This window comes from Haemaphysalis longicornis, unplaced genomic scaffold (genome assembly GCF_048455015.1).
Source record: "Haemaphysalis longicornis isolate Haplotype H1 unplaced genomic scaffold, Haemaphysalis longicornis Haplotype H1 scaffold_6, whole genome shotgun sequence".
NCBI classification, from domain to species: Eukaryota; Metazoa; Arthropoda; class Arachnida; order Ixodida; family Ixodidae; genus Haemaphysalis; species Haemaphysalis longicornis.
In genome coordinates this window covers 72254468-72315415 of record NW_027526407.1, presented here as the reverse complement: position 1 = coordinate 72315415, position 60948 = coordinate 72254468, and the positions used below count along the sequence as shown (strand labels likewise).

The window sequence follows — 60948 nt, the reverse complement described above, 5'->3', positions numbered from 1 at the left end:
GAAGAAAGTGGTTGCTGGGTCGGGCGCTTGTTTTCGGTGCTCCGAGGAATTTTCAGGGCCGCGTAGCAGCAGCGCAGCCCTGACAGCACAGCGGCAGAACTGTTCCGTGTTGCCCAGTTGGCCGCAATGGAGGCATAGTGGCGACGCTTTTCGGCCTAAGAGGTGGCTGCTTTGACTAGGCACTCGGCCTCTTCGTTGCCGTTCAGGCCGACGTGCGAAGGCACTGCCTCCTTTGATGTCGCGTAGCTTCCTGGCAAGCTAGTGCACGAGCTGGGGCGGTAGAGGTTTGAAGGGAAATGGTGCCGTATTGTAGTAAAAAGAATTGCCTGGTATACTTTGCAAGGGCGATAAATGGCAGCCATATGTGCTACCCTATGGAAAAATATCATACGTGATACGACCGATGCTATGCAGTGCACGGTAGGCACATGATCAAATGGAAACAAATTGAAATTGCAAATGAACCAAAACAAATTACGGAAAACGGCTATTAAAGCAACAGAAGCTCAGTTTGGATAAAACAAGCAAAGAATATTCTATAAACTGACGTTCCTAAAAAAGGCGTTCAATAAAGTGTCGGGGAATTGATCTGAACGGCCGATCGGTAATAAAACCTGGTCCATCTAACTACTTGGGAAATAGTTTTTAAAGGTGATAGTTCTGCTATTCCCTTAACAGCAAAGCCGGGGTCGTGGATAGAACAATAGCGGGAATTTACCTAATATGTTTTCTGTTTGAAATGGCATTCAATCACACTTGTATTGTTGGGTTGCCTGTGAAACAAGTAATTTTCGTGCTACTGCCACGGTGATCTGACCAGTTGTAATATTGATTAGTTGAGCCCACTAATTGGGGTTACGGAAATCGGCAAAGGTTTGGTTTGCATTATTACTGGTGGGCAAAAAAATGCGTGGCACTCGGTCTAAAAACGTTGGTATCACACACAAAAAAAAGCGTTTCTTGCGCACATACACCAAGAGATACGAGAAAAAAGGGCCTACGGAAAAAAGGTTTCCGCAGTTTCAAATCAGAGACCTAAATAAAACGGTTAAGTTTCAGAGAAATGGTCGCATCAGCATACTTAATAGTTCCTGGTTGGCTGTATATCTTTACAGAAGAGCAGAAATGTCGGTTTTAGCAGAAGCAATTAGCAAGCAAAATCAACGCATTGACTTGTTATAATAGCCCCAATAGAGATAATCGTTTGAACGAAATTACAAAAATAAAAAGAAACAAAATATATAAAAGTGAACATACGAGAGCACAAATAGGCACCTCATGTATCTCCCCCCAAAGTGAAATCGCAAATAAAAAAAAGCCCAGAAAAGAACTACCGGTAAACGAAAAGAAAAATCACAAAAACAGAACAAGCACTTAACATCTAGCGTTTGGGCGAAATGTGGTATAGGCTGAGTTAAACACGCTCAATCGCTATATTTAACGCAAACGGAAATAATGGGTCGAACAAAATGAGACGAAAAAATAAAAAATATATATAAAAGTAAACTTGCAAAATCTACCATGTCTTTACCCCCGCAACAAAGACAACAATGAAAAACCCCTCAAAACAACGACGGAAACACGAATAAAAAATTGTGAAAACTTACCGTAGAGTGCCGTGTATTTGCACAAAAATGGGGAACCGGGAGACTTAACACATTGGATTGTTATAATACCGTAGATAGCGATAATTATTCGCAAGGAATATAAAAAAGCATGCATACAAAAACCTAAAAAAACCTATAATATATACGAAGAGAAATAATGAAATCAAAAATTTTTTACCTCATATACCGCCATCACGAAGCGACGACAACAATAAAACAATTCCTTTTTATCTTTTTTTATTTTTATTTTTTTATTTGAAAGATTTCAAGAGGTGAAAGTACATTTACACATAAAATGAAGGGCAAAGGGCTAAAGCCTGACGAGGCCCTAATAAGCCGCCCTCACGAACAGACCACAAGAATAAAAAAAATCTTTACAGGTTGACGGAAACACGAAAAAAAATTATGAAAACACCATCCCCGCACTGCGACTTGCATCGGCGAAAATCATGATGCATAATTGGCGAAGTTGGGGCCCTTGATTCCAGTGTTAGTGCAAGCGTACATTTCTCCGGTTTCTTCAAGAATCCAGAATTTGTATGTATTAGGGCTGGGCGTCGATTTAAAAATTCAATCCAATTATTCCACAGGCTTTAATCGGTTAATTAATCGATTAATCGGTTGCGTAAGTTTAAAAAATGGTACAACTGTTTTGTCATGATTACAAAAATAGAGTAATAAATATATTGCCAGTATGCTTCTATTCCTGTTCGCATCTTTTTGTAGTGGTTTGAGGGAAGACAAAGGGAAAGGAGGTGCAGTAGGGATATTATTGAGCTCGGCAGGGAGCTCACCTGCGTAAGACCCAGTGCGGGGGAAGGGCAGTAGAGGGCATGAAAGGATATAGCAGAAAGAAAGAAGAATAACAGGGCTCAGTCAGGCTAGCAGTAGACATTCCAGATGAGCTGAGCAGATCATCATCATGATGCGGGCGGAACGCCAATCACCACATTCGTCACTCGCACTATTTCTAGAATGAGGCACATTGGCACGCTCCGTATTCGCAGGGGGCTTGGATTAATCGTCGTTCACTTACCCCATTGTTGGTTCATATAAGCGTGAAATGGGAGGGCCCGCTCGCCGTTTTTTGTACAGTGTATATTTGTATTGAGAGTATCCATCTTCCCGTCTGTCTTGAATATCTGCTTACGGTTTTTAATAACTATTATCTCTCAGCATACTGCATCGTCTTCTGTCGTGAAGTAAGGCGGGTTATGCGTGCGCGATTATGAACCTCAACCTGCTTGCGCAAATTTAATTATGACACATTTGTTTCATTTCGATCACGTGACTTCAACCGATTAACCGATTAAAAATATTAATCGCGACTAAAGCGTTAATCGATTAATCGGAAGGTTAATCGCCCAATCGCCCACCCCTAGTATGTATATCTAACTAACGTTTGGGTTTGGGCTTCTCTTACTGTATTCGTTTAAGCGCTGTTTCACTGTTTTATGTTTTGTATGTATATATAGTTTTGTTATGCTTATTAGCAAACTTCTGCAATAAAAAAGTATACATCGTTGGCGGAAGGAAACAAAGCAAAACTTTAAAACAATAAGATAACTCAACTTAATTAGCTACTCCAATCAGGCTAGAAAAAAACTCATCATGAATACAAGTGGCGTAAGAATCATATGCATTACTATACAATTCTCTGAATGCCTGCACATCTGTTAACCTTTTAATAATAATCTGTGCTGAGTGAAGCATGAACAGGCTGTACTTTAATTATGGCGCTGCACATGAACTGTCCCGAGTGCACACGTGCCCCGAGTTCACACGTAGTCGATCTGCAGTGAGGATGTGTTTATTTATTTATTTATTTATTTATTTATTTATTTATTTATTTATTTATTTATTTATTTATTTAGATTACTACAACCACCCAAAGAGCATTGTCGTATGAGATACATAGAATAATGGGTAAGTCCGAAAATTGACTCATCAATCTCACGCTAAGGCAACAAATATAGAAGCATAACAAAATAGAGACATTTATTAAAAGATCGCAGCCAAGCGACTTATGACGAACGTTAGATGTTGCGCCGAGCCGGAACATACCCACGTTCTCAACTAATGCGCACCCCCGTTCGTGACAACGTTAGACATCCCAGCGAATGACGACGTTGGGCCTGCGCCGGCAGTGAGAATTATATGCGGGATATGCGGCAACAGTTTAGGTTATGCCAATACGGAGATGCTGCCACGTTTTTCGCCAACTGAGCCGAGTTCCGAGTGAATGATGCCGACGTTGAATAAAAAAAAGGTTTGTAGGAGTACTGCGGCTATTTAAACAAAAATGTAATATGTGATTCCACAAACATGACAAAAGGACGCTAGACAAACTCAAGGCAAAGAGTGTCGCTGATTTTATATTTCTTTCATCTTTCTTGCTCATCAGCTTATTATCAGGATTATCAGGATGCGTAATTACGACTGACTTGCAATTGTAAACGCCCACGCAGTGTTTAAAGAAGTTTAAATACTCTAAAAGGTATTTACGTGAGAGCTATTGTATTTACGTGATGGTATTTATGTGACAGTTATAAAGCCGAACGCTTTGTCCACCTCAGATGAACCTTTTCAGGAAAATAAAGCCGCCATTGAAAGCGTAATTGCTCGGCTTTCGTCTCTAGAACAATTGCGTAGCAAATACCCTTCCATTGCTGCAGTATTGTTCTACATAAATAAATTGTTCACCGTTTAACTTAAGCCATTATTGCATTCGCACGAAGCTCTGGGATTTGGCGGAAAACTATACTCATGTAACTCAATCTAATCGCGGAGGCGAGGACTCTACCTGTGCGCGCCAGAAGCGCAACATTTTAGTATAAAATACGGACAGAAATATATCGGTACACACATTCGGCCCTCTACCTCTTTTACAAGAAATTCATGCATACATTTCACCCGCAGTTGTCCAGCTATCATCTGAAATGTCTCCTGGCCTCCTCAAGTTAAACAGCTTCTTAGGCAAATTTTCTCGATGTGTAGAATCGTTGCAGGCTCCGTGGTAGCCAGTGGAGTCTTGGTAGCTACTTTGTGGTACTGTTCTGAAAATGTTGTTTCAACTTCGTGATATGCTACAGCTTTCTGCCCTTCAGAAGCTGCCGTCCACAAGTAGAAAGCAGTTGCGGCAAGAATCCCGTTGTCACAGACAGCTCCTCGGCCTCTGAACGCACTTCGTCCGGAACCTTGACACGTTCTACTGGACAATAATCCCGGTATCGCTTCGAGCGCGGAACAAAAAAACACAGCTTTGCTGATCTCGTCGAGCCGATTTGCTGTCGCGGGCAATTTGACCTTCATTTGGCCACAGTTGCGACGTATCCTTGGAACTGTACCACGTGACTCGCCGGGCTGCGCTATAACGACGGCCATGTTCGCCACTACCGCTGCCGTGGCAGGCTTGGCGCATGCGCTCTCTGCAGCTGGTTCGCGCCTGGCCACTTGACTGACCGCGTACATGCGAGCTTGGCTATAAATGAGGGCGAGACGGGGCAATCTTCTCTGAGCTTTGCACAGGAGCTTGAGGCTTTGAGCCATTGTCGGCAAGCGGCGTATCACCACCCAATGGTATCACCCGGTAAGCCGTTCGGCCGGTAAAACGGCTAAAGCACGACTCCAACCGTAGACGACGGCAGACATTGGACGCATAGTATAATATTTGCAGCTAAATCAATGGTTAACCAAGTGAAACCGATACTCCACAAGGCAATTTCAGGCTTTCACTTTGCATATCCAGGGTTAAATGACCTGAGCCGCAGACTTTTCTTTCCATTTAAAGAGCTTCACGCCATGAAGAAGATATTCGTTGATTCGCCGCCAGCGACTTCAGCAAACAAGATGGAGCCCAACGCGACTGCTGGAGAATTCCCGGGCATGGGTCCTCCCTCAATCACATACTTGCGCCATCTAGCCAAAAAAACATTGGATACCAGATTACAATGCACTAGCTTCTTCGACACAACGGGATTTTCGAAAACGGGAAGGTGGATTATGCCGTACAAATGCGATATGCGACATGAATTCCTTCTCCAAGAGTGATGCACAACTATGGCAAAGGCACTCGTCTTCGCGACAGAAAGGAGCCTTCGGAGCTCTCGAAGCAGTGGCTACGATGCAGTGGAGCCGGAGACGTGGAACCCTTGTTGCTAGAGGGCGAAGCTTATATGCAAGCAAGCAAGGTGCCACCCTAAGTAGAAAGTTGAGTTCCTCACATAAAAATAGTAAGTTTAAAGGAGATTCTCGGTCTGCGGCCTACCTTGTTGTCTTGACTCAAAGCCCTCGCGGCTTTGTTTGGTTATCCAAAACATATTGGCTTTAGTGCTGAAGTTCAGAATTACACTGTGTTCTTGTGTCGGCTTCATATAATTCTTGTCAAAAATTTCACATTCTCCGGTTTGTTTAATTTTTTACCTTATTTCCTCGCATCTCTTCTCCTCTGCAACAGAACGGCCTTTTTCTTTTTTAAACGTTGTTTCCCCGCAAATTAGTATGTCGGTGTGGGCATTTCAGCAATCATCTTGGTTTCCTCTTATAATAAAATATTGCTTTAGATGTAGTTCTGCCACCTTGGAATAATTGTTTTGCTTAGCACCGTTTTGCTGAAAGTTGTGACATGGTCACTGAATAAAGACGATTGTTAAGGTCAAATTTTCGGCCTTGAGAAAAGAGAACGTCTACCGGCGTTATCTTTGCTTACCCTCTTAGTCTGCGCAAGTTCTTTGCATAGTGTTGCATCACTCCGTTGATGGTTTATGGGCACGGTGCCTTCCTGCCTCACACACAAGGCGCGGTGTCCGTCGGTACTTAGAGGACCAACTCCGCTCAAGTTTTTTTTTGCCCAAATTTGGTCCAAATAAGGTGTTTATGCTGTAAAAATTACCATGGAGAAGCCTTAAGTCTCGAAGGGACAGAGCACACTAAGTTCCATCGTACAAAGCAGCTCTGAGCAGACGACGTTTGCACCTGGCGGAGAGTCACCGAAATAAGTTCCAAGCGGCCTGTGACGGAGAAGAGGATCATGTGCAGGAAGGTTCTCGCTCTCTCCGGGGACTGGCTCGGCCCACTGCCGGGTGCAGGGACGCGTTCGTCCGGCCAGGTCTTTGCTACACTGCTGCGCGGCACCACCGCGCAGCACCGCCATCGGCATACCATGTTCAAAACTACCCGAATAAATAAAAGTATCAGCTATTTATTTTTGGCATGCAATAGCAGAGATTGGAAGCCTACAATCTACACGCGCGCTGGGGATGGTTCTCGAGTTAGCGAACTTTTTGACTTGAAAATAATATTTTTATTCCATAAAACAGCCCGAAACGCGCACTTGCATGTGAATTTGTGAGTTATATTGCATCCGGCACAGAAAAAAAGCATCTTTTATATTTCTTTACTACTTGCACTTCCCCAAACAATCTTTCCAGTACCTGGGCTGGTCCACCATATAAACCTCTTCAAAACTTCGGATGTCTAAGTAGAATTGTTCTAACCGCGATCTTAAACATTTGTGCAAGCTTCGATTCACTCGCAACGTGAGCAAAATTAGCATTTTTCCAGGTAACAAATACATCCACACAAAGATCGGCCATCGTGTTTGCAAAGTGTGAAAACCTGCGAGCAGCTCCTCCCCTAAACGGTTAACTGCATTACTTTTTGAATCCAGAAATAAAGAACTTTCTTTTATTTTAGTTTACTTGAAAGTTAAATGTTATCAACTGAACATGTCTCTCGTAAAGTAGAAAACAGCCGTAGATAGGTCTCTTTTTCGTGTTGTAGTGTATTATCTAGCTGTGGAAGCTCGCAGGCCGTTTCAAACCAATTATACAATTCGATCTTCGCCGAACAGCGAGGTGAACATTACTGGCTGATATTACGAAAGGCTTTTGCACGAAATGACACAGTAAAAATAGTTTGTAATTTATATTCGCCCGTGTGCGGTCTGTTCGCTAAAAAGCTGTGGTTTAGCTATGGTTAACCATTGTTTATAGCCGAAGCTTCACTGCTCTGGCTAGACCCATTGTCGAGGTGCGGTTTCGCAATGATAAACCGACATGTTTCCAGTAAATACAATGTTTATTCATCATCTTTTTTAGCCTCACCGCCTCGACGCTATACAATCGGCCACAGCTGGATGTTCGTCTTCCTCCATCGCAGACCGCTCTGCGCCGGATGTGGCCGCCTGGACTTCCTTCTTGGAGCGCGCTTATCGCTGCGGCGGCTTCCTCTTCGCCTTCTTCAGCGCGACACGGGTCCCTCGCACGTCTCTGTTCCCTTCTCGCCTATCTCTTCCCTGCCGCCTACCTGTCCCCGCCATCGGGTCGCTGTTTCGTGGGGGGCGCTCCATATTTCTTTTTCAGCTTGGAAGGCCTTCCGAGCGACATTTTCGCCGATGTCTTTCACGCCTCATTATGCGTGCACGGTTTATGCGTGCACGGTTTGCGGGTAAAAAGAGGGGGGCGTGCACGCACAGCTGGGCTTCATGCCGCTACCGATTAAATGCCGGTTGTGCTGGTACTTAGATGTGGAAATTCTATGGCTCAATGCGATTAGTCGGCTGTACTCGTCAATCGAGTGGTTCGGGCGTGGGTTGATGAGTTACAGACATCTTACACACACAGTAGGATGAATACGAGGATGCATTTCTTTTTCTGCATGTGCTAGAAATGTTTTGATTGAAGTGCTGCAATTGTGTTCCTCTGGGAACTTAGGTGCGGAGAGGAATTTGAATGGCTAACTATTCGCGAGGTGGGCACAGTTTTCGCGTGATTTGGGTGACGTGACTAAGTGTAAGTGATGTTACGTGATCACGTAAGCGGTTCTAAGCTAGGCTAAGGTGAGAACCGCCATATTAGGTGGTTGTAAGGCAACACAAGTCAGCGCACAGCTGAGATGAGTTTTCTGGTAACGTTCTACGGCGGAACTAAAAGCCTCGAAGGAGCCGTGAGGAGACGTCGTGCCATCATTTTTGCGGAGTGCCGAGAGATCAGCAGAAGGCGAATTGCGGCAGAGACAGGCCATCCATAGCGCCGGTGGTGATCCTGCGTGGCAGAGTACGAGCGCTGTTCTTTCGGCTCCGTGTACAGATTTCAACTGCCGGCCGCTTGACTTCGTGTCTCGTGGCTCGCGGCTCGGGACAGAATCTTCAGTCACGCAGTGCACTGCTTCGGCGGCGCAAGCTCCCTCGGTGGCCGCGGCTGAGCTGCTACATCTACTCCCCCTCCATTTGTCTAGCGGTGTTGAGAGGTGAGAGAACGAACAGCAAAAAATGATCAAAATATTGACAACAAAAAATCCTATCCACTGCACTCTATATACAAGTTCGTTCTCGTGACAGTCCCAGAGGGAGGAGCATGGCATGCTGTAATCTGTTTACAAGTTGTGTCCAGTCCTGGTCAGGCCGTTCAAGCTGTCCGGTTGTTTGCTATTATTCCAGGCAGTCGTTTCAGGGTGCTCAGAGGAGGACGAGTCACTGGATGCAGGAATAGTCGAGGAAGTGTAAAAATCAGGGGCTTCTCAATGAGAGACGTTTTGCATAGCCTGAGGCTCCTGCTTCGACACCACGCCGCGGTGGACATCGGCAAGCCTTCACACGAGCTTTCACTTGAGGACGTTCGAAGCGAAGGGGCTTTGTTTGGGCATCGTGTGTAAATAAAATGGTGGCGTTTGGTCCAGCGTTCACGGTGACATCGGTGATTGCAGCTTTCTGCCGGCAGTAGTCTTCGACAGTGACAGGTTTCTCCTGCTGGTGTGAAGTCCTGGCCATTGTTCTTGGAGACAGGGTAGTCGTGCTGAAAGGCTTCCGTGGGCAAGTGGGTTGAATGATAGGTGGGAACTTCGCGCTTCCACTGAATTTCATGACTTAAGATGGTGGAGTTTAATTTTTTTGGCATAGGGCCTGCCCTCAGGAAGGTCTCTTCCACTAGCGACCTCTGACTGCTGAGGGGGTGCTGGCAACGGGCTGCTTGCTCATTGCAGTGCACTGCTTCGAGCGAGCTCGCGAACTGGCGACGAGCTGTTTGCTCGTTGCGGTGAATCGCGAGGAAGCGGATTTGAGGTGGCAGAACCCAAAAACACCTCTCTCTTCGGTGGAAGATGTCGCCGTTTTCGTGTATCAGCAGAGATACAGTCCTGGCCGCACGTCCTACCTTCTGCTACGATTAGGGAATTATCAGGCGATGGGGAGCATGAAACTGATGGCGATGTCTCTGACGTCGGCGATGGCGCACTAGCATGAGTGTGGGGTGCACTGGGAATGTTGTCAGGCCCCAGTAATGTGGCGGGTACTCACCCTGGCTGCTTTTCCTCCAAGGGTGAGGGGCAGGGGGGTTCAGATGGCATAAACTCACTGGCGGTTGCAGTCGAGGATGGGGCCGGGACACACTTGGGCATACATGTTCGACTCACTCGTATGACCAGGTTGAGACCTGTTGGGGAATCCGATGAAGCAGGTACATCGTTATGGGTGGTCAGGGCTGCTGGGGTGCCAGGCGAGGATGAGATTGTTGGATGAGGTGCTGAGAGATGTTGCCGGATGCAGGAGGGTGAGAGGATCGCTTGCTTCAGCAGTGAGTAGTGGATCGACGTAGCAGCGAGCTGTTTTTCGCGAGTGATAGACAGACGGTCAGTTGGCAGGGCTCGAATCACCAGTTTGCACTTAAGAACGTCACTGGCAATGGCGTTGACGGCGAAAAACGCTTCGGCCTGAATCAGCCATGCCTCCACATCTTTGGCGTAAAATGGCTGTAGTTGAAGGTAGGGTTTGGGTCTGAAAACTTCTCTCCCATCATTGACGGCACGAAAAAAGCTCAGCGAAGCTGCTGAGCTTCGTGGTGGTATCGAGGGTTCCGCGGGCATACATGGCGGTCACGTGCGTAGCTTCGTCAGGTGAGGCCATGGAGTGTTTTAGTGAAGCGGGCGACGGAACTGAACTTGGCGTATCCGCAGTCGCAGCTGATGTGCCTGTGGCTGTTGCGTCCAGAAACGTCGCCATCGGCCATACCATGCTGAATACGCCGGTTCTCGTCCGTCCGTCCAGAAACGTTTGCTGCCAATTGAAAGGGGTGGTCGAGCCGAAATAAACAAGGGCTACGGTTTTGAAGTCATCGTACACATTATGGCTCTGCAGCAACAGCCGATGTTGTGCCACGATGCGCTCAGGGACAGCCTTGCTGGCGGTTTTTCTCGCGCTGTGCCTGGTTGTTGATGCCTTGTATGAAAAAAATGGCTCTCAAGCAGCGCCAACCACACAGGAGGGTCTTTCCCGTAGCACTCATGTAGTCCCGCAAGCGTGAGGTTGGGCGGCTGGACGGATGAGCTTCGGAATCCAGACCGGCGTGGTAAAGCCATGGCTGACGTGTCCTAGGGTGCGGTCGCAACGCTGACGTAGCGTAAGCGATGCCGCTGAGATGGTTGCCGTGAATGCCGAACAGCGGTGCGGCTCGTTTTCCGGGTCACCAATTATGAAGGGGACGTGAGGAGACGTTCTGCCCTCATTTATTGCAGAGCTCCGAGCAATCAGCAGAAGGCGAACTGCGCCGGAGATGGGCCAGCCATGGTGACGGTGGTGATCCTGCGCAGCAGAGTGGGAGCGCGGTTCTTTCGGCTCCGTGTCTAGATTTCAACTGCCGGCCGCGTGACTCGTGGCTGGCAGCTCGGGGCAGACTCTGCAGTCACGCGGTGCACGGCTCCGGCGGTGCGCGCTCTCTCGGCTGCCGCAGCTGAGCTGCTACAGCGTAAGCAGCTCTGCTGTAAAAAACACTGATCGACATATTAACTGCGAATGCACTTCTTAAGCGACCCTGAACCTGCGTCCACCGGCGATGTCCGCGCACGTGGAGATGGGCGCGCGCAGCCTGGCCGCTGACATGGCACATATCCACGTGGGGGATTGGCCAGGAATCTCCTCGTCTTCCTTGGCAACGGGGGGAGATGGGCGCGCGCTGCCTGGCCGCTGACATGGCACATACCCACGTGGGGGATTGGCCAGGAATCTCCTCGTCTTCCTTGGCAACGGGGGGAGATGGGCGCGCGCTGCCTGGCCGCTGACATGGCACATACCCACGTGGGGGATTGGCCAAGAATCGGGCGTGAGAAGGGCTAATGCACCTGCTTAAAGGAGTACTGACACAAAATTTCAAAGCTGAGATCCGCTCTAGCAATTAAGTACAACGACAACACAAATAGGTGTCTCTGAATAAATGCATCTTTCTTTCTTTGTAGTTGTGTGTGTGTGTGTGTGTGATCTCTCTTTCGCGAACATTACCGAACCGCGCAAATTCAACTCGTGCATTCGCACTTTCACATTCTTCCCCTCGGGGAAATGCGGGGAATTTTTTGTGGGGCTAAGCCTCTTCTGCGGAACACGCTACAGCGCTAAAGTTGACGCGCAAAGAAGAGGGAACAAGGCCTCATTATCAACTGCTTTATTTCACAGATGAAACACATACACAACGCCACGACCGTGGTGGTAGTGGACCACACAGGACAAACCCTCTCCTGAGCGACAGACTAACAAAAATACTACTTCTGCAGAACAGGCAGCAAATCGATTCAGCCCAATAAGTCGAACCAGATACATAGTCAGCGACTCCAAAGCCGCCATACGTAGCTAGAGCAAAGGACGGATGTCACAAGTCGCCACAAGAATACTTCAACCGCTACGAGCACCAAATTACAGGACAACTAAACTAGTCTCGACTGCTACACAGCAAGGGTTACACGTCAATGCAGAGACCCACACAGCTGGATGCGAGATCGTCACCCGAGCAGCAATAAATCCACTCGCAGCGGCAACTGAGCACTCACAGAAGTTTGTACACAGATACAGAGATAACGGACTTGTGCCTAGATTAACTACTACAAACAGAGCGGGCGAAAAGTTCGATCTTCCAACAGCAAACTCAACGCTGCCCAAGCCAAGGCATGGAGACAACTGCAAAACGAATTACCTACCTTAAGCCGGTGGCCTATAGTCGCTTCCATCCGAAATCTTCTCGAATTAGGGGAAAAAAACGGCAGCCACTGCACAGACCTCATGCACATTATGTGTAAATGCCAACAGAAACAACAGAACAAGACCCCTTACTCCCATAGATATCACACATCTGAGCACTGGGAAGCCCTGCTGCGCCGCTCCGATATCCTAATGCAGCTACGACTAGCCCAGATGACCGAAGAAGCCGCCAGGAACCAAAATGTCCGGGCTGACAAAAGCGGCTAAAAGAGCCCTAGCACTCTAATCCTGGTTGAATAATGCTCTCTCTCTCTCTCTCTCTTTCTCTCTCTCTCTCTCTCTCTCTCTCTCTGTGTGTGTGTCTCTCTCACGTGCACAAATCCTGCAAAAACAGACTGGCACAGACGAGAACAGAGCTATGAATGTTGGCCATATCGCACAATCTAAAGTCCCCTCACCCACTTTGTAGAGGAGATCTTGTGTGCTCCTGTGGATTCGCAAGAACTGCACACCTATTACCACTGGCCGGAGGTCCCACCGAAGCAGCTCCTTGAACGCAGCTCATCATCCTTCGTGCCTAGTGGATTGCAGCAAAACCTCGCTATGCCGCAGGTTTGTACAAATCGAACACATCTTACAATGGTTCATGCAGCATGAAACGTAACGGCATGTGAGCGTTAAACATGTGGCTCTCCTACTTTTTCTTCAAGCAGGCCAGGCCGTTTAAGATATAATTTCTTGACTCATTAAGCAACTAATCACTGCAAGTTTGTTCATTTATTTTTGCACGTACATCTGTTATACCCCCGGGCCCTACGCTTCACAGAGGGAAGTAGGTACAAAAATGTTGCGTAGGGCGTTCAGAAAGATGACTTGTAGTAGTAGTGAATACACCTGCTGAGTCCGAATTGATAGTTTTTTGAAAGAAAAGTGTAACGGCAAGAAATCAGACTTCATACCATTGGAGTATCGTTTAACGCGCCGTTTAATGGTGTCGTTTAACGCGCCGACACTACACAGGCAATGAGTCCCGCCGTAGTGGAGGGCTCCGGATTAATTCTGATCTCCTGGGGATCAATGTAATATCTAGTTTAAATGTAATTGAAAGCATTTTTGAACTGTTGTTGGGTAGGACTGCTTTAGTGATGGCAGACAGTCTTCGTACATAGCGCGTATACGAGTTATCGGCGGTGCAGGTTGCTGCTACAGTGTTTATTTCGATTAGCATACCACTCTTCTGGTTTCAGCTAGGAATTTGTGTTAAAACCTGCCCGTGCGAACTTCGGACCCAACGTACAACATTTCAACGAAACTATATATACGCTGCATTACAAGAGAAGTGTTTGCACCCGAAAGGAGAATTTTTTCTCTTATGGCATATAAGCACTTAGGGATGGGCCTTTGGAGCCACTTCGGTGACTGTTGTTAACATAGCGCTTCTTAGTCGTTCTTGCTGCCTTTTGGCTTTGCCGAATGGGGTTGCTTCTCCTCATCATCAGTTGCTTTGACGTCCAGATCTGGAGCCCGACCTCCCCGCCGGAGGTGGGCAATCTGCAAAAAAGAATTTCTTTGCACCTTGGAACTGGCTGTTTTCCTGGAGACATTGAATCATTGCCGCTAGCCTCGCAATGAGGAATAACAGAAAATTACATCAAAACGACCCGTTTGACTTTCACTGCATCTTTGAAGTATTCTTTTAGCGTGCAGTTTTTCTACACTGTGTGACCGTTCACCTTAGGTAAGGTGAGCAAGTTATGGTTCCTGTAAAAGGGAAGGTATTGTTGTGTTATCAGTAGAAGGGTCTTGTCGGCAAAAATTTAACGCCGTCCTTCGGCACGCGAAGTGGCTGCATAGCAGAGGGGAAAAGATGGATGGAAGTTCAGCGTGAGTTCAAGGGAGGGACGTATTGCAGCAACAGCCAATCCCCCACCCGATCGGACTATCGCGTCAAGCCGAAGTGGTGTCGGTGGCAACTCGTTTTCGGCGCAGGTGCCGTTCCACGTGCTGAGGGTGACGTTGGCAAGTGGAGGCATGGAGGAAGAAAATTGTTAGGAGGGAGCATGACGTCAGGCAGCCCAGCTTTGGCAAGCCAACCTCCTTTGACGCCGCATTCTCCTCTCCTCGGGCTCCTCCCGCGCAATGCATTATGGAAAATCCACCACGCTCAGGCCCGCGGTAGCATTTAGTGGCTCTGGCTGGCCGGTGGAGGTGGAGGCGAGTGGCGTTGCCGAAGGCGCCGTAGGAGATTTTTCTCCAGCGTTGCGCTCCCACCAAGTACTGTCGCTGTTCAAAGCGACACGATACGTAGATCCCATGCTCAGGGAGCACCTTCACGAGCTGCGAGCCGAATTCGACGCTTACCGCTGGAACCACGACCGGATTTGCTCGAACGCGCCGCTGTAAACATTCACGAGCACGGAGCGGCCTACGAGTGCGTGGTGTTTGCCAGGTGTGCTTTGACGATTGCGTTTCGAATTTTGCTGGGAGTTATCGCGCCACCTTCCCTTTACATCATAGCGCTGTAACGACTGTCCCATCAGCTGAGAGGTGGTGCGGAAAGCTTTGGTTTCGCTCGCGTGCGCATTTGCATACATTCGCCTTATCGGCGCTCCGGCATGGTGGCACGTTGTACGTGCCACAATTGTCGTGACGACGTCTTTTTGCGTTGCTGTCTCCTTCAGTGCATTAGAGAACAAATGGTGCAGAACCACTGATGTTGGGTGCGGGCGCGGGAAGAAGAAATCATTTTCCGCCTCCCGTCGCAGGCAGAACGCGGGCTGGTTGTCCGAGTAGTGCTCAATCCGTGCGATAGGTATATAGGTAACGAACGCTAAATTACGCCTGGGAGGTGAAAAGATAAAATGACCAGAACCAGGAAAGTGAGGTGTGTTTTGTGAAATAAAATGTGAGGCACGGATGTCGTACTCTGACATCTCCACTTTTGCACTGCGGCGGAACACGACACTTCGACTGCGGCGCACTTCGACGGATCCCAAAGATGTTTTCTGTCTCTCCCGGCCGAACACTTTGCCTGCACGATCAGCCCGCTGCGCGTTTAGGGTTGCAGGCAGCGCTGCGCGCAACGCCCGTACGGGGGCTCGTCGCCGAAACCCGAATACCCGGACGGCCAGGCAACCAAACGAAACGACGCAGCATAGCCACAGAACAGGCATAGCGCGGGCAGGCGGGCGGCCGCGTGAGGCGCAAAGAACTACCGCTTGCCTATCACGTGAGGTAGGGCATCTCCCATCAGTTTTTCCTTTTTTATTTTTATGACTAGGCTTCACGATAGTCACGTGACGCTACCTCCTAAACTTTTCTTTCCTCCATGAGTGGAGGCAACCGAAATGGCATTGTTGCTCGGGTTGTTGAGTCTCCTCACGCCGCCTTGTGTACGCGTTGATAATTATTGTTAAATGGAGTGTGAAGAAAGTGTGTGGCCAAGTAGGCGGCAAAAAATTCTGCATAATGAGCGACAGCAGCGAAACGCTGGGACCATTGAACAAATTTAAAAGGAGCAACAGACAGCAACCTCCCCGCCACCGAAATGTGACATTCCCACTTTAAGAGGCATGTGAGTGGCTGTGTCGTGCTCATTCTCTTCCTGATTTGTTTTTAACAACGGAGCTGTCCTCGAGGTGGCTCTTCCGACAGTCTCTTTTGTTGTCGTGTCACTCTCTCTCTAAAGCAGCTTTCTCCGCGGCGGAAAACCGGTTCGCGGTATTGAAATAGTTCATTAAATTTAAAAAAGGGCTGCTGCTTGACTGAGCTAACCCTGGATATGCAAAGCGGGAGCTTGGCTTAGCCTGGTTAAGTCTTGGTTTCACTTGGTTAACATTTGATCTACCTCTTATTATTATAGTATTCATCTAAAGCCTGCCTAAATCTACTGATGTGGTCCCGCCTCTGGCGTACGGCTCGCCGAACGATATGTGCGGGTGGTCGGACGCTGCTTGCCGATGATGATTAAAAGATTCCAGCTCCCGCGCAGCGCTTTGGGGCATCGGGTTTAGGTTTCTGCCACGGGGATGTTTGTCGCGCCCTTCACGCTTTTATTTCACAATCCGGTCGCCTACCCTGTTAAAAGACACTTCGTACTTTCGTTCTCTGGTACGTGTAGTATCTGTTTTTACTTCAGTATGTTATAGTTTTTTTTTTCCCTCAAAATTGCCAACATCACTTCCCTCACACTCCACAGCTCTATTTTACCCTTAGTGTGAATTCTTGACCAGTTTCCCCAATCTGACTTGGCCAATCCCCCAGAGTGGGTACGCGCCACTGATTTTTGGTTCCAACCAAACAACCAACTAGAGAAGACGGTCCGGCCTCGTTCATATCCATGGCCAAGCTGGCATGCACACGGCGAGTTATGTGGTCTGGCGCGAACCGGCTGCAGAGTGTGCATGCACCAAGGCGACAGTGGCAGTGGCAGCGGCTAGCGAACTCTGCCGTCGGCGGAGCTCGGCCTGGTGAATGACGTAATGCATTGCCAAGGATACGGCGAAGCTTCGGTCAGATGAAAGTCAAATTTACTGCGACGGCGATACCACTCGACAAGATCTGCATAGCTTTGTCTTAAAAAGCTCATAACGCGTTTATATTTTGATACTACGCCTTATATTGCTCCAACAAACACATACGGGCTGACAGTTGAAGATGACTTTACGGCGCTTTGTAAAATCTTGGTCTTTGTAAGTTAGTTTCTCCGCACTGTGGTTGCACAGTCAAGTATGGCCTTCTACGAGGGGGTATTGTTATAGAAAACGGCTTTAACTCTTGTGTGATCAAAATTGTCCCCCAAAAACTAGGTGACATTTAGCTGCTAAGATGGCTCCTCCATTACGCAGACTTTCATTTACTTGTCGTAGTTGCCAGTGACGTTGTGAGCGTTACAGAATGGCTGTCTGCTTTCTGCTAATACATGACCAGCTGCGGGGGAGTATGGTTACAGAAAGCAGCTGTAACTGTTGTTTCATCGAAACTATTCCAAAACAAATTTTATGAAAATTAGCCCCTAACACAACTCTAACATCACGCATCACAGGTTTGCTGGTCATCTCCCTTCACTGAGTGGGAGGGCACTGAATTTCACTTTTTGTGTTTATTAGGCTGGGTTGGCATGTGAGCGACTATGTCGCGTTCATTCATTTCGGTGTTTTTATTTATTAGTCGCATTTTATACGTGTAACGTGCAACATCAAAGCATGACGTTTACATTCGCGTGTCATTCATTTCGGCGTGTGTTTATTTATTAGTCGCATTTTATACGTGTAACGTGCAACATCAAAGCATGACGTTTACATTCGCGTATTAGGATTAGCCACATAACAGACCCCAAATGCATATTTGGGGCCAGGCCACAGCCGTACACCCTGGTGTCACACACAAAACTTTTTTTCAATATACGCGAGTGCATATCCCTAGTAATTAGGTACTAGTGCAGGGCTATATGCACCACTGAAATTTTTTGGTGGTGACGCAATAATGAGCCTATAATGTGATCGTCAGTGAAATTATATCTGGCCAATACTAAATATACAAAACTGGGTAATGAAACTTAAAACGGCTAGTTGCAAAGTAAACCCCATAACTTCGTGTGTATCTAACCCTTTAGTATCTCGGACCTACATGTACGTCCTCGGCAAACACCTTCGAAATTGTCAATAACGTACATGTACGCCATCGCTTTTTCGCCAACTTCTGTTGCTTGGCATGTGCTTCCACTCTGCGGAAATACGTCAAATTATTTTCTTGCGCCGACGGCTCTTCTTTTTATTTTCTTATGATTTACTTCAGGCGCGCGCCAGCTATCGCTTGCGAATCCGGTAACGAGAGGGCGCGCTGGTTATCGCCCACCTAAGGCCCCTTACGCCCATCGGGTGCCTCTCGCTTCTTGCGCCTGACCAAGGGCCCCTGCGAAACTGATGGGGTTCTTTTCTCTTTTTTGTATTTTTTAGGGGTGGTGCGTCGTCTATCGCTCGCGCATCCGGCCGCGCGCGCGCGCGGGCGCAGCGGCTGGTTTTGGTATCGTCATCCGGGCGCTTCCCGTTTTCTGCGCCCGCAGAACTGATGGCTATCTGATTTCGATTCACTCAAAAGGTGACGTCTTGCTACTGTGTAGTTTTTATTTAGAATTTTTCTTGTGTTACTCATGAATAAACCACATGTATGTAACAACACAAACAATTTTTTGTCACTGTATGGTCACCCTAAAAAATTACGATAATTTTGTCCCGAAATTTATTCACCGGAAGAATTTAAATCAGCAATATAAAAAAATTGACCCTGCTGGGTCGCATTTGACGAAAAAAGTCGGCCCCCAAAAGACTAGACAGGTGTTTTCAAACTTCTCACACCACACCGTTCTACTAAAGAAAGTGCCCCGTTAAAAAATTTGATGCTTTTATTTTAGAAATCCCTATAACCTCGCATCGAGTACAGCCGGTAAAAGGCTTGTCTATAACACACCGTTCGTACTCTCAGCCCTATTCTGCCCCTCCGGAGCGGGATTTGAATAAAACTACTGCGGAATTCTGAAGTCTTAGCCCTTCGCTTTTGCCTCCGACATGTTTGGAACGAGTATGTTTCGACAGTTTTCAGATGTAGCTGGTTGAAGTTGAAATCGCTGTTATAGACAAGCGTTTTACCGGCTGTACGTCACAATGCTGCCAATCGCATAACCGTAGATTTGTTTCTCCGAAATTTTGTTTCCTGGGCCGCATAACATCTGGCGAAACACCAACCCAGTTGGACTGGCGGTTCCTATCATGTATTTCAAACGCTTGGTCCACCTCTCTGCTTTAAAAAAGCGGTTTTTAGGTGCCGAGCACATTAGGACCGCACAATGTCCGTCCGGGTCCTTGCGCATAGCATTTACAATCGCAAAAAAACACGCAGGCACCGGTAGGATTCGAGCCTGCGTCTAGTAGACCAGACAGACTTAGTGTCAGTCGTCTTACGCATTGGGCTACGACCGTGAGTTCAGTACCCGAGAGTCAAACGGCTTACTCCCTCGCCTGTAACGGTGCGGAGTACCTTAGGACCTCCCAACGTCTGTCCGCGTCCATCCGTGCGCACACCACCATCAAGCGAAAATCAGGCGAAATTCGATTTGAGCCGTGAGTTGCAGTTTCATTTAGGGAATAATCAAGGAACAACTCACGGCTTAAATCGAATGATGGTCAGGGCGCAAATGGAATGTCACTGGGGGCGCAACTTGGATGTACTTTCAAGTCCCCGTTCTCCGCACCCTCGCCATCATCCACGGAGTGGAGATGCTGCCATTTTTTTACAACCACCTTGGGCCACTTAATCCTAATATATATTTAAACACACCGTCTATATCCCTATAGCTGGGCATCAGATTATTCATCCACCTAAGCTAGCTTACGTGATTCATTATGCGTGTAATAAACGCCTGTTACATTTCTCTCCTGCCTGGCATGACACTCTGTTCTCAATGACTTTTCTGGCCAGCACCTCCAACAAAAACTTTCTTAGCGTAGTTTTTCTAAGAAGTACTTTCCGGTCTACGCTGCGCAGCTACAGTTTGGTACCACTGGAATGTGACGCTAAAATCCGTCTGCCTGGGCTTTTGTCCACTGAAAGTCACCGTTAGGGAACTTCCGAAGCATTCAAATTGTTGCTTGGTTTCCAGGCAACTCAAACGTAATTCCTCGAACGTATTTCATTGCTTTTCAGCTGAAGTTGGCTTTTAAGAGGAAGGTTTAGTGTTCCCACTGATGGCGCCTTTACCGCAAAAACACCGAAGAGAATGAAAAAACCCTTTCCGCGGGCGGATTCGCACCAGGGTGCTCCGCGTTATGACGCCGGCGTCGATCCAATTTCTCCCCTTTGAGATGATCGAAACGGTTTGGAAAATATAGACGATATCCAAAGTATCCGTCACGACAAAGCTTCGAGTTCAACCATCGTCGCGATTTGACGGAGAGGTGCATGATTTTCGCCTTACATGTCGCCACATCGACACCTTTACCGGCATTGCCTGTAGCATTCAAGCGGTCATCTCGAAGAGGACGAAATAGTCGCTGGTCAGCGTAACAATGTCTGCGGGCGGCTGCGCACAAGACGCTAAAGGGTGATCCAATAACAATCCCTGACTGTCCGATAGGGATATAATAGACGAAAACGAAGCAAAATGCACAGGGCGCCTGATGTTAATCGGCCACATTTACGGGAAATCTCAGTTTGTTACCAAGTGACTTGTAGACAAAACACAAGTGGTGATGCATTAGACACAAGCCTATGATTTACATTTGTTCATGGTCTATTTTGCCGCAGTCCCATTTGCCGTCGTCTTATCTTTCTTTTGTAGCTTGACTCCTTTACCGGCGACCCTCCTACCTGCTTCCTGACAAATTAGATTGTCATCCGCATTTTTCACTGTAATTATAGTAATTATAGTAATTAAATGGCTATATAATTAGTCGCCATCACTACTTGGCGCAGTTGTCTTACTAGCCCCTTGTAAGTCTTAGTAATCGACATTAAATGCAGTGTTCATCCACATAAACCTCTCCGTCATCCATCGAAGTATCATGTGATAAACATTATTCCCTTAGTCATCCAATTTACATCATCTAAGTATTCTGCTGTGATTCGTGACCCTACCCCAAACAAAAATTTATTGAATTTGTTACGTTTTTATATTTCCCAATTTATTAAATTATGTGATTTAAATCCCTGTCATTCTTCCTTATTTCTTGCATTTAATTTTATTTGCCTTACTTCGCTTTGATGTGCCACAGATTGCTCTGTCATTCACTTTGATTTCCTTTTATTCCTTCTAAATGGCTTTGATCCCTCCTAATTCAAACTGATTCTCCTTAATTTGCTTTGTTTCCCTTCCTAATTACCTGAAATTCACCTTCATTCACGTTTACTTCTGCAAATTTCTTCCATCTGCTTCACTATCATTCACTATTACACCTGTCAATGCTCTTTGATTCCTCTTCCCCCACTCTTAATTCGTGTATTACTTTCTCATGTGTAACACCCTTTCAGTGCTTAGTACCCATCATAAATGGATTTATTCACTTCGATATATTTCATTTACCCTAATTCGCCAATTAACCTCTTTAATTCACCTAACTATACTTCGATTTTTATTCATTCACTTCAATGCATCCACAAATCCGGGCTTCTCCTTCCTTCCACTTCAACTGCTGTAACTCGCTGGAAGCGTTCCGAACATTTCGCACGCGATGGGTTGTGACGAGCGGTTTTCGGTCAGAGGCGTTCATGGAAAACTTAAAGGGACCGACAACCGATTTTTGTAGAGTAAATGTTCTCTATCCCAAATGAAAGGGCATCCCTTACAGCACCTTAACGAGAAATGGTTTTGCTGATGACGCCCTAGAACTTCTAAAATCGAAATTTTTAGGTTTACGAGCCATCTGTGTCCTCCCAAAAATAATGCTGGCAACCATGACGTACAGTATCACGGCAACATAATTCGTCTGTATGCGAGACGAAAAGCAATATTTAAAAACTTGTCCCCAGCTGAAAAAAGTGTGAATCTCAAGCTTTCTTATTCCTTGATGTGCTTTTTTTTAATTCACTAGTCAATTTAGGCCTATTTTGAACGAAGGCGCCGTCAGTTGGGAAGGCTGATTGCTAGAATCTGGCTTCACGTTGTAGAGGTCGGCCGGCAGGTCGATTCACCCCGGGCGCGTCCTTTTTCTGAAGCTGCCATTGGCGTATTTGAAAACTTAAATCGCATATTTCGGCAGGAGAAACACCCCTGCCTCAGGCAGAATCGTCAAAGCTCCTTCACTGGGTCTGTTCACTGAACGCTGCCGTTGCTTCTGGGCACGGAGGCTCAGTTAGCCACACTGAGAGCAACCCAGCTGCGGCGGGTGGCGTGTCTCGAAAATTTTCAAAATAATGTTTAAAAATGCATATACAATTTCAACATACACAACTACTTGTGTTGAAAGGTTTTCAATAAGTGAATAAACGTTCCAGCAGTTGCAGTAGCTGCTAGGTCTGCAGGTCAGGCGGGACACATATTGTAGTGTCAAGTTTCTACACTACGAAACGCCACCCTTGCGATTTCAGAGAGTTTGGTGTCAAATTAAAATGTTTTCCGCCAATTTGTTTAGAAATTGCTTGTGGTTAACAGGCCATATAAAACGCCGGCTTTCATTTGGGATAAAGAACATATGCGGGACAAAAATCGGTGGTCCGTTCCTTTAACAAAGAGGCATATAAGGTTTCCGCCCAATAAACATGACAGCTGGGTGCTTCGAATGCCGTGGTCAGCTATCCCGACGCACAAGGCACCCGAATAAGATTACAGGTGCGGAGGCGCCAAAGCAACGAGCTGCAGCAGCCTGTTTCGGCAGAAGTGCCTACCCAAGCCCATAGAGAAAATGAGCCATTTTGGAGCGCTACTGACCTTGAAGGAGAGGTACGAAGTATTCTTCTAGTATACATGCAAGCTCTCGCACTGATCTATAATGCGCTTACGTGCTCAAAGTAAGATGAAAGCTAATGGGTATGAAGAAGAATATGTAGTGCGCAAGAGTAAATGTGAACAGGCAAACAGCGTATTTGAGAGTTCCTGAAAATAGAAGAGGGGATTCGGATGAAGGTTATTAAGATGATTGCAGGGAGAGGTGTGCGTGTAAGTGCGTGTGGGTAAGTGCACAGAAAAGCTGTCTCCGCTAATATGAACCTAAGCATACAAAATACGCGGAATATACACACTTTCAGGAACTTCAGTTTCCTATTACCACACCCGTCCTTGTGGTAACAAGAAATTGGAAGTGATTTTGATAGGTGTGGACATGCGATCACGAAGTATTTCCATAGCGGGGTACATGTTTTAACGAAAGTGCAATACCTCAAATTCAGCACATCCGGTTGTTTCGCATATGAAGCTTGCCAAAACAGACAAAATACTTACGCTGTCCCATACATAGTTTACTGGTGTGTCCATGAAGGTGAAGATTTTCCTCCAATGGCCCCTTGAAGGGACGTTATTCCTCACGGCGGCGGCAGCAGTGCTTGCACCAGCCATCCCCAAGCAGGCAACTGCACCGCCAACCAGCCCCACACCCCCAAGGCCTGCCATTGAGATGATACTGAGTGTCGCCATCCCCGACAGCATAACCGTAGTTCGAATCCTTGCCTTCCCGTCGTTGCATTCGACAAACCGGTTGAACGACTTGTCGATTTCCTGCACAAACCAGTAAAAATGGAAGTCAGTTATACATGTTGTACCTTGAAATTCCGCAGAAGAGGATATTGTGGGAAGAAGGGCTTTAAATTTAGAAGCGTTGGCACAGTAGTACAATTGCCATTGTATAAAAATACCACTCGGGTTTCTATACCGTTTGGAGTGCCCTTTTTACAGCATTAGATTTCTGTTGGGTCGAGAATTCATTTTCAAATAATGCATTGCGTGGGTCACGAAACCTGGTCAACAATTACTCCAGTTTACACAACACCGCGTGGGCTTGAAAAGCGTCGCATGTAGCAGCAATGACGGCGTCCAGTTGAATTCGCACGCAACTGGACAGATTTATGTTACGCCTCGTCATACAGACCGCATCTCTAGTCCACACCTCGTCGGTGCACAGGCTATTCCGCGCAAGGAAGACGCAATCATGCGTCTGGGTACTCGGTCATTGTGACCTGTTTGCACTGGCTGTATTTGTTCAGCCTAAACTGTCATTCGGCCAGCAGAGGTTAGTTTAGGCCAATCTTGCTTAACCTTTCCTACGAAAAAAATTCTGCTATGAAAGACACGCGTGTTAGTTGACGTGAGGACATAAATACTTTTCAGCCTTGAACATCAATACAGTGCATACCTAAATTTCTTAAAGGACCTCGGAAACTGCCATATCTGATTGCCATTTATGTTCATCGGGGTCATGTTGTTATTGTGTTGTGTTATTTAACGAACTATCGCAAATATCAACCCATGCTGAAAAAAGAGACGCACTTGGAAAAAGTTTTAGCAAAATTCTGTCCGGTGGCCCGCTTGAAACAGCCTTCGCAAGAAAGAAAATTTTTGAAGCTATTCAATTACTTGTTATAGTTTATAAAATATCATACGGCACTGTTCTCGAAATTGGTGATTTGGAGCCTCTCCATCCTTGGCGTTCGTCTAGGAAAATATTAAGGGGTAGGGTACCTACATCGTTCAGTTCCTGTTGGCACACATTGGAGTAGAAGCGTCCACCCCATTTAGTGCTTTTCAAGAATAACTTCAATGCGGACTGCTTCTGTTGATCATGGTATTCTTGCAATTTTCTGGGATCCCACCAACGCCCGCCGAGATTGCAGTGCTGCATTAAATAATTAGTTGTTACCAAAGACGAAACATATCTCGCCTCTGACCTCTTTATTTTCTCACTTTCTCCATTGCAGACTTGTATAGTTTTTTGGCTTCTTTCTTCGCATGATGGTTGCACACCCTCGCGGACGCCTGTACCGCAAGAAAAGCTATTTTGTTCCAGAGTGCACTGTGAACCAATGTTCACTTACCTCCAGTGTGAACATGGGAGGCGGCAGCACGCCACTACTGAATATGTCCACATATGCCTGGAAGAACACTTAAACAGTAATACGTGCGATAAGGAATCTCGGCAGCTTACCTTGAAGTATTCCAGCAGCTGTTTGCAAGAGACCTTTTTCCCGTGGATCACTTTCACTATGAGCTTGTCAGGTGCTAGGATGGAAGGAACCAGCTCTTTCAAGTGCTGTTTAAACGTTTCCGCGATGCCAGACAGTCGCCCATCAAAATACTTTTCCGTCGCCACCTGAAAGTTACAGAAAAAGTAGGCGTTATTATGATGTCAGCGATTGAAGTACTGGCAGATGCTTGTCATTGTAGCCGCTGTCTTCAAGGCGTTTATTCCCCTTCATGAGCACCACCCTTATCTAAAAAAATTAGCATCCTAAACATTCCTCTATGGTTTTCACTGAATTATATTGACAAAAGGGTGCACCCCATTATCCAATGCTGCTGTAAAGTGGGTTTGCTCATGAGGATCTAACACAGCATACCTTTTCGCCTGGATGGGGCAATAGGAAGCAATCAATATCTGAAAAACAGAATCTGATGTGCTGCCGCAACGTCCTCAGCTGTTTCGGCATTTTTGGGGTGATGTCCAAGCGCTTTTGAAGAAGTAATTTCCCTCCTTGGGCACCGTAGTTCAAATCATACGGATAACTCCAGTCCCGCACCAAAAAGAGCAGTTTTTGGAAGGGTTTGGCTGGGGTGACTTGTTGTTCCTGCGAAAGTGTGGCAAAACGTAGAGAGAAGACCGACCAACATTTCGCTGCTGCTGCATCAAAAATACTCGCAATGGAGCATATACTCGCCTTCAGAGCAATCTGCCCGTAGTCCGCAAAATACTGAAGGTATTGCAGGTCGTCCTCCTGGATATTCTGGGACAAGTTGTACACTTGTACTGAGCTTATCATGGTGCTCAGCGCGAAGATGGTGGCGCAATCCTTCGTCGTGGATTCGCAGTCGAAAGTTCCCTGAGTATCCATGAGGAGGACAGCTATCTGCTCTCCATGAGGCGTTTCAACCTGCGCATTCGCAGCGCTACAGCTGCGCCATGCGTAACAAAGTCGCCACCTTACCAGGAATGCTTCACTCCAGACCCAGATGCCTTTGGTGTCGCCATCGCAGCCTCCTCTCCCCTTGAAGCCGCTCAGCGGAGCATCGACATCACCAAGCCAGTTGTCTTTGTCCGCGCTGCGCATGTAGCGGAGGAAGAAGCCCAGCAGAAAGGACTTGCCCTTGCGGAAGGCGCCTGCCACGGAGACTATCGCCACCGGCTTGTCTCTTACATGTGGGGAAAGGAGAATGCCTCTTAGTGCCTCTTTATCCATCTCGAAGGTGCCGTCATCCTTTGGGCGCAAGATTTGCAGCGGCCGACCGCGCTCCATCTCCTGCGCCATAGACATCCGGAGTTATCCTTCAACAACGAGAGACATTAGACATTTTTCTTCAAGACAAACGCGCCACGCGGGCATGACAAAAACAGTAAAACCGACTGTTGGGCTAGTTGGTGTTGATACATCGTTAAGCAGCGCTTGAAACATCGTTGATACATTGTTAAGCAGCAGAATGAACACGTGCCCAGGTCAAACCCCCGAACGTGCGGTTTGATAAACACAAGATTACAATGTTCACATTCAACAAACAACCCACCAAATAGCTAAGTTAATGCATTTGATAGGAAAAGAAATTCCTTTTTATGTAATGCCACCGACGCGTGGCTGGCACACATTTAATCGTTATTTCATCGAGAGTTAATTGAAGCTTTTTATGGAAGCTTTCAATATAAGAAAATTCCCCGCATTTCCCCGAGGGGAAGAATGTGAAAGTGCGAATGCACGAGTTGAATTTGCGCGGTTCGGTAATGTTCGCGAAAGAGAGATCACACACACACACACAACTACAAAGAAAGAAAGATGCATTTATTCACAGACACCTATTTGTGTTGTCGTTGTACTTGATTGCTAGAGCGGATGTCAGCTTTGAAATTTCGTGTCAGTACTCCTTTAAGCAGGTGCATTAGCCCTTCTCACGCCCGATTCTTGGCCAATCCCCCACGTGGGTATGTGCCATGTCAGCGGCCAGGCAGCGCGCGCCCATCTCCCCCCGTTGCCAAGGAAGACGAGGAGATTCCTGGCCAATCCCCCACGTGGGTATGTGCCATGTCAGCGGCCAGGCTGCGCGCGCCCATCTCCACGTGCGCGGACATCGCCGGTGGACGCAGGTTCAGGGTCGCTTAAGAAGTGCATTAGCACTTAAAAGAACGATGAAATGTGTGTCAGGTACGCGTCGGTGGCATGCTTGCTACGAATCACGGTATACAGGTTCATTGTCATTATTTCGGCCGATCTGAGTTTTGCGATGTGTCGCCGCTTTTCTGACATAGTTGTTGATGATGATGATGATGATGATGATGATGATGATGATTGCTATTAGTCTCCGCTTTGAAGCGGGGTGATGACATGTCATCATACCAAAAAGGACTAATATAATCATGTTTTACACTCTTGGTTTAATACTAGCGCTGCTTAGGGCAGGCACTAAAGCTTATTAGGCCCGTAACACTTTTTTCCCTGTTACAGGTGGTAACTGTCCTAGGCAATATTCCCCTCTCTGCTTTTCGTCCGCCAGCATTCTAATCTTCTTTTCGTCCCCTCGACAGCCTCGAAGTTGACTTCCTCTGTGATACCTTTAAATCCTAGGGCTTCTGAAAGCCCAATATTCCCTTCATGTAGATTTGGATGGATACCCTCACATTCTAACACTATAAAAGATTATAGTAAAATAGAAGCTTATTGTCGCTTCTTTGCAATACACTGAACGTTGAGGGACCGAACTACGGCATACCGTTCTCGACTGCGTCTTCCAATGGCGTTCCAATCTGTTATAATTCTTGGGAAAAATGAATATTCTTTTGATAAGTTTGTGCAAAAACGGGACTTATCCTACAGGAATTGTGATGTCGCGTGGGTGTAGTGGTTCAGGGCTGCAGGCAGGTACAGGAGTCAAGTTTTAAAACCCGATGCCATAGTTGGAATTCAAATTTGACCCTACTAAGCTTTCTCGGATATTCTAAGGAGGTAATTTCATTAATGTTCATTGGTTCAATAGGCGAATCATGCTTGCTGTAACGCTTTAATGTAAAATGAACAGCAAGTTTTTTCATTTGTTCGTTTGTTAGTATTTTCTGTAGATGGCTCCAAAGAAATATATACATTTCAATCTAGAAATAACTAACGTGTTGTCAGCTAAAATTTAGCCATGCCAAAGAGAGTATCTGAGCCGGTGTCGTAGGAGGCCAAATTAGCGGCGAGTAGATCCGCAGACAGAATCGATGTGCTTGGACCATTTCTATTCACTGGTAACTATCATGCCCAGGTACTCAAAGCTTTCCGTTTGAAAAAGTGCAGTCATTTACACAGTACTGGTATTCAAGGGCACAGTATTGTTGGTAATGTGCATGAACAGTTTTTTTGTAGATTAAATTTTGCGTAAGATGTCTCGCACCATTTAGAAATAGCGCTGAAACTATCACTTAAAATAATTCATCATCTTTGTTTTCAATTTCCTTCTGAACTAAGCGATAGCCTGAAAACAATTTTATACTGAAGCTCTCAGTAATGCAGTGTATAAGATCACTGATGTATATTAATAAAAGCAATGGCACTAGAGCGCTTCCTTGCGTGACGCCTGAGTTTACGGGAAGGAAGTGAGAATGGTGCCCAGCTACATCGACGAATAGAAAGAGCGGCTAAAAGTAGCACAATATTCGTTAAACTAGGTTGGAAGGCAAGTTTAACGCGCTAAGTTTTAATATCGTACCAAAATGAGAGACCTGGTAAAATACTCTCTTAAAGTCACGAAATATTATAACAGTTTGGCCAGATTCTTGGGGACTTGACGTGAGTGCACGAACGGTAGAAACAACCTGGGTGGTGGTCGTCAAGCGTTTACAAAACGGCGTTAAAATAATATCATCTTCGAGAAACTTCATCATGAAGTTCCTTACAGAGTGTTCCAACAGCATGCAAGATCAGCTTGGGAGCGATATCGGACGATAGTTTCCTTTTTGACCAGTCACCTTATTTTAAATACAGCGATGACAATTGCGGTTAGCCAGTCTAAGGGCACATCACCACCCAAAAGTTACAAGCGAAATATAATAAATCGGAAATATGCGAGTGAGTCGACATAGCCGCGAATAAACGCGTTAGAAATGCAAACAGGACCACACAATAATTTAAGTTCTAGATTCGACGATATGGAAAAGATACCTTCATATGTAATAAAGTCAAAGTTAAAGGGACTTACATCCTGTTTTGTTCAAGTATATGTTCTCTAGCTCATAGAAAGCCAGCGTTTTATGTAGTGGGGTGACCACCAGCAATTTATGAACAAATTGTCGGAATAACTTTAATTTCGCACTTAACTTTCTGAAAACAGAAAGATAGTGGTTAGCAGTGTAAAAAAGGTGAAACTACATTACGTGTCTTGGTCAAGCAACCTCCAAACCTTGCTGCACTGAAAGTGCTGAAACGTTTATTCACTTATTGAAAACCTTTCGACACAAATATTTGTATCAGTTGAATGTGTATATGTTTTGTTTAAACATTCTTTCGAAAATTTTAAAGTGGCATTGCCTTCGCTTTTTTTTTTTTGTGAGCTGTCGTATTCGCACTTGTAAGGCTAATAATATTTTGAAATTGCCCCTCCTGGCACGGGTAACTTTTAAAGTTACTTAACCTGATTTTTGAGGAGTGCATGTCATCTAGCTCAAATGAAAATCAGCCTTTGATACAATCGGGCAATTCTGGGGTACCAGAGGAAATGTTTAAATAAACAGGCGGAAATACTTTTAATGTTGCACCAAGTTTTCTGAAGCATGAAAGGTGGCTCCATGTGGCGTGTAAACGTGAAACAACGTTACCTGTCAAAACAATTCCGCTGATTTCAACGCGTGATTAAAAAAACGCATGAAGGAATACGAAAGGTTGAACAGTACTGTTTTTTTAGCCGGGACCAGTTTTTAAGTGCCTGTTTTAATCATCTGGGGCCCTATTCTCGACTGCAACAAATTCAAAGTGAACTGTGAATTTGCTGGAAGTCTTTTCTGATTGGCTTTCAATTTTGGTCACGTGCTTCCGGTTGAGAAAGCGGTTGTGTGTGCTGTCGTCATTTTGGCGTTTTATGACGTTTACGAGAGCCAGTTCTAAAGTTTGCTATATCTCTCTGTACTGAAAGCGCATAATTGTTCGCCGGCGACGAAAAACTAGACCAAATGCAGGGGCCATCACAACGTACGCCTGTCTTTGCTATTCAACAACAATGCGGCTTGTATATCACACACTCTCTCTGGTTGGCTGAGAAAGCGTGACGGAATTTAAACAGCTGGCGGGAACGATAACGTCACACACTGGCTACTTCAACTTGCGTAAAAGTGACGTAATGTTACGTAATAGCTTGAAAATGGTGGTTGCTGTCACCGTGAAATAGGGCAAAAACTTTCACCGACCTTCGGCGCCGTGAAAACCATAGAGTGTCATACTAATATATACTAGAGGGAAATCTCGCGCCACTGTTTAGGGGAGCCGCGCTTCAGCGAGTGTTCCGTCATGTTCCGGGCAGGCACGTTCCACTTGTCCTTGGCATGGCTCGTGAACAGGCTAAAAAGTTGGCTCTGGCTGCAAAAAAAGCAAATATATTACTGTACAAGGTTCATTAAATATGTGTTGTTATTATAATATTGAACCACCAAAAAGACTAATTTGTCAGTGATTATGTAGAAGCTTCATGCACGATGAACAAAAAAAAAATGTTACTCTTTTTTGTTTGTTTTGGCTTCGTGACAAAAAGAAGCCATTAGGATAGCTAAGCCAAGTTGGCGTGGAACGTTGCTAGCGGCAATGGCGCCGCCCAAGGCGGCCCGCGACTGCAGCGACAGATTTCCCTCTAGTATATATTAGCATGAAACTCTGTGTTGAAAACCCCGTGAATGTGCATAAGGCGCATTTTCGTATGACGCGCGGTTTAAAACACGTTTTCTACCGAAAGAAATAATAGTTTTAGTTATTTACAAGTCAGCGATCACGCAGAATACAAATAACATGCCGTAGTTGGCTTTTATGTTTGCAATAAAATAAATTTATTTGTTTGGTGTAACAGCAACATACGAGGGCAGTACAATCCTTTTTATAACAAAAAGAACCCAGTGCATGACATTTGTCCACGCTACTACTACTAAGCTGCTGGGTCACATGATCGAACTCGAGAGAAAAATAACAAAGAAAAGTGGCTGTTTTAATCATTACTGCGCTGATTGAAGTCGAGCTTGACAAATGAGTGAATAGGCGACATCGGTACGATACGCGGTTATCAGGCGTAGCGCTTCGCTGCTCTTGTGTGTCATACAAGCGATGGTCACGGCCGTCTTTTTCTATGATCATGCCATAAACTTGTAACATAGCAGCAGACGATGGCGTGGCGGCGGTGGCGGCAGGGAAGGTGAACACGCAACAAAGCTTGCATTGAAGCAGAGAGCTCAACTATATTACTAAAACCGATTGAAAGAAATAAATAGACAAGGTAAAAAAGATTGTGTGACGTTCTTTAGCTCAACATCCCCTTCGCTCGCTTTTGGATCAACGTTACTCGATCGCCTTGTGCGCTGACGCCAATTTTGACCCACAGAAATGTGTTTCCTTTGCCAGCCTCCGGTACCATCTTAATTTTTATCACACATGCCAAGTGTTTTTATAACTCTTATGCGAAATATCTGATACCCTGGTTGTGATCGTTATGTGTGAAGCGTCAAATTACACTGCATGTCGTCATAGCTACATGTACATCACCTCACTGATTGGTTGCGTTGTGCTTACAAAAAAAAAAAAAACATGGCGAATTCACTGTGAATTTGTGCAGTTGAGAATAGGGCCCCTCACGTGCACTTTAAAGTATGTTGCCGCACGGCTAACTGTCATGGTTGGCAGGATTCCTTTTGACGGGACACGTATATCTTGTTGATCTAAAAATTCCGAATTCAAAAGTTATGGGGCGCTTTGGAAACCCGTTTTGGATTAAGGTGTTTTAAGTGATGCCCTGGATTTTGGGATAAAGAAAATGCACTCGACAAAAATTGGTTGCCTGTCCCTTTAAGATCTTCCGTATTATTATGGCACGTGTCACAATGGCTGGTTTTTGAGAGAACGGAATGAAAGTGTCCGTTGAAATGCGACTCAAGTTATCATCTGGAGTGAATAATTTTGTGTTGAATGAAACCTATCAATCGACGTTTTGCCTTTTTTTTTGTGATGCTGCCAGATTTTTGTAGGGTTATTCTTTAGGACACTTGTAACTGTGTTCGAATTGTACAGTTGTTACCCGCACGATTATTACAGTCAATGTTTCTCGCAACGCTTGCAAGAGCACATGGTTACCCTTCAGTGTTTTCTATGCCGCAGGTGCTCTGCGCCGCTATTGCGGTTAATGAACTGTTTAAGGGGAACGCACGCAGCAACTCTTCGTACGTGAAATAAGTGCGGGGGTGCGAGTGCGCATGCGTAGAACGCAAGCGGGAGCAGCGCGCTTTGCGTGAGCCATCACGTCTGGGATTCTTGCGTTAAACATTTTGCGGGCTTTGCGAGTCGTGCGCGGAACCCATGCCACCTCCTTTTGGTCTCCCTCACGCGCGAAAAGAAACGGGCGACTCCCCCAAAACTGGTTTACGGCTTCTACTGGCTAGGAATCATGGCGCTGACAGACAACGGCATGTATCGTTCGCCAATTGAGCGTTTAGTGGCGCTGCGTGACACACAAAGCGCTCATTTCGATGCTACTGGTCCATCCACGCACCAACTTCTGCATGCGGTCAACTGAAACTGGTTCTTCAACTAAAACTGGTGCGCGTGCTGCGCTGTCGCTACTTGCGTGCGCATCTCTCTGCTCAGATGTAACTGTCTATTTGTTGTCCCGCGCGGAAACACTTCCCATTGTAGTCTCCTTTGTATTTCAACCAGCGTTCCTTCCAATTGCGCCTACGTGGGGCAAGCGACACAGAAATTTTCTTTTTTTGACTAAGCATTGGCTCTTGTTGCGCAATACGCAGCTGCAACTGATCCACCGTTGCCTGGTATTACAGCCGCTGTTTCGCAGCCGGTAAAGGTGATACTGATCCGAAAGATCGAGACAGTGCTGCAAATGTGGACGAATTTTTTTCTCCATGGCTACCCTTGATTGTCGCCGTCATCCAACAATATCATGTGGACCAGGTGTGTTTGTGGTCATGGAATATGGCAAAAGCTTTAAATTAATCCGAAAAAAGTGCAGGTGTTACCCCTAAAGACGAATTTCCCGAAATTCAGCAACATATCGCCGCAGCATGAAACTCGGAGCCGGGACTCAGCGACAAACTCAAACACGAGTAATACTCATTTACACATCGACCAGATTTAGGAGAAATCCCCAAGGTGGAGTAAGTTTCTAGGAAGGAACATTTGACCTCCACCTCTATGGAACCGTACGACCACAAAGGAAAGCTGTACAGCTTTCTCAGAAACTTTGCAGTTGAAGAAAAAAATTTCATGGTCCAGGATTCGAACCCGGGACCACCGCCTATCTAGGCCAGTCGCTCTACCAACTGAGATAACCAGGAGGCTATAGCCGTTTGTAGCGCGAGAGCGAATTGATCAACAACTCGAAGTGATGGACAGCAGTTAGTCGACCAGATTAAGGGGAAACCCCCAAGGTGGAGTAAGTTTCTGAGAAGGAAAATTTGACACCCACCTCAACGCCTACAAAGGAAAGCTGTACAGCTTCCTCGGAAACTTCGCAGTTGAAGAAACAATGTCCTGGTTCAGGATTCGAACCCGGGACCACCGGCTATCTAGGCCAGTCACTCTACCAACTGAGATAACCAGGAGGCTATAGCCGTTTGTAGCGCGAGAGCGAATTGATCAACAACTCGAAGTGATGCACAGCTGTTAGTCGACCAGCTTTAGGAGAAATCCGCAAGGTGGAGTAAGTTTCTGAGAAGGAAAATTTGACATCCTTTTCAATGCAGCCGTATGCCTACAAAGGAAAGCTGTACAGCTTCATCGGAAACTTCGCAGTTGAAGAAACAATGTCCTGGTCCAGGATTCGAACCCGAGACCACCGGCTATCTAGGCCAATCGCTCTACCAACTCAGATAACCAGGAGGCTATATAGCCGTTTGTAGCCGAGAGCGCATTGATCAACAACGCGAAGTATGGGCCCTATAGCAATCAAAGGAATTGCTGAGGGCCTACAGAGGTTATTTACCCTAAAATATATCCCCGCGCTGTCACTGCTGGAGCTGTTATCTTAACTATTTTTAAAGCGAAAGCTTCCTTGCTGAAACCGATGGCGTCCTGTCAAAAAACTAATGCATTTCCACAATAGACCGGTTGGTCGACAGAAAAGATCTGACAAGATATCTGGACACACCGCGCATGCGTGAATCCATGCTTCCATTGTGCAAAACGGTTACTTGAAAATTACGAAGAAGGGACAGTTCTATAGGTAAGATAATACAGGCATCGATGATGAAGGAGTACAGTAGCATATCTCATAAACCATGTATTGGTATACAGTTTGATTCTTCGTAAATGGGTTTACCTAGTGCGCAAAACGCCCTCGCCTGAGTTCGTTCTGTGTTTGCTTTTGCTGTGTTTAAAGGATTGACAATCACTGGATGCACTTTCATCGAAGTTTGTACGGAATTTTAGCCAACTGTTTTGCGCACTTTTGATGCAGCTTTGACATGAGGAAAGCTTTGGCGTTTCTCTCAACTGTCTTCAAGAAAGAATGGTAGTTTTGTTAGTTTCCGTATCGTCCATGAACTGGTATATTTGACGCAAATCGCTCTGCCATTTAATACAAGGTGACAAGGAAAGGCACCTATACTACGGAAACATCATAGTTGGGGAAAAAAATTGGAAGGTGAGTGCGCGCTCTGCTCCTTTTTGGGCAGTAAGCGCTATTTTACAATTATTGATTGACTGTAAAGTTTAACGCGCCGACGCAACGCAGGCGATGAGGCACACCGCAGTGGAGGGCTCCGGATTAATTTCGACCACCTGGGGATGTTTAACGCCGTACACACGGGCGTTTTTGCTTTTCGCCTCCATCAGAAAAGCGGCCGCCACTGCCGGGAATCAAACCCGCGACCTCGTGCTCAGCAGCACAACGCCTTAGCCACTGAACCACCACGGCGGGTTATTTTCCGGTTATCACTCGCAGCCAGATGTAATAAAGCTGTGCCCGTGCCTGTGCTTTATGATTTGTTATCAACGGGAAGTACGGGGTAAATGCAAACCAGACAGAGGTTCTTGTGTGATTGTGATTGTTACACCTAACGCTCCGAAGCAACACCGGGACGACGAGTTGCGCTGTATTGTAGGGCTCCGGAATTATTTTGACCACCTGGTTATCTCTAACGCCTGCATAAATCTCCACACACAAGCGTTTTTAGCTTTTCGCGTCCATCAGAAAAAGTGGCCGCGATAACCGGGAATCGAACTAGCCTGTTTAGCCACTCAGCCGCCGCGGCCGGTCAGAGCTCAGTTATTGTGGACCCTTATCCAAGAAGGAAAAATATTCTTATTTTACTCGCGGCAGCTCTTAAAAATCAAAGCCCTTTCCTTAGGCGAAAGATAATTGTTGGAAACTACCGCGTACGGCATCCAATTTTATCGAAGAACGTCCTAACTTTGCTAGAGAGCGCCTATTATTTTTGTGTTGCGTTCCTTGTCGTTGTGTAGTCGCTCGAGTTATTGCGCATTTCCTCTCTGTTTCCAACCTGGAAGGCCCCGGAAAATTCTTCAACCGGGCGTCTATGAACCATCGCTCAGCCGCCGGCGCGTACAGTTTCCTGTACACGCCGCAAAGTCAATAACAACATAACATCCCCGCCGCTGGGCGACAACCATAAAGTTCGACAGTATTATTGGAGCCACGTAGTATTGCCAGAATCGATCCGCGCCGAACTTGAGAGAGAGAGAGAGAGAGAGAGAGAGAGAGAGAGAGAGAGAGAGAGAGAGAGAGAGAGAACAAACATTTATTTTCCGCAGGACCTAAGTCCAGGTCCTAATTTGAAGGTTCAATTCACCAGATCCACGCAGTACTCCAGAATGTCCGTGTGGATCCGGTGCACGTGTTTGTAGAGAGCTTCCTGGGAAGTCTGGATGTTCACTGTTGGCGGGGGAGACAGCCAGAGCTCCCAGGAAGTGATGAAAGTGAGGAATTGGGTAAGAGATGATGGTGTGAAGTCCCAATTAGAATGAGGGATGGATGGATAGGAAGACCACCTGGGGCAGGAAGGATGGCCAGGGCACCGATAGATGCGGTGAAGAATGTGATGGGAAGGGAGTGAAGAGGTTTGAGCCTGCCGAATGAGGCGCGCAGCCTCACGAGTTAGACGAGAACTGGGGGGGTGGTACAGGCTGCGTAAACGTTAATATTCCAGCCGGCTGACCCTGGCACTTCGTCTGTTTACCTCTCTCCGCGTTAACGCGGCTACAAAATTAGCGCCGGAGCCGAGGCGATTCTGTATCGCTGGTATGTAGTGATGTTATGGTGTTTTTCGTCTGTGGGTACATCATTATTGGTGACTCGCGTCTTTGAAGACAATAACATGCTCCCGGGTTCTTGAATGACCTACAGACCTAATGACTTCATCAGACGGCCTGCCCTACAGCGGAGCAGTGCTTCACAGGCAGCCAACATCGCCGCGGACAGCGGTGCATCATCCGGTCCAGTCGCCCAATATCGTGGGAATTGGTGTCTTACATATGCATCGAACTTTTCACGCTTACTTAACTCCCCTTTGAAGCATTCGTTGTTTACGCTCCTTATTTGTATTATTCTGTAGCATATCCTCCATTGTAAAGTATTCAGTTGATTTTATTTCCTTAGTACCTATATTGACTTCGCTGACTCTTTTCCCGCCTTCAAGTGGCCTTATATTTTCCTACTGGCGTACCAGTCAGCGAAGCGTCGCATGTGCGCTTGTGGAGCGCTTGTGTGAAGCGACCTTGACTTGGAGCTAGATACAGTGTACAAACTAACAAAGTAAAGAAAGGCACATTCTTCCATTCACAAACGTGTCCTGGCTTCGTTTCAACTGAGTGAACGAATTGCGACGACTCGTCGGCGGCCGGCGGACGAAGCGCTGGGCCGACTGACTGTCTGAAGGCCGGGGAGCCGTGCAGTAGCGCAGCCAATTGCGAGCTCATCTCCTCCTGACGTCACATGAAAACGCCACAGAAAATGGGCGGGGATGCAGCGAGGAGGGCAGATTTTTCGAATTGTTTTTTCTACTAAATAAATTCGCGTAAGCGCACTCAGAGTGCTCGAAACAAGGCCTATGAACTCCGGACTACAATTTGCGCTAGTAATTCCGCAATGTTTACAAATCACTTCAGTGTCCCTTTAAAGGTGCATGAAGGAGTGGGGGGAAGGGGGGCTTTGTCCTGCAGTGAGCTTAGTGGGCTGCTGCCGCTGATGATTATGCAACAACCGGGTCTTTGACGAATGGACAGGGCCTCTGCTGTTTCCCCCGCCTTGCCCAAGTAGTGCAAGTTGCGCAATTCTTTTTTTGATAACGCTATACTTGCGAATGAGGGCAAAGTATTTTGTACGTGTGCCGGCGACTGCATTCCGTCGCGGCAAAGGGGCTGAGCCGAAGGTCCGGTACCCAGTACCACTCACAGTTCAAAGACATTGAGAAAGGCAGATGAGAAACGCAAATTATTTTCTTTTCAGCGCCTCGCTCCTTATCTCGTCTTATTGTCGGTGCTGATAATGCAGGAGGCGAAAAAAAAAAAAAACGTAGCACAACGGACGTGTAAAGCGGAACAACGGACGTGTAAAGCCTCCTCCAATCAGCAAATTCCCGGATCACAATAACTTTAGGACACAATCAAGGAGGAATCGGCGGGAGGTTAATTCACAAGACTCTCTAGAGTGGAACTTGACGCTTAGCACAAATGCAAAAACAAACAAGAAATAATTCTTGAGAAAATGTCGAGTGCGGCTCTGTACAAAGCAGCTCGCGTGCACTTAAATAACTGATGCTTCAGAACAAAGTGCATGCGGAAACTGTTTTAACAGCTGTTTTAACAGCACGCAGCTGTTTTAACAGCACGCAACACATTCCGCTGTCTCTGAAATTAAACTTCGACGACGCTGTCCTCAGCAAAAATAAAGTGCATTAGGCAACAAGCTGAATACACGGTATCACGGCATAATTCAGGCTTTCATGTGAATGGTCCTAACAGTGCCTGCAGTTCCACGATTACGCCGACTTGTAGAGCGAAGTGTAATAACGCCGCACAAGACGAGGGACAACTAACACAAATAAGACACACGGTGCGCTACTGTGTGTCTTGGTTGTGTTAGTTGTCCATCGTCTTATGCTGAACCTTAACACTTCGCTATGTGTCCAACTCGCACAAACCGCTACTCTGTGGGACTCGTATAGGCTCGCCTATTTCTGTATTAACCAGTTTTGCGTCCTGAACCGTACGTCGCAGAAGCACGTGTTTTCAGCTATCCCAAGGGATGACAGCAAGGTTCTGTGGAAGAGGAGTGGCATGAAAGCACCGGACGAATGACATTCAACCATTTACCCGCGCAGCAATGGCGCGCGCGAGAGCTGACTGCGCGAAACAAAAATCCGCAGTTTTCGGGCTTTGTTTGACCAGCGAAGGCAGTTTCCTTGATATTTCAACCAATGTGATAGCGATAAAGCTCGCTAAGTCCCATTTTGGCTCAATAAAATTCAACCACCTGTTTGCTTGTCAACGCAAACCCATGCGGAGCGTCTGCTCTTGTAGTAGCCACTGCGGGAGGGCGAGAGAAAGTGCTGCAAGTGAACCAAACTCCAGAGCAGGAGGTCTTTTTGCATCATGTGCGCGAATGTGACGTGCGCCTAGCAAAACACTGGTGCGCAATGCAAAACTGGAAAGGTTGTCATCAAGCAGAGCACGTGCACAACACAAATCATTTTCTTCAGCTCAGCTTCACGGAATACGAACGAGTTCCTCGTCTTTCGCTACAAGGACGCAAAAAGACTTCTTACTTTCGTCGGGGTGTTTTTGGCATCGCTTTTTCTGCATTATAATGTCCGAGAAAGCACACACGAGAATTCTTCGACTACAAGAGAGGCGCGCGATGGCCGTTTTCGCGCAGGCGCGCCGCCAGTACTGCCGCGGGAAGGTGTAGAGAGAAAAAGGAGAGACGTCCTCACTCAGGGTCGCTATATGTAGGAGCGGAATAATCGAATCGAAACTAAAAAAAGTGATACACTTCGAAAAGCACGCGACGCGGAAGTTTCCTCTTCGGCGTAATAGCATTGCATCCGGTTGCGCAACACACAGCAGTCGCCTCTTTCAAGGCCTTTCCGTGGAAGCCGCATTTTCTCTGTAAAGTTTTTTTTTTTTTGAAGCCGAAGGAGCACCTGTAAACTGGACAGAACATTTGGAACCACGAATATATGCATTTAGAGATGCGAACAGCGGTGCTTCTTGATAGTGGTGCTCTTAGGAAAGAGCGCAAGTGCTTGAAGCAGCCGTTGTGTTAGCGGTTGCGGTGAGGTATGGTTAAAAAGAATGATCATGCGCTTTTTTGAAACGGGTAAAAAAAGTGACAAGACAGCGCGGGAGAGGGTGACGCAAGAAGGGAAACGCATGAAGAGGAATCTCAGAATCTAAGGTATGCAAAACGGACTCGCCCTAAGGAACGAGCGCAGATAGGTTTGTGAGCCGTTTGTTCGACAAAGGCAGTGCGGCAAGCGGCTGTCCTGCAGCCGCGAAAATGGTTTTGATGCACGATACGGATGATAGCGATAAGTAATATGATTGTTAGTGTTTGCTAGAAAAAAATCTTTATGCATAAAAAAATGTGGAAGCCAAGTGTACCACAAAGGCTTATTCTAATTTTGGCAGCCGCCAAAGTTGTTCCCCGGACGGGCTACATGCAGCATGGTTTTTGGGAGATTCGCAGCAATAAACTTCTGCTTGTCGTAACGTAATGATGTCCTTGATGCACACACAGACAAAATAACAATCTGCATGCTTTTTCGCAGCCAGAGGAGTATCATCTTCGCCTAATTATGGAGGAGGTATTATGTCCAACCCCTTCCACCATCGGATATAACATGCGAAATTTAAATGCTTAGGTTCTAATAGCCTATAAACGTTGTCTGTTATTCTCCTTCTCTGATCTTCTTGAAATAATGTCACTTTGTTCTTGTTGACGCAATGGCATGTCGTCTACTTTGTGCGCATATCTCTTATATTCTGGTGCTTCCATACAACGGGAATTTTCCTAATATTTTTGTACCATTACGTGCCACTTTGAACCAAAAAGTCGATCAATTTCCTCGTCATTCTGCGACATTTCTGCAAACAGTAGTTCGAGCTAAATGGGCTGACGGAAACTAAAAAGAGTAATCTTTCTTTGGCGGCTACAAATGAAGCATGCTATGCCGTCCCTCAGATCTCTGTGAAGGAAATATCGCCAATGGTTCTTGGCAATGATTTAGATGTATACAGTGCGCTACACACTCGTCTATAACAGCGAGTTCACATTCTTCTTGGTACATACCTCTGAAAACTGCGCACAGAAACTTTTTTTCAAAAAATGCTGATGACAACAGTGGCGCGTTAGGCTTCAGAATACCACAGTAGTTCTCTTTAAAATCTTTTTCGGGCGTGGCAGGACGGGGCTAGAAGTGCGAAAGCGGTGTTATACACAAGTGTGTTGCCGCCGCACATGACCAAGATGCTACGAACGATACAACTGAATCATTGCATATACACTCACGTACCTTCCACAGCGACGCCGATCGGTAGCCACGAAGGCGTCGAAGAACGTGGCCGCGTGACAACAATCAGCTCGCGGCCCAGGCGTGGGGATTGAAAGAAGCGGGAGAACAGCGAAGTCGTTTCTTTCGAATCCCTCCGTCACCTATCCATCACACTGTCGGCGCTCGTAAGATAGACCGGCGAGTGCAACAGCAAAATGAACGTACACAGCTGGGGAGGCACCTAACATACCACTCAGCCTCCGACGAGGAACGCACAACCATACAAAACACAACCGAGCCGGAAGTGGCAAGGAGGCGGAGCGCCACCGAAGTGAGTGAAAAACAGACGGGCGCCGCTTTAGACCTTGGGAACAGAATATAAACAACAGCATCACCCTCCCGAAGCTGGCTAGGGTCGCTGTGCCTATAGCGTTCGAAATCAGGCAACTTCCTTCGATCCTCGTTTCGCCGTAAATGCGCCAATCTCGCGACAGGCGTTTTCTGACACTGCCTTCAACCAAAAATCGGCTGTGCTCTTTCAGCATTACTACGAACGAGGAATCTAAGCCGGGCAGTGGCGACGAATGGCATTCTATGAGGACATGACTGGAATTACTTTTTTTTTCAAGTAGTGATAGGTTATTCGCTATTTCATAGGTGGGATAATTTACTAGCTGAATGAAATCTTGACTCGCGTAATTCAGTTACTCTTATTGAAGACCCGCCAATCCTCACCTTTCGTTTTTGCAGGCAGTTCCAAGTGGTGGAACTCAAGTTGGAGATGGGTTAATTGTTTTAATAATGGTCATAGGCCAAGTACAACACCAGTAAATTTATGAAGAACCGCATCTTGGAAACCCACTACAGTCAATTCTATACTCGAAAGACGTGATACGGATGAAGAAAATTTAATATTAGATTGCTTCGTAATTTTGCGCTGCTCGACGCCAGCAGGAAAGCGATAAACGAACACTAAAAAGATAGTATTGCGTGCAGCTGCTGCCAGTTAACGTTAAAATAGTATAACCAAATTAAACTACATGCACTATTGCAATTGCACAGTTGTTTTTTGGCAGTGGCTGCGGCAGCAGAAATTAACCGTACAGAGGGGATTTTGTGCGAAGGAATGTTTGACATCCACCTCAATGCAACCGTACGGCTGCAAAGGAAAGCTACACAGCTTTCTCAGAAACTTCGCAGTTGAAGAAAAATTCGTCCTGGTTTGAGGCTTGTCGATTCTGAGGCGTGTCGAAAACTCGGCGAGAAGGTGGCTGCAGAGTTGGCATAACTCGTGTTTTTTTCCTATCTGTATTATTCGCCTAAAGGCACAGACAACCTGCTTTTGTCAAGTATGTGTTCTCTATCATAAACGAAAAGGCACCACATAAAACACCTTAGCGCAAAACGGTTTTGTTGATAGCACCCATTTTTTTTTTCTTCAAAATTAGGATATGTAACCCTCCACACACTCTGAGTGTGTTGGTATTCTACGCGTAGATTGTGTTGTTTCGTTCAGAGCACAATTTCTGCATACGCTGGCTTCTTAGAAACTGTTGCGAGCACCTGCAACTTAGTAAGGGGCTCGTCATTATGAGTAGTAATATAATGCATTTGGGGCGGCGGAAAGCGGAGTTGTAGTAATAACCCGCCGCGATTTTTCGGGGAGATGACTAAGGTGGAAATTCTTGTTTTTATCCGATCACTTTTGTCAAAAGTCTATTTCTTCTATTCTTTTCTTAGTTTATCAAGATTCTTCCAGACCAATTATCGTCATTTAAACTATTATAGCGATTTAAGCTCTTCCTTTTTCCACCCCGCCGGGGACACCTAGACTAATCAAGGTGCATGATGACTAGCGCCACCACGGCCCCGAGCTCCGCAGGGGTGCCTACAGTTGTAGGCATTTGGTATTTGCACTACCACGGTCCCGAGCACATGTGGGTCGGACCCACCCACGCCCCGGCTGTGCGTGGCTTAGCCGTATCCGGAAAAAAGGGCATCCTGGTGGATGAGCCAAGGCCAGGGTTGTTTTGGACATTCATGGCCCCCTGGCATCGGCAACACGCCACTTTGGCCCCCCTCCTAGCAGTGGCGCCCCGGTCTGACCAGCCCAGAGGGGAATCAGCCAGTCGCGTTTTCGTGTCCTTTTCTCAATTCTTTCTCTTTCCTATTTCCTTTCCTAGCCCTGTACTCTCTTCTCCTTTCTTCTGTATCACTAAGCTTTTCCAGGCGGCGAGGGTTAATACTGTGCAAAGACGTCACTCTCGATCCAGAGCATAGGAATACAGTGGCAAGCTACGGCTAGCGTGTGAAGTCACGGGCTCTGTGTTGGGTGGCCGGCCTTACTACCGAATGTACACCATGAATTTATGGCTTCACCTTTCTCACCACCGAGAAAAACCGATCGGTCTTTAAAGAGAGGCCGTACCGAAGTAATTAGCTTCAAACCAGCGCTTCCAGTCAAGACCTTTAGCAAACACCTAGTGATACATTCAGAAGAACAAAGTTCACCTCTAGCCAAAATGTCCAGGTTCCTCATCGTAAAATGCCCTGAGAGTATTGTCGGGAAAGACTGCCATGCAAATAAACTTGCCTCGGGCGATGTGCTAGTAGAAGTACAAACACAAAAATTAGTGCCCTTCCACTCTGTGAAGAAGGAGGACCTGCAAAGCTGGACCAGATTCCTTTAATGCTTCTCTGGTCATGAAACTCCCGGCCGAGTTTCGTACGGGGACAAATGCCACCACGAGTGGCGCCACCGCAGATGGGAGGGCATCGGGTGGCCCTGGCTGCTCTGTAGCCAGACCGGCAGGCAGGAACGCAGTAGAACCATGCCCGTTCGCACCAAATTTTTTCGCCACTCACAAAAAGATAAGTCCATTTGAGCGGCCCACGACACGTAAAGCGAAAGCGCACTGCTGATAAGGCGGCGAGGGTCTGTTTTATCTTACTCCGTGGTCCGTTCCCTGCCAAACGCGCTCTTACCACGCCCCGGCTGCCCTCCGATCAACACCAGCGCCGAGGCGCGGCAGCGTTCGAAGCTCTCCCATAGCGTGATGGCGAAGTTTCATGACCAAAAATGCATTGAAGGACGCTGGATGGACGCAGCCCACGGAGGGCACGAAATAAAACACGTTTATCGTAATTTGCGATGGAGCATATTTCCTAGCTAATCAGCTGAATGAGCCTCTGAAGGATCCAAGCTTTGTTCTTGCAGATACACATAGAACTGCTTGTGGCCCTTCCGCGTCGTAAGCATCTTACTGTTTGTGTAAGGCCGGGTTCAGAATGTTGCTGCAACTGTTGTAATAACTACAAAGAATGACGTCAATTCACGTCTCGGCCACCGCAACTGTGTGACATGGGATTTTTTTCGTCCATAGATCAGGATACGGGTGGTTTTGCGTAGGTAATCTGAACATAGCCTAACCACGGGCCCTCGATCAAGCGCACGCAACACCTTGCGTGCGCTTGATCGAGGGGCCGTGGCCTAACACACAAAGCCAACCGCCCTACCACTAAGGATTCTGGACAGGTCCCATTGGGCCATTTAACGTCCGCGTTTAAATCTCGCAACAGCACAATGGACATGCCATCCATCAGTACGGGCATAAAACTTGTACCTGCGCATGCACGCCCCCTTCCTCCCTCCCACTATTCTCTACTACCTGAGCACGCATAAACAGGCAACCCGTCATGGGCGCGTGTTTAGAAGTGACCGACGCCATCGAAAATATCCCTTGAAAGCCCTCTGACGAAGTGATGTGATATTGGCGGTCAATTTGGTGTTCATTCGGGAGGGATTCGCTGCTTTTCCACGAGCTGAACTTGAGGCGGTAATAGCAGTGCCAGCAGCTTTCCATTGTTTTTGCATCCAATCGCGCTTGTGTTCGGGCGCACGCTTCGATTCTTGCTCTTCTTCCTCCAAACAACCGCACGAATCCGCCCCATAACGATTTAAAACGATTAGACACCGGAATGAAAACTGGGCGGATTACACATATACTGCTTTGCAGTAAAAACCAAAGCGAGAACCTCCTAAAACAGGACACTCTGGCTCTACTAAAAGTGACAGTCCCAACCACATCGCCGCCTAAATGCAATCCAAGGCGTCATCTCTAAACGAGAGCTACTTCATGAGAGTAAAGATGATCTCCTTGAAGGGCTTAACGACCAAGGCGTCACAGCTGTGAGGCGGATAACTATGTGTCACGCAGGTGAGGAAATTCGAACAAAACGCGTTGTTCTCACTTTCAATTGTTCAACACTTCCAGAATCTGTCCATGCTGCATGTATTACCTGTCCAGTGCGTCCATACATACCTAATCCGCGAAGGTGCTTCAAGTGCCGGAAGCATGGCCATGGTACTCTGTCGTGCCGTGGCCGATCCATCTGTGCTCACTGCGCAAACACTGACCACACCAGTGACGAGTGCAACAAGCCACAAGTGACATACCAGAACTGCAGTGGACCACACCCTACCTTTTCACGTGCATGTCCATCACTCAAGAAAGAAAAAGCAGTCATCCAACTGAAATTCATTTAGAACATTAATGTTCCCACAAGCGAGCCTTAATCACGCCTTGCTATCGGGCAAAACTTACACAGACGCAGCTCGCCGGGGGGCGGGGCGTCGTCTGGTAGATGCGGGCACCCAGTGCAGCGAGGCTGACCTGGTCCCGTCACAGTCCCCCCACTCAGCAGCAGAAAGTCACAACTGTGGCTTCTGCTGCTGCACCTGGACCGTGTACAGGGACAAAGGCAGCCAGCGCGACTTCTGTCCAGGTCAGCGATGTTAACCTGACCTCGTCTCAAACTCCTGTGCAACAGCACAACGCTGCCCCTACCGCCACTGCTATTGCTGCTGTGTCCACTGCTTAGGCTACAGCCTCTAGCACAACCTCTGGTTTACACGACACGGTTTCACGCTCAGAAACCGCGATTGAGAACATGGATGTCTCGCCAATCACGTCTACTCCTGAGGCATCACAAGAACGCCGTGGGGCCACTGGGGCCACTGATCGTGGTTAACCGACCAAACCAAAGGCCCGTAATGTCACTGCACCCGTAAATGACTCTGTAACCTAACGAACGTTTGAGAAGGGCTCCCAAAACACGGCCTAATAAGAAACAGAACTTTTAAAAACCAAAAAACGATGATTCGTTTTTCTGTTTTGCTGATTCTCATGGCTGCTGAAAATGTCATGCACTGGAATTTTAGCGGGCTGTTATGCAATCTTGATGATATTTAGGACTAGAGATCGGAACTTTAGGCACGAAAAATTCGGGTTTTAGGCGCATATAATAAGCACTTAGAAGTGCCATTTAGGCATATATAGGAAACAAATACCCTCGATTAGACCTATATATTCTGAATTCCTATTTTCTTCAGAAGCATATTTTAGCACAAATTTTGACTTGCAGTGAAACAGCGGACAAGTAATTTGCAGCAGGAAAGTAGTTTCAGTTTCTACCGGTAAATAAGCAGCACAAGAGTCCTTATTTCAAAATTTACGCGACATTTACGGTGATTCAACACAAAAAAATTCAAAGCCATGGAACACCACACCAATTTCAATGGTTTGCTGCTTGAAGTTGTACCCCCTTTCAGTCGATATTTGTGTGCGAAAAAACAACGCTCAGCGTCCATTGAAGTTCGCGGAGCGTTCTTGTACTTCGGGACGCTCCATGATCTAATTCAATCTGGAATATCACAATTTCGGCTGCTCAGAACATTCGAAAGTTATTTAAGCACGTGGACTCCAGAAGTTTTATGTCAGGAAGATTTAATCAACCGACCCTTAGGGGATGGTGGCAGATCTGTCCTGAACCTCTCAAATGAACTTGGCATCCTTAGAGTGGCGCGAACTCTCTCTGCTGCTGAAATGCTTTCTGCTAAGAATGCGAAATAAGCCCACGAATGTGCCATGTCACGTTGAACTGTAGCGTGGGGCAAATACTTTAGGCTGCGACGCTTTGGTCCGTTGCAATTCTATTGATAGAAACCGGAGTGTTTTTCGTGTAGTTTTCTGCCCCCAGTCGAGTTCCTGAAGGTGTAACAACGCGCTCCGGTGGAAGAGGCACAATCGGTAACTGCCCCTTAAAGACACAACTGTGCGTCGAGGAAAAATCTTTACTGCAACGTATTATTCATTGACGCAGCAGAGCGACCTCCTAAGCTCTTCACAACACCGATTAATCCCATGGATAGTACAGGGAAGTGCAATAATTCTGTACAAATTACTGATCTATTTTGCTCTGCAGAAGCGGATGACTAGTGAAGCTGCCGGAATAACACCATTCAGTAACTATGCACTATACATTGATTATCAATACTAGACATCGCGCAAGATTCTTCGGAAATAATTCCCGTAATGCTAGGTTTCAAATTTCCTTAAAGATTACCGGGCCGCGGCAGATGACGGGTGTCACGACTAGACTATTGTAAAGTGCTGAGATCTCCCTTCCTAAGCTGCGTTTCTCGTTCCTTCTTCGTGGTACGCGTACTGAATCTTGCCAGCTGGCGGTGCACCCATTTTCGGCGGCTCACAGTGCACTTGTTCATGGCATCACCTTAAAACTTTATTGTCTAAGATTTGCACGTGCTTTCCCCCAGCGGGCTCCTTTGAGCTTGAGTGGCATGTACGCGGCTGTGTCGCGTTCATTTTTGTTTGCTGTCTTTTTATTCTGTTAGCTATAGCTAGGGCACGTGGGCAGAAGTTTTCCCTGTTGGTCCGTGGACACAGCACGTCAGAAGGACACAGAGCAAAACAGTTCGCGCGGACCGGGGTTTCATCGGTGAGATTGGCTCCGGTGTCGCTGCGAGCGGGTTTCTGGCGGCTCGGCCTAGGTGGCAAGTTTCTGGTGGTGGTGGCTTGGGCACGGTTTGGGCTTTTTGCGTGTTTGGCACGGCTCGTAGATTTTTCTCACAAGCGGCGTGAAGCAAACACCCCGTTGCGGGCTACTGAAGCGAGAACTGTCTCTGCACAACATTGACTCAAAAAAATTCAAAAAAGGCATATATAACACAACAAGGCATTGTTAGGCTCCATAAACCCATATAGTCAAAATAGGCATGAAAAAGCCCATATAGCCAAAATAGGCACAATAAACTATTGCTTAAAATGCTCCCGTTCCCCTACTTCGACCTGATATGTTAAATAGGTTTGATACCGACTGAAGGAAAAAATAGGCGTTTTTCCTAAAGTTCTGGTCTCTATTTATGACATATCCTCCAATCACAAATAAAAAATATTGTGCCTCCAAGAAACACACCTGCACCCGTCACAAACTTTTTAACGTAGTACGTTGTCTTCAGAAAACACAGACAAAACTCCATCCAGCCGTCTGTTGGTGTGGCACTAATACTACAAAAGTCTGTGGCTTGTCAGTACCTCAAGCTACACATACTTTTTGAAGCTGTAGCCATTAGAGCCATAGTTTTTGGGAAGCTAGTTACAGTGTGCTCTCTTTACATTCCGCCTGACCATCGCCTGTCCAACGTCCAATTTGAAAACCTAATTAGTGAGCTACCGGAACCATACATCATAACCGGTCATCTCCAAAAAGTTCCTGCGTTTTTGCAGCACCTTTCAATAGGGGCGATTTCCCATGCAAGCCAGGTAAACTTCCTAGTCCCACACAACTGCCGAGCACCAGGCCGGGTAGTCCCTTCTACCTATTTTACCGGTAGGTTCCCGGTGCCACCAAGGCACACGAATGCACATAAGGCCTTCCACAACCACGGTGGACGCTCAACTCGCAACCGCCTGTGGCAGGACATGCCGCCAGACTCGTTCACCCCCGGCAATGCCAATGTGGCAACGCGGCAGATGGCCGGGGGCCCCGCCAGATGGACAAGGGTCAGGGGCCCCTCGCAAGGGTAAAGGCAGCTTTCCAGACGTGAAAACCCCCTTTCAAGGGTCCGCACTCGACCAGGGACGCCTGTACCCATTAAAGAAACCGGTAGGTACCCGGCGGTACGCCGATTCGAAGCCGGTACCTCCCGCCTACGAGGCGAATGCTGTACCTCTGAGCCATCGCTGCCGTAAAAGTTACGACCCCTTCCACCGGGGCATTTCCTGACAAAGTCAGGTAACTTCCCAAGCACGGGATCCCCTGTGTAAGGGGGTGCTTGTACCAGTGTTTCCTGGTTGGTGCCCAGCGGTACCGAAGCACTTCCCACATTCTCGTACCCCATAATACAAACCGACGTGGTAGAACGGTTTCTAGTAGACTTGATCCCCCGTACGGGGGTTGCCTGTCGCCATTTGTATCCTGGTTGGTGACCAGTGGCTCCAGAGGAACCTACCAAGACGGCCGCAGTGGTAGTGCGTGTCCAAGCCCTTCATCCCCCGCCGAGAGAGGGGGCGCTTGTACCCTTTGAACTGGTGGGTGCCTAGCGGTCCCAGATACCGCCCGAAGGGGTTCGAGGAACCTACTACATGGCCCCCCATGGCTGCTTGTAGTGAAGCTCCAAGCGTTTGTTTTACCGTCGATACAAGCTACGGTACGGGGACGTTTGCACCCTTTAAAGGAACCGGTGGGTATTCGGCGGCCCAGGATACCCCCCGGTACCGCTTCTAAAAGAAGGAAAAGAATCGTGTCTCGCTGTGAGTTACGGGCGTATCGCCTTGACCAGCTGTTTATGTAAGCTGCTCGAAAAAATGATTAATTGGCGTTGCACTTTCTCGAATCTAATGGTATTTCAGACATAAATCAGACAGGTGTTAGGTCCGGAAGGTCCACTACAGATCGGCTGGTTGCTTTTGAATCGTACGTGAAAGATGCCTTCATCCATAAACAACACTGATTCTCCGTATTCTTTGACAAGGACAGACGGAGACAGAACATGGCGATACGGTATAGTGCTGGATTTCCAGTCACTTGGCCTTACCGGTAACATGCTCTATGTTGTTAAAAGAGCCATGAAGACAGAATACAAGTTTATTTTATTCGAGAGATTTCGTGTTTTATAGTGCCCCTAGCGCTTGTACTGCCGCAAATGATGCTGTATTCACTGAGAAATTGATCAATTTAGGTTAAAATTTTTATTCTCCCGCCAAATCGTGGGTTTTCGTAATGTCAGCAATGACGCCAGAAGCGCGTTTATTCAAGCAAACGTCCACTGCGTCATTCGGGTTTGCGGCCTTGCTGTCCGTCAGCCCTTTCTTTTTGAGCGTATTTCCACCTGGCTCCTTTTTGTTGCGGTAAAAAGTGATCGTCTCGTGGAACCTGGGGAATCCTCGACAAACTCGGTCACGTAAGACATCGCCGCTTACGCCAATCGGCCAGTGCCCTGTAAACAACTTCAAAGCGGCGGAATGCTGTGCAGCTAAAACGAGCATAGTGCACCCAGTACCAACAGCTGTGCGCATCGGTACTTCTATGCTTACGTGCGTTTCGTAACTTTCATTGTATACTGCACCATTCTTACTGCTGTAAAATGAATATGACACTTAAGCGCAAACAGTTCGTTCGGAAAGCATATAAGCCGTGTCTAATTTGCGTTTGTTTTTCCGTCCTCAGCCAATCGCACAGCTGGGCTCATATTCTGGGTTCTCATGGGTTCTGTTGCGGGAAATGAGCTAGTGGGTCGCATGGTCATTCCGTTTTTACCTAGGTATGTAGCTTATTTGAGCGAAGTGTGCGTTAACAGTGGTGTCGGTATGATTCTATCGAGGCAATCTTTCGAATGAACCGAACTTATGTTTTGTCCTCATGGCCCCTTTAGGGACTGTCACATTTCGTGTTCGCGTGGGTAATTTATTTACAATTTTTTTATTTACAAACACTGCTGGCCAGAGGCCAAAGCAGGAGGGGCAAGGTGATACACTTATTATGCACAACATTTCAATTACAACATCACAAGAATGAAGAAAATAGAAAGCGGAAAGCGCAACATTTTTATACAAAATCAAATGAAAGGTAAGAGTGGGAAGGGAAACGCGGAATAGGTGCAATAGTTAGAAAAACAATTTCAAATTTCGGCGTAAATAAGCCCAGGAGAGCGTAAACTGCTTGCAGGCAAGCCGTTCCACTCTTGAATGGTACGAGGAAAAAAAGAAAATGTGATATTTATTTGGGCTGTAATGGGCTGTCTGGAATTTCATCTAGACAGCACATTACTTCTTCGCTGCCGAAACGACCTTTACTCTATTATTTTTGCTATAAGTGTAAGTTTCTTTCACTTTTTTAGAAGTGATAATCATTGGACATCACCATCAGGGGAGGTGTACGCTATGACGTTTTTTGCCCGTTCCCAGCAAGTGTTGCCACAATTACGGCGATCGCTGGAGTCGTTGTGCCAATCTTGGCCATTCTCCCTAAGTTGGTATGCTTGACTTGACAAACGTGTGCTGGGGACGCTGGGCGGCCACCGCGAAGCACGCACACACGATCCATTGGCATTTTCTTGTTTTTTTTTTTACTGCCGGGCGGTCGCCGCAACCTTGGCCAATCTCCCAAAGTCGGTATCCTTGACTTCACAAACATGCGCCGGGGACGTTGGGCGGTCGTCAGGAGGCACGCATGCACGAGCGCTCGGCCTTTTGTTTTTTTAACTGCCGGGAGGTCGCCGCGTGGCCCGTTCTCACCTGCGCTCGGCATTTTCTCGCTATTTTGAACTCCGGACCCCCAAGCTCTAACGATTTGGTAAACAGCTTCGCTGTTAAAAGGGGGGTGCAACGCTGAGGAAAGGGTCGAATATGTAAACCCCCTCCGCAAGAATGGCATAGTCAGGACAACAAGGCAGGTAGTCAGATCTCCAGGGCGATCATCTTAGTTGACCATATGTGGGGGATATATTCGAGGTGAAGTAAGTTTCTGCGAAAGAAAATTCGACATCCACCTTCTGGTGGTGTATCTAGTACTGATGTCGTACAGTTCTGAAATTTTCTAGCTACAGTTGTATGAATAGGAGCTTGGTAACGTCTTTTTTCTTTTCATGTTCCTCAGTATTTTTTTTTCTCGGTGTTACAGCTGACACTGCGTAGTGAGCGAATATTGGGTTTTACTTTTTCCTTGTTTTTTTTACTTGTATTCTACCCGCACTCCCCTATGCAATGTTTTTGGCCCTGAGGGTATCATAAATGAGGAAAATAAATAAATAAATAAATAAATAAATAAATAAATAAATAAATACAGCAATTCTTCTACAGTGGAAAGCTATACAGCTTTCTCGGAGACTTTCCCGTTGAAAAATTGGTCCACGTCCAGAGTCTTTGTCCTAAGCCAGGTGATCCTGAACAAAGACGAATTTTTCTTCAACTGCGAAGTTTCTGAGAAAGCTATGTAATTATTCTTTGTAACCGCACGGGTGGAATTAGGTGGATGTCAAATTTCCTTCGCAGGGCAACGATCCAGACACGTTTATGGATGTGTTGTTCTTTCAGTGGACACTGAAGGGCTTTCAGGCGTAATAACAAAAAGTGAATTTAGAAGCACCGACCTTCTCAACATTCCTGATGTGAAGTATTCATTCCTGATCACCGCATGTCTTCTCCCTTTGACAGTCTACATCTGAGAATGAAGTGTATTATATTCGTTGAACGCACTTGGAGGTAACATTACACTTTAAAAACCCGGCAAGGCGATATTTTCAACCGTAGGATTTTTACCAGAAGCGATATTTCTCCGGGTAAAAGTCACGTACACCACGAGTGATTTTGTATGTTTTGTTCGACGCTCTGATGAAATAAGGGAATGCCAATCGTCCATTGCAAGATCAAGTGAAGTTCTCTTCTGGAAAGCTTCAGTCTGGGAGCGCTTGTTTCATCATAACAAAAAGGTTAGTACCTTACGAATTCATAGTAAATTTTGAAACCAATAGTTTTCTCATGCCGGCCGTTGAAGTCGACCTGTCGCAACAGGCGTACCCGATTCTCTAACCACAGGCATTTTCTTTCAATGTATAAAAAAATGACAATAACGTTGTTTTTTGTAGCATTGACAAAAGAAATGCTGCATGAGAGCAAGTGATAGAGCTAGTATTAGCAATCATTATTTACAAGGATACTTTGTTGGTGTTTGTAAATTTCTTTTACACCGGCACCTCTAGGAGGCCACCGCTAGACACACTGTCTTAGTATTTGTGCATTGTAGAATATTGTATCTGTGCCGTATCGCTTTTACGACTTTTAGGCACGTGTGTATACTGTGGATGAAATTTGCACTTTCATTTCAGGTATGAAAAGGAAATGTTGTTTTATGCCATTAGTAAAATGTGCAGTTACACCATCAGAACAATATTGTAGCACAGCAAAAAACGAGTTGGCAAATCTGAAAGGAATTTTTAAATGAACTCGCACAGGTCCGAGCCATTCTTCCTTAGAAAATGTATTCTCAATTTTTAAAATTAAGAGATTAGGCCACCACCCCCATTAAGCAGGCTAGCACGGCACCGAAGGGTATAATTGTGCTTTCACATGCATTCAGCTCCAAAACCGCATTTCCTTTCGTAGTCGTTAAACAGCCTCCGCAGTCTGTCGACAAACAGCCGCCCGTAAGAATATTATATACCGCTACTCAAAGCCCTTGACGTGACGTGGCCCTCTGAGCCCTCGATGTGAAGGCGACGGAGGCTCGCTGTGATTACACAATGGTAAATTGCGCCTCTTTACGCATTTAAAATTATGACGCAACTTTTTCGTTTTAGTTATCTGCGGGGAATTGTCACAGACATAACAACGTTGCAGGCAGTGAGATTCAGTCGTTCCCCCTGTGCGCCGCATCTGTAGAATTTCAGCCATTTCAAGGCAGCTACTACAACGACAGGAGCTCTATAAGGTTTACAGGCGAAAGCGATAGTTGATACCATAGGTCGACATTCCCGAGTCGTGGCCAACAGATGGATAGCAAAACGGCCGATAAATGGCAGACAATGTTTTCGATGGACGACGGTAGCGGTGATCGGGGTGATAAGCAATTCCTTACAGAAGCTCACAAAAAAAGTTGGGTAATTGAGTCTGAAAGAAAATTATGTAAACTTGGGCCTCGGCATTGAGCTCCCGGCCTCCAGAATGCGAAGGCAGCAGGCATTTCTGACGCCACGGAGGACTCACCACTTGAACTGACTAAATGTTGGTGCGGAGTTTGGTAAAACTTAGAACACGATTCAACAAGGGCAACAGGAAGACAACAAACCCAAATGCTTGTGTTTGTCGTCTTTCTGTCGTACTTGACCGATCGCGCTCTAAGGTATGCCAAATATGCAACAACTCGTCCAGCCGTGTGTCCTACTGGTACGGAGTTGTTCTTTTGAGACACAGACGCAGGTTTAAAGAGACACTGCAGTCTGTCTTTCGCGTCTGAAAGCACTGCGAAAGCTATAGTTATCGCCAGCACGGAGCGGCACTGCTTGATTTGTTCGACGCACCAGGTACGCCGTCCATTTCTGCTTTGGTTTTGTAGCTTTATTTCTAAACTTCCTATCGAAAAGCGTTCATTGCTTCAACAGAAGGAAAACCGGCCAACAGCCGCTACATGGCCTTAATGACGTAATTCGAGCTGTCGAAGGACGTCGAGACCGGGAAAGAGAGAAAAATCTTTTTATTCATATCTGATTGGCATACGGCAGTAATTTTTTGGCGGGGGTACTTTCCTACCCCTAATCTAAGTACTGGGTGTGTTGGGTGACTACGTTCTGCAAGCGTTTAAGATTTGAAAAATTTGAAAAAAGTTGTTACAGGGTCTCTTTAATACCGGTCCCAGGGACAGCTTTTCACATGGACGAGAAAAGCGAAAATTCCCGTCCGTCGAGATTGTGGCGCAAGGTTAAAGATCCCAAGGTGCTCAAAATTATTCCGGAGCCCACCTCTGTGAAGCGCCCCATAGCTCAGGTGCAGGTTCAATGGGTTCAAAGCCAAAAGTTTAGAATTTTTTGGATCTAAGCAGTATGGTGGCTTTTGACACCGAACCGTTCGCCAAGAAGACATCCTGAGATTGCCTAGGCACTATCAGAATATTAATTAGAAATAGAAATTTGGCTACTAACAAAGAACATTTGCACAAAATATTTCCGCTGCTTGCAGTGCTTCAGTTGCCCCAGCATGTGGCGTCAGCTGAATCTTGCGGGTTGTCCAGGAGACTGCGCGCGAGCTTCTCGCTAGAGAAAAAACAAATTAAATTTGATGAACTCCAGTGCAAGAACGCTAGTATGTGTGCTATGTGAGGTAAGTGCGAGTTAAATAAGAGGGTGTAAGCATGCGGAAGGAAACGGATGTAAAAAAAGGCCCGCACTGATGATTATAGGTCACATGTGACAGTTAAACCCTGAAGCTATCGCATTTTCTACACAAGGCGTGCTTTGGTGACTCGAAAATTTTAGTTCTGTATTGATATTTACTTTGTAAGCGAAACCCAACTAAGAAAACGGTATTGGTCAAACTACAAAAGCTTGTTTTTTTTTGCATCTCGTTTTGTTACAGATGCTGAATGCTTTTTTCGCTTGTTTTCTAACTACCATTCAACTCTTGACGCTTTCGCAAGGAAAACTGTTTTCAGTCGACAGAGGTAAGTTAAGTTTCAAGCGAATTTCTCTCCGTCCAAAGCAAAAAAAAATCATGAAAATTTTGTCGTAAGCTACTAAACGAAGACTTTCGCAATTTTCTGCACAATATCAATACACTAAAAATTGGAAACTGTTTTGCAGCTCTTCAGACCAAGAAAGATTTCCCTTTTTTGTGGAGGATGATGGCGTAATTTATTATGATCTTCGCATATGTGGAAACGTCCTCTACAGCACCATTACCCCCCTCCTTAGAAACAAGCGATGAGGTGCGACAAAATGAAAACATGAGTTCGAAATTAAAATCTTTTCCACATATAGCTAGCTCTGATTTTAGTACTTCTAAGTGATAGTATGAAGAAACAACTAAAAATAACACGTAAAAAAACAGTCTCCACTTTGTGACCACCGTTCGATAGATTTCGTTGTCATAGCTTTTTTAGCCTCTGGCGTTTTTTCATAGGTGCCCAATTATACATACGTTATTTACCAGGTTTAGTTAGTGGTATTATTTTTCCGTACTGTGGGCTTGTTTACGTCAAATACTGTCAATAAAGAAAACAATATAGACCACCGGGCTCCTTCTGTGTAGACTAGGGCTCGAATCCACTAAGATCCTTCACCTGTTTTTTATTTGTTTGCTCTTAACTGCGGTGATCATATTCTTGACCGGACAACAGTGTCTTATTTTCAGCGATTGAAAACATAAGTTTTTCGCCTTAGAAATGGTGCCCTCAGAAGCGTTGCGATAACATTCCTAACGCCTTGCATTTTGTGCAGGCACAATTCGATACTCGTTTTGATGCTTTGTGGGGGGGGGGGGGGGGGGGGGGGGGTATGTCACTAGAGGGCTCAGACAAAGCCAAATATAACAAAGTAACTATATTCTTGTTTAACAAAACCGGAAATTTTGCAACGGGGGGCCTGTGATACAAGCACTAGGCGGTTCCTAGAAAGAATCTGTAGTGTAGACAAGATTCCCTTCTGCTTTTCAGAGGGTGCAAATGAATCTAACTATTTTCGCCATACGTGGACAAAATTTCTACCTCAAAATACGGAGAAATTGTGTTTCACAGTTTGTCTGGACATTCAACTTGTTTCTTAGCCACAGAAGTGCCTGTCTGGGAGTGGAGTTCACATTTAATTGAACAAAAGAGCATCAAGACAGGGATGGGTGATAAAGGCCGCGAGCCTGCGTCAAAGAAGGGCTTGTTGCACCAGCGCTGGTTGAAGCTGTTGTGCGGATCTAGTCAGCGAGGATTCTAACTGCTCAAACAACAGGTTCTTAGGGGTAGAGTTCGTGCGGGCGGGAGTTGATGAGATTATACGTTAGGAGGGGTTATTTTCAGTGGTCAAAGTGGATGCGCACACTTACGGTGATATGCGAAAGACGATTGTGTAATTGTATAATTCTGTGTGCAGTCTTCTGAGTATGTGGCTTGATATTTGGCAGGGAGTGGTGAGGAGGCATTTTTTGTGTGTGGGTAGTTTGAGAGTGTAGTGTTGTAAATGGCGTCGCTGGTTGCTGCCTTACTGATCATAGCTCATATGTCACTCACGGATCGTTGTCTATAAGTGTAGAATGCCGGAATTTATGTTGTGTGGTTTCTAATATTAAGAGGCGTTGAGCTTCATCAAAAACCACTCCAATTATTTATTTCGAATCTGCCCTAAACTTGAACAACCAGGCTGATATTTGTCAATTTTTATCATGACATAGCGTGTTTTATTCATTGCATCCGGCAGTTGAAACCGCTGTTGACTATGCAGGAAGGTACATTTTGCGAGAACTCAGTGATGAAAACTTTTATATCAATTTTAACATTTGTATATATTTCGTACTTTTTATCCTCAGGCTTTTTAAAATATGTACTTTGGTGTGAACATTCCCCAGAACACGCGACTTCCTCAACCTGAGGTCGCCATACTCAACAAAAATTTTATATTCTGTCTTCTTACAGGCTCGTTTGAACAGAAAACTGTTTGTACCACAGACGTCTGCAAGGAGCGAGGTTTGCAAGCGTTATTCCGACAATATTCCGTCTTGCAACCATATTTATGCACACTATAAATACGAGGAAAATTTGAAAATTTTTCATGCGAAGTTGTTCGATGTTGCTGTAAACTGTACCGAACTCTCGGTGTTTTTATGCATGTACTCTTCTGATGGTTTCTTCATGTACATGTGCTTGACCTGTAATAGGCTGTTAGTGCTCTGAACACGTATAACAACGTACGAAGCAGTCTTCTATGATCGAACACTCGTGCTGCTATTTTTTTATCTATAGAACACCATGCGAATTAGGTATTTCATTATTTGTTTTGTATTGATTGTCAGTCCTAAGTTTATATGAGTGTGTATGCATATGTCATACTTCGCTGGTACAAAAAAACTGCATAAAAAGAGTACTTGTTAAGTTCTCGCAATGGTTAACAGACTACCCTTTGCAAACGCCATGCAAATGAGCAATAAGATCATGAGACTTTTACATTTTTTTTTCCACAAAACATGTAAAAGTCACATCCTAGTGCAAACTAACCTCAATTCAGCGGTTGGTGTAAAATGTCCTTCAGTGCTTGATTATAATTACAAAAATCAAAGAAAACCATATTAGCGCATCTGCGTCCCACAGCGCAAGAGCAAACGGCATCATTCGCTCTTGGTAATTCCGTTAGTAGAGTTTTGGCGCGAGGGCGTTTGCGGCACTTCTACAAGATTCCTTCCGCGGGAATTCCTTGCCGCGGATAATGGTGCGGGGAGACCTCTGTCGACCATTCTGCAGTGACGTTCATGAAAAAAAGTTTGTAGAAGGAGCACGCACCCTGCGGTTACCAGTCCATTAGCCAAATACCAGACCACAAGGTCCGAATAGAGAAGGTGCTGCTCTACCTGCCCACGTCTGGCGTCTATGCACATAGTTGTGGCTGGGAACTCCACAAAGGCGTGGCATCCCGCCTTCCAACATAACATGCTATAAAACAAGCCTTTCTCAAAATTTCCCACAAAATATACGGGTGAAGGAAGTTCAAACACAATGGCGCGTGAAAGTCCGGTATCTAAACGTGGTTTTCCTACTCGAGATTCTGCGAATCAAAGAAGGCATAACAACGCACCACGCAACGAGTAAGGTCATTTTCGAATTCCCGCGTTCGACGGTTTCGCCTTGGGTCGAAATAACGACTACCCTTCAAGCGGTATTCACACGACGGCGCCTTTCATCGGAGAAATCCGGGGGAGGTCGTGACGTCACACTTCCGCTCGGCCAGCTCCTTCTCTCACACGGAGGATGCGACTGTCGGAAGGACATTACTGTTTGCAGTCGCCTATCTCTAAAGCAGAGCTGCCGCAGCTCCGCCGATTCCGCGACGGCGGCAATTTCTGCTAAAACCCTTACGTGATGATGATGGTTTGATTTTATTGGCGCAAGGCCGACGTGGGCAAAGAGCGCCAAACACAAAGTGATTTGATGAGTAGAGAACAAGAAATAAAATCAGTTAAAAGCTATGAGCACGGCTGGTGTAAAGGGCCAGGGTGAAGAACATGATGATGATGGTTAGAGTTTTTTGGCGTAAGGGCAGCTGGGGCAAAGAGCGCCAAACAAAAGTATCTAAAATAAAATAGTGGCTACTAAAGCCAAAACAACAATAAAATCAATTAACGGCAATGGTGATGGCTGGTGTATAGGGCCAGATTTGATTATGCGTGATAGGAAATGAGGTTTAAAAAATTCACATCTGACAAGTACTCACACACACGTTTAACAGAAAACATGGCATCGTCACCCAGAAACTGAGATGGATGTAGGGGAATATGTTGTCTGTAGAGTTCTCTGAAGTGCTTGTGTCGTGTTGTGTGAAGTGCCTTGCATGTTATTAGTATGTGCACTACGCATAGGGCCTCTCCGCACCTGCCGCACTGGGGTCTAGGAGATCCCGTCAGCAGATACGAGTGCGTCGCATGGGTGTGCCCTATCCGCAGCCTTGCTAAGGCGACTTCCGTGTGTCTGTTGTGTGAGTCAGTTGTGTACCGTCCCAAGTGTGCCTTTATTACGTGTAGTTTGTTGTCTGTCTGTTCGTCCCAGTGTGTTTGCCATGTTTTACGCAGGTGTTGTTTTATTTGAGGCTTGAGGTCGGTATATGGTACGCTTGTTATGTCGACAGTGTTCCTGAGTGCAGCAGCACCGGCCCTCTCGTCCGCCAACTCATTCCCAGCGATCCCAGCGTGTCCTGGGACCCAGCAGAGGAGCAGCCGATGCTTCTCCGCATACACCGACATGATAGTGTTGAATACAAGATTAATTATGTGGTTTTTGGGGGGTTTATGCGATGATAATGCGCGAACAACACTCAAAGAATCTGTGTAGATGATAGAATTGGGAATTTGATTTTCAAGGATATGTCGTACAATCAGTAAAATTCCGTACGCTTCTGCTGAAAAAATTGTTGTGTGCACGCTCATGGTTCTGGCTGCAGTGAAATTTGGACCATGAGCAGCGCACGACACCATAGTGGAGGTTTTAGAAGCGTCACTGTAGAATTCAGCACGTGGGTATTTGAACTGCAAAGAAAGAAAGTGCTGAAGTATTGCAGCTCGCGGTACCAGATTTTTGTCAAGCTTTATAAAAGAAAGGTCACAGGACACAGGGCGAACTTGCCAAGGCGGTAAAATGTTTAAAGAGGATGACCTGTACACGTCTAAAAACGAAGCACTCAGATCCGAGGCTCGCTCTCTCGCTCGAAGTGAAAAAGGCGGAGTAACGCACGGGCGATTTACAAACAGCACAGATGTGGATGTATCGTTAAGGACAGGATAAAAAGGGTGGTTATTCTGAGATGAAATTTTAAAAGCATAAAGTAAGTCCATGTACGTTCGCTGGTTCTCAAGGCTCCACTTATTACATTCAACATATAGACTCTCGACAGGGTTAGTGCGAAAAGCACCCGAGGCGAGACGAAGCACCAAGTGTAGCACTGGGTCAAGCATTCGTAACGCCGTTTTACTCGCCGACCCATACACCACACTGCCATAGTCCAAACGAGACCCAACCAAAGCAGTTTAGAGCCGTAGTAGGAGTTCTTTGTCAGAACCATACGAATGGTGGGAAAGAACCTTCAGGATGTTCATTGTTTTAAGACATTTTTGTTTTAGTTGTTTCATATGAGGGATAGGAAAGTTACGTACCCTTACGTACTGATCTTGTGAGCCGCCCAAAAATTGGCCGTGGACGCGATGCAGGCGATGCCGCATGTAGCAGCGCGTGTAGAGAACGGCGCGAGACGCGAGAGGCAGTGGGTGGGGATACGCGCGCTGGGAGCCGCCGGCCGGTCCGCCTACAGGCCCGCATACGGATGTTAGGCTTAACACTGCGGCGAATATTGGATTACCGCTCTCGCAAGGGGCGCAGATGACGATTTCTAATGCAATTTTCCATCACATCATTACCCCCTTTCTCGTATACGCAGCTTTGTTCGCGCCACGGCCCCCGCTCACCCAGCGACCGTGCCCCTATA

General features: G+C 46.4%; 1 protein-coding gene across 4 annotated transcripts; it reads right to left on the bottom strand.

Moving 5' to 3' along the window:
* Window positions 1–12057: 12057 nt before the first annotated feature.
* Window positions 12058–41184, bottom strand: LOC144143414 (atlastin-2-like). Of its 4 annotated transcripts, XM_077675171.1 has the most exons (10): window positions 40953–41184; window positions 30621–30789; window positions 26188–26499; window positions 25603–26133; window positions 25191–25355; window positions 25081–25137; window positions 24950–25021; window positions 24732–24881; window positions 23495–23767; window positions 12058–14115 (listed from the first exon to the last, which is right to left on the bottom strand). In XM_077675171.1, exons 2-10 carry the CDS (start codon window positions 30639–30641, stop codon window positions 14005–14007), a joined length of 1692 nt encoding a protein of 563 aa, XP_077531297.1. In that variant the 5' UTR covers window positions 30642–30789; window positions 40953–41184; the 3' UTR covers window positions 12058–14004. The 4 variants fall into 4 exon arrangements, with proteins under 4 accessions (XP_077531297.1, XP_077531300.1, XP_077531298.1 ...); XM_077675174.1 differs by lacking the exon at window positions 30621–30789; XM_077675172.1 differs by lacking the exon at window positions 40953–41184 and having other exon boundaries at window positions 30621–31140.
* Between the last annotated feature and the right edge of the window lie 19764 nt (window positions 41185–60948).

Excerpts from the sequence above, each read along its gene's own strand:
- LOC144143414 (XM_077675171.1), bottom strand. The coding sequence starts at position 30,641 with ATGGTTTTCACGGCGCCGAAG. Across the intron at positions 25,356-25,602 it reads TGCCCCATCCAGGCGAAAAG|GTGGCGACGGAAAAGTATTT; the intron begins GTATGCTGTGTT and ends TGTAACTTTCAG. Across the intron at positions 24,882-24,949 it reads ACAAGTCTGCAATGGAGAAA|CACTGCAATCTCGGCGGGCG; the intron begins GTGAGAAAATAA and ends TATTTAATGCAG.